At 37.4% G+C, this 67,446-nt stretch overlaps 1 protein-coding gene, 1 long non-coding RNA gene and 1 pseudogene across 2 annotated transcripts; all 3 read right to left on the reverse strand.

Annotated features, from left to right (window-relative positions):
- Window positions 1-2,853: 2,853 nt before the first annotated feature.
- LOC113079211 (adhesion G protein-coupled receptor F5-like) lies at window positions 2,854-5,802 on the reverse strand. The gene is made up of 6 exons (XM_026251430.1): window positions 5,676-5,802; window positions 5,419-5,589; window positions 3,718-5,061; window positions 3,495-3,536; window positions 3,236-3,295; window positions 2,854-3,124 (listed from the first exon to the last, which is right to left on the reverse strand). Exons 1-6 carry the CDS (start codon window positions 5,724-5,726, stop codon window positions 3,056-3,058), a joined length of 1,737 nt encoding a protein of 578 aa, XP_026107215.1. The 5' UTR covers window positions 5,727-5,802; the 3' UTR covers window positions 2,854-3,055.
- A 383-nt stretch (window positions 5,803-6,185) lies between these two features.
- LOC113079212 (uncharacterized) lies at window positions 6,186-11,381 on the reverse strand. The gene is made up of 4 exons (XR_003281667.1): window positions 11,347-11,381; window positions 7,348-7,542; window positions 6,438-6,638; window positions 6,186-6,322 (listed from the first exon to the last, which is right to left on the reverse strand). It is a non-coding gene; the product is annotated as an uncharacterized LOC113079212 (long non-coding RNA).
- A 21,645-nt stretch (window positions 11,382-33,026) lies between these two features.
- LOC113079213 (tumor necrosis factor receptor superfamily member 21-like) lies at window positions 33,027-59,916 on the reverse strand (annotated as a pseudogene).
- Window positions 59,917-67,446: the final 7,530 nt, after the last annotated feature.

The raw sequence follows: 67,446 nt of genomic DNA on the forward strand, positions 1-67,446 counted from the left end.
TTGTTTGTTTGTTTGTTTGTGTTTCAGCTGATGCGCTCAAGAATAACCTGTTTTGAAAAAAGCAAGTGGCAAATATGCAAAATGCTTCTTCAGACAAAGGTTCAGTAAGAATGAGGAAAAACATCTGTAACAAATACCAAAGGGCTGCATGATAGTCAACGTCATAATGGCTTATTCTTTCCGTGTGACACCCTACAAAATTCCTGAAAATTTTGTAATAGAATAAAGGAATATATATATCACTCAAAAATGAGTGCAGCTCATGGACCAAGCAAAAATAAATAATACATTACTGATAAGAGCACCAACAAGTTCTACCTTAAAGGTACCGTTCACCCAAAAACAAATGGTGAAAAATGTATTCAACTTTACTTGATCCACAAGTAAACCACACTGGACTAGAATCGTATAAATAAGGCTAAGCCCTCAAACACTTAATCAGAGACTTTGTGTCTCACTGGTTTCGTCCTATTGTGGTTTGCCTTCATTCTGATTGACTGTGTTTTTCTTTGCCATTGTTCATTGCGTCGTCATTGGATTGTGGAAAAAGCGTTGTGCCAGAGAGATTTATATCAGTGAGTGATGTAACATGTAGTCAAGTAAAGTACACTTTTTGTGCTCTGCATTATTTGTACTCTGCATTTAACCCTTCCAAGTTCACACAGCAGCGAGTAGTGAACACACACTCACCGTTAACACACACCTGGATCAGTGGGAAGCCGTGTGCTGTGGGGAGCAGTTGGGGGTTCGGTGCCTTGCTCAAGGGTCCTCCTCAGTTGTGGTATTGAGGGTGGAAGAGAGTGCTGGATATTCACTCCCCCCACGCAAAATTCCCGTCGGTACCTTTGGGTTATAACTCAGACTCTCTAACCATTAGGCCACGGATGCCTATTAAGTTTAGTGAAACTATGCCTGTTTGACTATGACTTAGATTCCAATTTTAATTTGTGTTCACTACAAAGACTTTGTAAATACCTTTGTAAGGGCGTAGGTGGTTGGATTCCAATTTATTTGTGTATCTGTTTCACTTTTTTTGTTTATGGTTGAGTAAGCTAAGGAAGCTAACTTTTATTTTGTTTTCTTAATTTTTCGTTTGAGGTAATGTGTAGCTGCTAAAAGATTTTTTTTGGCCTTGTCTGCCCCTCCAGATATTTCCATTTAAAGAAATGTATTTATTTATTTTATTAAAGATTTAATTTATTCGGCATCTCTCTGGTGGTGAGACACCGTTCTCTCTATGTCTCACACCTAGAGATTTTAACAAAATAAATAAAAATGCAATTTATTGTTGTAAACTGTTATCTCTTCATTTGATTACATTTTAAAAGATTGATTTAATTGATAATCTTTAAATAGTTGATTTCATTAAACTAATGTTTTCCCTTGTTTTACACTGTTGTCTGTCTCGGTGTATTTTTGAATTCCACTTCTGTACCCGAATCTGAATTTCATCAGCTGAACACCCTATGGCTGATCCTTCTACAGTAACACACTAAAAACAACTCTGAACACATTTCAAAAAGGCATATCAGGAAAATGAAGCTGCCCCTGCTGTCAGCCTACAGCTACCTGCCTAGAGCGGTAACACTGACTGTTAGAAGATATTTTCTGGCCTGACCCAGAACAGAAACAAGACACTTATTCACAACACCTGTAATTTACATTCATTATAATGTCTTTACAATATATATATATATATATATATATATATATATATATATATATATATATATATATATATATATATATATATATATATATATATATATATATATATATATATATATATATATATATATAATATGAAGTGCTATACAGATTTAGAAAATTTTAAGATGTAAAATTTCAAGGTAAATGTTGAACAACAGTCTTTGTTTTTAAAAAGCCTCTGATCCTACAGCTTTTTAGATGGAGGGTGAGGGGTTTTTTTGGCCAGTTAGTTTGCTTGCTACCATATTCTGTAAATATCTGCAAATGTATGATTTTTTATAGATTTATAGTCAACAAATTAACATGCAGCTTCTTTTAAGTTTTTACAGTGATTTGTAACTTGCAGTTTCCCATTGAAGTTAAAAAGTCAATAAAAATGATGCTATACGTGTCTATGTCTGGTGTCTGTTTTTGATAAGTTAAGAGATGTTTTTGGAACACATAATCCTTGGATGTTCCGGCCCTTTAATCAGAATACACACTTGATGTGTCCCAATGATTTAATTCCCCTAGTCACTTGTTGCTCTCTCATGGTGCTCAGGAGCTTTGTTATGTTATACTATTATTGGTCCAAATGGTGTCTCTTATTGTTTATCCATAACCAATGCCTGTACCATTGGCCATGAATCTTCTACACCCCAGCTCAACTGTACCTACCTTGAGGTTCCAGCCTCGGATCTCTGCTGAATAACACATTACTACCCTTACTTAAACTGTTCTGTTCAATTAAGGCAAGGAGAAACATTTGAACTAGCCTTTATTATTATAAAATAAATGGCTCAAGACTATTTAAATACAATATGAAGAAACATTTCATTATTAGTGATTATCGGTTATAATAGTAGTAATTGTTTGGTAAGAAACACTGGAATTTATCGTGACTGAGCAAAAAAAAAAAAAAAAAAATACCAGGATGTAATTAAACCAACAGGAAACCAACGCCTTACACATTTAAAATATCTGATATAAAACAAGTCAACTTGACATACAAAGAAAAAGTAATTTTTCAAGTATAGATAAAAGACATTACTGCATTAACAGTCTATTACAAAATCGTGTAAAAAGTTATTTAGATACCTTATTTTTAGACTAATCATCTCAGAACAAAGAAACATTTCCTCCCCTAAAACAGTAAAAGAAAACTACTGTATTTACATGTTATTAACAGTATTTGAGCCATTGGTGCCGTCAGTAACTGCTGTATTGTTGGCTTCAGACATATTGTACACATCTGCAAATAGTTATAGACGTATGTTACTCATGTTTTTACATTCATTAATTTAGCAAATTTACCAATTTTATTGAAAATGTGTTAATAAACACTACAATTTAGATTGTATCCCATCTACTTACTCCTTCTTCCCTTCCTTGGAATGTCAGTGGCAAATGTGGATGATGTTCCTGCATTGGTGGTCTGTAAGGAGATATCAGCCAAAATAAATCAATGAGTCAATATAAAAATATTTAGCAATGGTTAGAAGCTGAACACATATATAAGTGTGCACTTTTTTAGAATGGCATTTACATTGGTACTGTTGGAAGTAAATTTCTGTAGCAACTGTTTTCCTGGTAGTGACTCACGAACCTGTAATCAAAGATATCTTCTTAATATCAAGAAATGCATAAATCTCTCAAATGTCTGCTTATAGCACATATATGAGATACTTGATTCTGATTTGTAACTCACGTAATACAGCGTTAAACAAATTTCCTAATTTTGAAAGACTACAACATTAAGTAACTTTACTTAAGCTTTTTGTAAAGCAACAGAAGGAAACTCATACCTTGCTGTCTAAAAGCGTTCCGAACACCAAGATAAAGAATCCCTATTAAAGGAAGTTTTACAAGGTATGATTCAAAGTGATTCAAGTTTAATTAGAAACATGGACATTTATAATAAATCAATGTGCAGCATGAAAGAAATGCAAAAAAAAAAAACAAAAAAAAAAAAACACATTTAACCTTACTATGAATTTGATATTAGTGAGAAAGAAAGTGAGACTGTACCTGCAGTGAGTTGAGGAGTGCAAACACCACATGAATGCCTAAATCTTGTGACACCATGGTTCCAATGCCAAATCCCCATGTTAGACCAAAAATAGGAGTCAAAATGGCCACACACCTGGCAATGACCACCAGGGCATGTTTCTCAGCAGGTTGAGTTTCGGCACCAACTCCTCTGCTCAACATCTTGTACAGAACCACAATCAAAACCACAAGGTTTATGGCTACAATAGTGAGAGCTGGAATCACAAATGCCAGCAGGGCCTTTGATTCGTTCCAGTTCAGCCAGCATGCATTTTGTTTGGAAATATAATTTTGAGGTCCAGCTGTTGATGCTACAGTAATAACCGCTATGAGCAAAGGTGCACCATAACCGGACATGAAGGCAATGACCATCATTTTGGCCCTTGACATTTGAGACAAGACCATAACTGTACGATAAAAGAGCAACAGCGCTGACATTAACATCCAGAAGAAAAGAGCCAAGTAAAAAAAGTGCATGAAGAAAACCACTGGACTGCAGCGACCCACTGAGGTTGGCTGTTCTTGTTCTGCGATCGCAGCTCCAATGATAAAACAGATGTTTGCGATCAGCAGGGACACGGCAATGTTGACTATGGAGACGTGCCGCATGTAGGACGTGTCATTTCTTCTTACTGACTTCCATACAATAGCCTCAATAATCAGACAAATAATCAAGCTGGCCATCGAAATAGCTACGCCAATGTAAGTTATATAGGCTAAGGCTGTGCGATAATTGGGATCAATGTTAAATGGTGACATTAGGATTGAAAAGGAGGTTGTGTGGTTACATTCACATGTAATGTTACCAGTGCTGTTCCGCTTTACTTTACATCCAGTGGAATCCCATGTGTTGAGATTGAAGTTCCAAAAGACACACTGAGGATTTCCCAAAGACTGATCAGTAATGTCAAATGTCAAAGAAATATTGTTGAGAGTCTCATTAACCTTAACAACAACCACATCTCCATTGATGCGCACATCTGATTTCCTGCTGTCATTAGTACCTTGAGAAGGTAGGACTTTGTCAAGAGTTGTGAAGATTATGATGGTAATGGTAGTCTCATGAGGAACCAGTGGTAATACAATCTCTGTTGTTGAGTTTGGCAGTGCTGAGGTTAAAGTGAATGAGTTGTTAAATGTAGTTCTATTCAGCTGAATGGATGTTTTATTAAACGCAAATTCATCTGTGAGACGGTCACTTATATTCTCAATAGCACTCAGAAGTTTAATGCTGGTGTCTCCTGTGTTGTTGCCTTTGTTCAGTTTGCTCCATGTATTACTGACATTAACTGATACAATAACGTCCACTGTGTTTAGGAAACTCTGGAAATTAAATATAAAATGATGCTTTATATTATAAAATTTAGCCCATCAAATGTAGAAATCATTAATATATAAAGATATTTGGATAATCTAATTGAGACACAAGATATAAGATATTATATCCTAATAATATGATATAAATATGATCTGCCACATATATAAATCCTGATAGTAATATAAGATATTATAATATTGATTAGAATGGCTATTGCACAACACAATTATGTACACTGAATCAACACTGGTTCTTATCTTAATTAGACATTATGTTCATTATCTAAATTCACTTCAATACAAGCAACATAAAATGTCTACACATTAAATATCACATAAAAGCTTAAATGTGACTATACATACCCCCATAACTGTACTATTGAAGGAAGTAGCTTGTGGGAAGTTGGCTATTTTAAAAAGAATGTCGACAATTGCTTTGACGGTAGCAGCAGACTGTATTATATCAATGCCATTCTGTTCTGTGACAGAACTGAGGTTAGCCATAAACCCTGGGATCTCCTCCACACGCAAAGACTAAATTGAAAAGTACAAATATATAAATGATAGAAACCTTTAAAATGGCCAGATAATTGTAGATAAATACATGGTCAATAGATTACCTCAAGTTGGTTTTTCAGGTTGTCGATATAATCATATATACAGTTGTCCATTACTGATTTCCATACCCGTGATTCACATTTGTAAGTTATGGTGCCTTTGAAGCCTTTTCCACAGACTCCTGTCTTCTCATTATTTGCTTTTCCAGCACCAAGCTCTTCATTTTGACAGTCAAATTCTGGAGAAGTATTTGATTGCAAGTCAGGTGGATATTCAACAATTTCACCACATTTTTTCTCAGAACAGAACATCACATTACACTTTATAAATTGTGGGACTTGATAGTACCCCTGCAAGCTACTTGCACAGTATGCAGGAGGATCAGAAATAATTAGGGTCAAATGACAAAACAATATGACAAGTGCAGTCAACACCAGATAATCAGGTGTGATACGGTCCAAAGAAAAGTCTGCTAGACGGTAAGGATCATGAAATCGTACAGTAAAAAGTAAACAGTAAAAAACTTTTTTATTGCTGAAAACAATGAGAAACTGCTCACGTTCTGGGCTTGTCTTTACTGTGACGCTGCTATAGCTATAACTGTAATTCTGTAGTTGTGGCAGATCCTTGAGACGACAAGTAAAGGTAAAGGTTTGATCTGTACAATTTCCACTCCGAGTAGTATAGTTTAATGTGATACTGTCAGATCCTGATTGTGTAAAAAGAGAAATGCATTTAGTCAGAAACGTATAATAATGTGGAAATTTTAACTGAAAGTACTCATTAACTTGTCTAAAACTGCACCAGTGATTTATATGTACAACCTGAAATCTTTACTGTTCCATCCAGAACCCACTCAAGATTGAAGCCAACATCAACAGAACATTTCAGTTGAAAACTGCTGCCATCACATGGAAAAACACGGTAATTATCACCCACGATAATACTGGGGCGTTGGTTAATAATGATATTTTGCCACTGAATGTATGGTATTGTATTCCTTTGTGTGATGCATGAATATTGACCTGCATGTTGGGGGAAAACAATAAACAAATTTATTATTATTAATATAGTGGAAGTTCATGATATTAGCACTTTAATTTTGACTGGTTAATTGATTTCATAATTCAAAATTAATATTGATATGGCAGCAACATCTATGCCACATATTGTCTCCTAGTAAAGAATATTTAGCATAATCCTATCCTAGGGCAGTGCTAATATACCTAAATTAAACTGTCGCACAGTTTTATATCAGTAAGGGGTCATCGGATGGCCATTTTTCACCAGTAGTTATGACTCTTAGGGTTTTCACGAAATGTCTGTGACATAATTTGGTTAAAATTCCTCAATGGTCGTGGAAAACAACATCCCTTTTACCCTGTCAAAAACAGCTCTGTTCACACGACCCATTTCCGTGCATGTCACTTTAAATGATAATAAGCTACCGTTCACTCCACCCCTCGCCCCTTTTTTGTTTATTTGGTGGTGCATTACCATGAAAAACGTCATACCACTCAAAAATCTAAACGGTTTGATGATTATGTTTAGTTTTTGGGGGGTTGAACAGACTTTTATCATTGTGGGGTGGTTGTATCCACACACTGCTGAGACACACTTGCAAGCGAATACCATGTAAAAGTGAATTTGCCATCCAATGTACCCTTTAAAACCAGACTCCAAACAGCAATCTGGCACTTTGTCACAGGCAAAAAATAAATCCATGTCACTCACCACTGTCACCCTCACTAGCGTTTATCACAGTGAGAGTTCTGTTGTTGTTTGAGAGTAGGTATCTTGTGTTGTCTAGAGCAGGATCTTTGTTATCCACTGTCCATTTTATTGGTCCTTTTGCAAAGTCTGGCTGTATGCAGTTCAGGTCTACCTTTTGCAGAGGATATGACTGATCTGTTGTGAAAACTGTTTGATCTGTAATTAGAAACCATACAACTCATATCACCCAACAACAAACAAAACCGAAACAATAAAAAAAAAATATATGATATAATGGGACTAGACAACACGTCTCAGGACCTACTCATTGTTGAAATCAAACTCTATATTGTCACATGGAATTGATGTTGATAGTGTTGAAATTATGCAGCTAAGTGATGATATCTCAGATCATTATTTAGTTTTGTGAAAACTTCATATAGCTAAAACTGTAAGATCTACTTATTGTTACAAGTGTGGTAGAACTATCACTTCTATCACAAAAGACTGCTTTGAAAGTATCTGTCACGGCGCAGTAGAGACAGCGCCGAGGAAAGAACAAGGTCAGGGTCCAGATGCAGGGAAGAATTTACTTTAATCAGAATGAAACAAAAAGGCCAACAAGGCCAGGCAAAACAAAACGGGCTCAAACACGATCACTGGCAAACCACAAACATGCATATCTCGAGGCACACTATAGAAATCACGATCAACATTTACAAGTACAATTAATCCAGGCAGGCAGAGTGGTGGGAGTGAGGAGAATATATGTTCGTGAACAAATGGGGAACAGCTGTGTGTGTCTAAGTGAGTGAGTGGATGCAACAGGTGTACCGAGTGAACCAGGTGTATAGTGTAACGGTGAATGAGTCCGGGAGATGGGGAAGTGGCGCCCTCTGGTGGTGAGAGGGAGGAACACCGGGTCCGGACTAATGACATACAGGTCCTTCTAAAAAATTAGCATATTGTGATAAAGTTCATTATTTTCCATAATGTAATGATAAAAATTAAATTGATTCATTGCACACCAACTGAAATATTTCAGGTCTTTTATTGTTTTAATACTGATGATTTTGGCATACAGCTATATCCAGCAATTCGTATCTCAAAAAATTAGCATATTTCATCCGACCAATAAAAGAAAAGTGTTTTTAATATATATATATATATATATATATATATATATATAAAAAGTCAACCTTCAAATAATTATGTTCAGTTATGCACTCAATACTTGGTCGGGAATCCTTTTGCAGAAATGACTGCTTCAATGCGGCGTGGCATGGAGGCAATCAGCCTGTGGCACTGTTGTGGTGTTATGGAGGCCCAGGATGCTTCGATAGCGGCCTTAAGCTCATCCAGAGTGTTGGGTCTTGCGTCTCTCAACTTTCTCTTCACAATATCCCACAGATTCTCTATGGGGTTCAGGTCAGGAGAGTTAGCAGGCCAATTGAGCACAGTAATACCATGGTCAGTAAACCATTTACCAGTGGTTTTGGCACTGTGAGCAGGTGCCAGGTCGTGCTGAAAAATGAAATCTTCATCTCCATAAAGCTTTTCAGCAGAAGGAAGCATGAAGTGCTCCAAAATCTCCTGATAACTAGCTGCATTGACCCTGCCCTTGATAAAACACAGTGGACCAACACCAGCAGCTGACATGGCACCCCAGACCATCACTGACTGTGGGTACTTGACACTGGACTTAAGGCATTTTGGCATTTCCTTCTCCCCCGTCTTCCTCCAGACTCTGGCACCTTGATTTCCGAATGACATGCAAAATTTGCTTTCATCCGAAAAAAGTACTTTGGACCACTGAGCAACAGTCCAGTGCTGCTTCTCTGTAGCCCATTTCCTGCACACGCCTGTGCACGGTGGCTCTGGATGTTTCTACTCCAGACTCAGTCCACTGCTTCCGCAGGTCCCCCAAGGTCTGGAATCGGTCCTTCTCCACAATCTTCCTCAGCGTCCGGTCACCTCTTCTCGTTATGCAGCATTTTTTGCCACACTTTTTCCTTCCCACAGACTTCCCACTGAGGTACCTTGATACAGCACTCTGGGAACAGCCTATTCGTTAAGAAATTTCTTTCTGTGTCTTACCCTCTCGCTTGAGGGTGTCAATGATGGCCTTCTGGACAGCAGTCAGGTCGGTAGTCTTACCCATGATTGCGGTTTTGAGTAATGAACCAGGCTGGGAGTTTTTAAAAGCCTCATGAATCTTTTGCAGGTGTTTAGAGTTAATTAGTTGATTCAGATGATTAGGTTAATAGCTCGTTTAGAGAACCTTTTCATGATATGCAAATTTTTTGAGATAGGAATTTGGGGTTTCCATGAGCTGTAAGCCAAAATCATCAGTATTAAAACCATAAAAGACCTGAAATATTTCAGTTGGTGTGCAATGAATCTAAAATATATGAAAGTTTAATTTTTATCATTACATTATGGAAAATAATGAACTTTATCACAATATGCTAATTTTTTGAGAAGGACCTATAATCTACCTGATGTATCTGAATTCCTTGGCATATCCAAAACCTCAGGACAACTTGATGATGTAATAGAAACTATGGACTCTCTTTTTTCTAGCATTTTAAATACAGTTGCTCCTTTAGGCTTAAGGAAGGTTAAGGAAAACAGCCTGGCACCATGGTATAATGAGCAGACTCTGCTCTGTCAATTCTTCGTCATCGGTTAGGAACCTAGGTGTGCTATTTGATAGTAATCTTTCCTTAGAAAGCCATGTTTCTAGCATTTGTATTTTTCCATCTCAAAAATGTATCTAAATTACGGCCTATGCTCTCAGTGTCAAATGCAGAAATGTTAATCCATGCATTTATGACCTCAAGGTTAGATTATTGTAATGCTTTATTGGGTGGTTGTTCTGCATGCTTGGTAAACAAATTCCAGTTAGTCCAAAATGCAGCAGCAAGAGTTCTTACTAGAACCAGGAAGTATGACCATATTAGCCCGGTCCTGTCAACACTGCACTGGCTCCCTATCAAACATCGCATCGTTATTAAAATCTTGCTTATTACTTATAAAGCCCTGAATGGTTTAGCACCTCAGTATTTGAATGAGCTCTTGTTACATTATAATCCTCCACGTCCGCTGCATTCTCAAAACTCAGGCAGATCCTTTTCCTATTTGGCGGCTAAAATCTGGAATAACCTACATAACATTATTCGGGAGGCAAACATACTCTTGCAGTTTAAATCTAGATTAAAGACCCATCTCTTTAACCTGGTTTACACATAACACACTAATATGCTTCTAATATCCAAATCCGTTAAAGTATTTTTAAGATGCATTAATTAGGTAAACCGGAACCGGGAACACTTCCCATAACACCCTATGTACTTTCTACATCATTAGAAGAATGGCATCTACGCTAATATCAGTTTGTTTATCTCTTATTCCGAGGTCCCTGCAGCCACCAGATCCAGATCAGAGTGTCACTGCAGTCACCCGGATCCAGTACGTATCCAGATCAGACGGTGGATCGGCACCTAGAAAGGACCTCTACTGCCCTGAAAGACAGCGGAGACCAGGACAACTAGAGCCCCAGATACAGATCCCCTGTAAAGACCTTGTCTCAGAGGACCACCAGGACAAGACCACAGGAAACAGATGATTCTTCTGCACAATCTGACTTTGCTGCAGCCTGGAATTGAACTACTGGTTTCGTCTGGTCAGAGGAGAACTGGTCCCCCGACTGAGCCTGGTTTCTCCCAAGGTTTTTTCTCCATTCTGTCAATGATGGAGTTTTGGTTCCTTGCCGCTGTCGCCTCTCGCTTGCTTAATTGCGATCAATTTAATTACAGCGATATCATTGACTTGATTGCAAATGATTGCACAGATACTATTTAAACTAAACTGAGATGATGTCATTTTCCATTATTGACACACTGTTTTCCTAATTATTGTTGTTCAGTTGCTTTGACGCAATCTTTTTGTTTAAAGCGCTATATAAATTAAGGTGACTTGACTTGTAAAGAAATATGAAGTATTAGATTATGCACTTACCACTTTGAGCAAAAGCATCCTCAGCTAAAATGATTCCTTGTGCCCTTAGAGAGTCAGAAACCTGTGTGTTTGCTGCTCCAAAATCAAGGCTATAGGATGTTGCATTTATTGTGTAGTCTGCTATAACACTACCAGGCCTATGGAGATGAAAAAGCAGTAAATAATGAGAACTCTGTGTAAAAAAAGAAAAAAGTAAAAATTTAAATGGTATATCATACCTGAAGCGAGAGACTTTTGTAGAACCAATATTGTAGCCACTTAAATTATTAGAATAACTTGCCATTAATCTGTAACAAGCAAAAAGTACCCAATGTATGCTTAACATTTTTACAGTAATAAAAATTAAATTAAGTTGTTATAATATGACATCACTATGTTAAGAGTGTATGTCGATCAAGTCTCTTCTAAGGCTTTACAAAGGCTTTGCAAAGAGGTTATTATTAAAGTATACTATATTTGAACAGCTTCTGACTGTTAAATGGATGTTACAGAAAAATAAAAACCTTTATTTATGAAAAAGAAATCGTTAAAAACAAAAACAAGTATGTTTTCCAAGTTATGTTCAAGCAATATTCAAAGTTTTATTTATAGTATTCACAAATCAACTATATTTATCAACTAAATAAAAAATAAACTTTTTTCACTAACTTTGAAAGACAAAATACTCACTGTTGACCCAATTCGTCCATGTAAATCAATGTAACTGTTGCTATTAGGATCAGCAAGACTTAAGTCAAAAGTCTGTGCTATTTTCATTTGCATTCCAATAACTGTAAAACAAGTCTACATTTATGCACATTGTATCAAACAGGTTTGAACAACAATCCTCAGTCCTTAAAATTATACTAATGCAAATTCAAATATATGGATAAGATCCAGTTATGAGGATGCATTAGATGAACACTGGTGCCCCTCAAGTTATCTCATCATAATACAATGAATAAAAAAATAATATTATATTTTGACATGCATTGTGTATCATTTTTGTACCCCTACTAACACAAAATATCTTAATTCAGTCAAATATTTTTGTGAAACATTAAGATTTAGATTCACGGTATCTGTCCGTCCTGTTCCCTTTCAGTCGGTCACTCTCGACGCCACGTCGAGGACGACGAATATGGGATATCGCTTCGATAGACCAATCTACTTCGAGTGTAAACTAAACGAGCCAATGCACATTGGCATGCAATTATTGCATCCAGCTGCCGCTGATCACTGCGTGAGTATAAGAGGGCAGCAGGTGCAATGCATACCAGCTTTTCGCTTCGGAGCCGAGCGTTAGTATCGCTCTGCTCAACTGTGTCTGCTGTGAACTACGAGTTCAGCACGCTCTCGGAAGCTTCGTGTGTTGGCGAGACGGCGCTTCAGCGGCGGTCGTTCCTGTGTCGAGTGGATTTGCACACTTCAGGTTGCACTACCCCTGTCGTGTTGCAAGCGGCCAATTCCCCTGTGCGCCTCAGCACTAAAAGAGCATTTCCTAAAGAGCAAATTTCTCTAAAAGAGCTTCACGGGTGCGTCTTTGTAAAGACGACGGATCGTCCTTATAAGGATGCCGTTTCACCCGTGCGTTTCTGGGTGCGGTCGTTACCTGGCATCGGGTGATGGTCACGATCGCTGCCTCACGTGTCTGTCGAGCACGCTGAGGTGGCTTTCGTGGATGAGTCATGTTCTCACTGCGGGAATATGACCATCTCGGAGCTGCAAACCAGGCTCCGCTACCTTCAGGGGGCGGAGTCCCGTTGCCGCGGCCGCGATCTGGGGCTCGTTCTGGCGGCCGACAGACGAGAACCACTTCCGGCAGAAGCGCGAGTGGTTTGAGGGTCACAGTGGTGGCAAACCCCGCAGGGAACCAACCCTCTGGGGACCACCACTCCTCTAGCACCTCCGATCCAGTGGAGCAACGCACGGAACGCGCTGGGCCCTCTTCAAGGAGCGTAGCCAAGCACCGGACCTCACTCATCCTCCTCCTTCGCCAGATGGCAGCTGCGGGCAGTTCGAGAGCGTCAACAAAGGCCCTACTCACGCACCCTCTGCCAACCCGTGGAACCAGGTGAGCCCTGCACCCCACACTCGCACCACTCTCCGGCCTGCTCACAAGCTGCCCGAGTTGGGTCCCTGTGTTCCACCTCGCTGCCCCACTGTGGGTACGGCTGTGGTTCCGCTGGTCCCGCTTGTACGGTTCTTAGGCGCCTGGTCAGCGCTACCCAGCCTGTCTCGCTGGCTTCTGCGAACCATCAGCCTCGGCTATGCGATTCAGATCGCCCGGCTTCCCCCCAAGCTCTGCGGAGTCCGCTTCACTACAGTGGAAGCGTCCAATGCCCCTGTCTTGCGGAAAGAGATCGCAGTCCTACTGGCGAAGGCCGCGATAGAGCCGGTCCCTCCAGCCGATATGAGGATGGGGCTTTACAGCCCGTACCTCATTGTACCCAAGAAAAGCGGTGGGTTACGACCGATCTTGGATCTGCAAGTTTTGAATCGGGCCCTCCATCGGCTACAGTTCAAAATGTTGACACAGAAACGCATTTTCAGGTGCGTCCGTCCCCAAGATTGGTTTGCAGCGATCGACCTGAAGGACGTGTACTTTCATGTGTCCATACTTCCGCGCCACAGACCTTTTCTGCGGTTTGCGTTCGAAGGACTAGCATATCAGTACAAGGTCCTGCCCTTCCGGCTGTCCCAGTCTCCCTGTGTCTGCACGAAAGTCACGGAGGCAGCTCTCGTTCCTCTCAGAGAGCAGAGTGTTCGCATTCTCAATTGGCTGATACTAGCACAGTCTCGAGATCAGTTGTGCGAGCACAGGGATGTGGTGCTCCGGCACCTGAGCCTGTTGGGCCTTCAGGTCAGCTGGGAAAAGAGCAAACTCTCACCATTGCAGAGGATCTCTTTTCTCGGTATGGAGTTGGATTCGGTCGAACAGACAGCACGCCTCACAGAGGAACGTGCGCGGTCGGTGCTAGCCTGCTTGAATACGTTCAAGAGCAGGACAGCGGTCCCACTGAAACTCTCTCAGAGGCTCCTGGGGCATATGGTGGCCACAGCGGCACTTACACCGCTCGGCCTATTACATATGAGACCGCTCCAGCACTGGCTTTTATGGCCGAGTCCCGAGGTGGGCGTGGAAGCGCGGCACTCACCGGGTCCAAGTTACACCGGCCTGTCGCCAAACCCTCACTCCGTGGTCAGATCTTGCGTTCCTATGGGCAGGGGTGCCCCTAGAGCAGATCTCCAGGCATGCTGTGGTTTACATGCATGCCTCCACCACCGCCTGGGGGGCCACATACAACGGGCATGCAGTCTCAGGGGTTTGGACGGGCCTGCAGCTGCAGTGGCACATCAATTGCCTAGAGTTGTTAGCAACGCACCTTGCCTTGAACCGTCTCAAAGGTCTCTTACGAGGCAAGCCTGTGCTGGTCCGATTGGACAACACTGCGACTGTTGCGTACATCAACCGCCAAGGTGGTCTGCGCTCTCGTCGCATCTCGCAACTCGCCCGCCACCTCCTCCTTTGGAGTCAGAAGGTTCTGAGGTCACTTCGTGCCGTTCACATTCCAGGCCTGCTCAGTCGTACAGCCGACGAGCTGTCTTGAGCAATGCTCCCGGGAGAATGGCGACTCCATCCCCTGACGGTCCAGCTGATTTGGAGGCGGTTCAGAGCCGCTCAGGTAGACCTGTTTGCTGCTCCAGAGACCTCTCACTGCCAGGTTTTCTACTCCCTGACCGAGAGAACTCTCGGCACGGACGCACTGGCACACAGCTGGCTGCGGGGCCTACGCAAGTATGCGTTTCCCCCAGTGAGCCTTCTCGCACAGACATTGTGCAAAGTCCGGGAGGACGAGGAGCAAGTCTTGCTAGTAGTGCCATATTGGCCTACTCGGACCTAGTTCCCCAAACTAGTGCTCCTCTCGACAGCCCCTCCTTGGCCAGTTCCTCTGAGGAGGGATTTACTGACTCAGAGATGGGGCACCATTTGGCACCCACGTCCAGACCTTTGGAAACTCCATGTTTGGTCCCTGGACGGGACGCGGAGGTTCTGGGTGACTTACCCCAAGAGGTAGCTAACACCATCACTTCGGCAAGAGCACCGTCTACGAGACACGCCTATGCCTTGAAGTGGAACCTGTTCGTTGAGTGGTGTTCTTCTCGCCGAGAAGACCCCCGAAGATGCCCGATTGCGGTCGTGCTATCCTTTCTGCAGCAAGGGTTGGAGCGAAGGCTGTCTCCCTCCACCCTCAAAGTCCAGGTTGCTGCTATTGCTGCGTACCATGACCCTGTGAATGGGAAGTCTTTGGGTAAGCATGACCTCATCATCAGGTTCCTTAGAGGGGCCAGGAGGTTAAATCCATCCCGGCCCCCCTGTATACCCTCTTGGGACCTGTCTCTAGTGCTTAAATCACTACAGCAGGGCCCATTCGAGCCTTTGCATTCAGTTGAGCTAAAGTTTCTTTCATTGAAAACTGTGCTCCTGCTTGCACTGGCCTCCATCAAGAGGGTAGGGGACCTGCATGCATTTTTGGTCGACGATTCGTGCCTAGAGTTCGGGCCGGCTGACTCCCAGGTAATCCTGAGGCCCCGGCCTGGCTACGTGCCAAAGGTTCCCACTACACCCTTCAAAGACCAAGTGGTGAACCTGCAAGCGCTGCCCCTGGAGGAGGCAGACCCAGCCCTGCCTTTGCTTTGTCCTGTTCGAGCATTAAGGTGCTACGTGGACCCGACGCAAAGCTTCTGTTACGGAGGCCGGCAGAAGGGGAATGCCGTCTCTAAGCAGAGGATGGCCCACTGGATTGTGGATGCCATAACCCTGGCTTATCAGGCTCAGGATGTGCCCTGCCCGTTCAGGTTGCGAGCTCACTCAACTAGAAGTGTTGCATCCTCCTGGGCGCTGGCTCGTGGCGCCTCGATGACAGATATTTGTAGAGCTGCGGGCTGGGCGACCCCTAACACGTTCGCTAGGTTCTATAGCCTTCGTGTAGAGCGGTATCCTCCTGTGTTCTCACCTCAAATGGGTAGTGGCACTGAGAGGCCCCGGTTAGTGTCGGCTTGCTAAAACTGCTCCAGAGTGTCCGAACTGTAGACCCTGTTGAGATCCTCCATCACCCTAGGCAGCTGGACGCGGCGGAACGTCCGGCGCCAGGCCTTCATGATGAATCCGTGAGAACCATGGAAGGCTGGGCTCCATATTGAGACCTAAGCGGTACTCGTATTTGTATAGTCCACGGTATAGCCTTAGAGCCCGTGTTTCCCCGGCAGACTTCTGCCTTCCCAAGAGGGTTTTAATCACCTCAAATTTCTCCGTATACTCCTAAACGGATGCTATATGTGTATTTGCCTCCGAGACCTCCTTCGGGAAGGATGGGGCTTCCGCAGCGTCCCGGCTCCAAGCGGACCGGGTACGTTTTCCCAGTGTTATCCAATCTCACCCAGTGAGGTAGTGCTTTGACAATGGTGAGTGGAGCTACTTGTTCTGAGCCCCGGCCTACACCTAATAGGGGCGCAGGCGGCTCGCACAGGGCACTGGAAGGGGCAGCACCCATGGCGCTTTGATAGGGATCCCATATTCGTCGGTCCTCGACGTGGCGTCGAGAGTGACCGACTGAAAGGGAACGTCTCGGTTACGTATGGTAACCCTCGTTCCCTGAAGGAGGGAACGGAGACGCCACGTCCCGTCGCCATGGTTGCTGTACCGCCGCTGAGCTGCCGGGTTCCCGGCTCGGCTCCTCAGCGAAAAACTGGTATGCATTGCACCTGCTGCCCTCTTATACTCACGCAGTGATCAGCGGCAGCTGGATGCAATAATTGCATGCCAATGTGCATTGGCTCGTTTAGTTTACACTCGAAGTAGATTGGTCTATCGAAGCGATATCCCATATTTGTCGGTCCTCGACGTGGCGTCTCCGTTCCCTCCTTCAGGGAACGAGGGTTACCATACGTAACCGAGACGTTCTTGACACTGTTGAAATAAAAAATATCAGTACAATAAAAATATGAATATGAAATAAAAATATTAAATCAAACAGTTAATAGCTAAGGGATTATAGAACTATAAATTTGTTTTATCAAACAAGCAAAACAATACATTATTTTAAGTATTTTATGTCTTGAATCTATTAACTAAAAACTGATATGATTTATGACAAAATGGGAAATGTATTGTCACTGACAAAATATTGTTATGGTTTAGTTGCACACAGACTTATATTGACACTGCACATCATTTTTTTGTGTGTACATTTCTGGTATAGTTCCTGTTTTTGTTGCTACGGTTTCTATAACGTACCATTCAGTTCACCTCTGTCTTGTTAAGTTAGATTGTTTGCCTGTGTGTTGAGGGGATAGGAGTGGGGTCTACTCGGTTAGAAGGACTTTATTGTTGGTGATTTTACTTGATCCAGGATTGCTCTTTGAAGCTCATTCCAAAATTGCTGTCATAGCAACAGGTCCTTAAGCTCAGATCTGCTTGGGAGCAGGCTTATATAATGTCAAGCTTATATAATGGTTAGATGGTATCATTTTAAGTAAAGGTGATACTGAAAATCTGTCTACTGACACGTTCTTACAAGTGTATCTTATTAAACCAGGAAAATTTATTTTAAAAGATACAAAGATACATCAAAGTAGTCCATGTGACATCAGAGGGTCTGTTAGAATTTGTTGGAAGAATCGAAAATACATTTTGGCCCAAAAATAAAATAATTACGACTTTATTCAGCATTGTCTTCTCTTCCGGGTCTGTTGTGAGAGTTCACAACTCTGCTGATGTATGACGCTGCTGATGTGTTTTCTGTCGCGCCCAGTAACAAAGAAAACACGTCAGCAGCGTCGTACGTCAACAGTCACAGTCTCGCTCACAACAGACCTAGAAGAGAAGACAATGCTGAATGAAGTCGTAATTTTTGTTGTTTTTGGACCAAAATGTATTTTCAATGTCGAATTCTGATGTCACATGGACTACTTTGAAGATGCTTTTATTACCTTTCTGAACATGGACAGTGTACTGTACACACACTTTCAATGGAGGGAAAGAAAGCTCTCAAACTAAATCTAAAATATCTTAAACTTTGTTCCGAAGAACATGACATTATTCAACAATTCGTCTCCTCCATGTCACCCCATACACACAAACAGTGTATGTTGTTCTGTGTTAGCTGCACCTCATAAATTGTTGAATAAACAAACACTAGAAATTATAATTTGATCATTTTAATAAAAAAAAAAAGATAATTTCTAGCGAAAAAAATTATTGGGAATAAAAAATCATCTCAGATGTATTAAGCAATGTACAATAAACAGACCCATGAGTTGCTTGGGTTTTCTTCTTGTGTTATATACATGAAACAAACACTGAAATATTTAATAAAAGGACAGCTGCATTTAGATCCTAACCTCAGCTATCTCTTTGTGGCAAAAACTAAAGTGTGCAATGAATGGATATGTTTTAGGAAAAGTTCTCAATACTAATCTTCAGCATCTTCACACAAAGTTGTTGTGCTGTATCTCAGATTTTGTTTTACTGGGCATACCTGTAGCTGTTGTATTTTTTCTTGTTGGAGGTGTTGTTGGTGGTGATACTGTTGGTGCTGGAATTGAAGAAAACAGACATGACTTATCTTATTAAACCAGGAAAATTTATTTTAAAAGATACAAAGATACATCAAAGTAGTCCATGTGACATCAGAGGGTCTGTTAGAATTTGTTGGAAGAATCGAAAATACATTTTGGCCCAAAAATAAAATAATTACGACTTTATTCAGCATTGTCTTCTCTTCCGGGTCTGTTGTGAGAGTTCACAACTCTGCTGATGTATGACGCTGCTGATGTGTTTTCTGTCGCGCCCAGTAACAAAGAAAACACGTCAGCAGCGTCGTACGTCAACAGTCACAGTCTCGCTCACAACAGACCTAGAAGAGAAGACAATGCTGAATGAAGTCGTAATTTTTGTTGTTTTTGGACCAAAATGTATTTTCAATGTCGAATTCTGATGTCACATGGACTACTTTGAAGATGCTTTTATTACCTTTCTGAACATGGACAGTGTACTGTACACACACTTTCAATGGAGGGAAAGAAAGCTCTCAAACTAAATCTAAAATATCTTAAACTTTGTTCCGAAGAACATGACATTATTCAACAATTCGTCTCCTCCATGTCACCCCATACACACAAACAGTGTATGTTGTTCTGTGTTAGCTGCACCTCATAAATTGTTGAATAAACAAACACTAGAAATTATAATTTGATCATTTTAATAAAAAAAAAAGATAATTTCTAGCGAAAAAAAATTATTGGGAATAAAAAAATCATCTCAGATGTATTAAGCAATGTACAATAAACAGACCCATGAGTTGCTTGGGTTTTCTTCTTGTGTTATATACATGAAACAAACACTGAAATATTTAATAAAAGGACAGCTGCATTTAGATCCTAACCTCAGCTATCTCTTTGTGGCAAAAACTAAAGTGTGCAATGAATGGATATGTTTTAGGAAAAGTTCTCAATACTAATCTTCAGCATCTTCACACAAAGTTGTTGTGCTGTATCTCAGATTTTGTTTTACTGGGCATACCTGTAGCTGTTGTATTTTCTCTTGTTGGAGGTGTTGTTGGTGCTGATACTGTTGGAGCTGGAATTGAAGAAAACAGACATGACTTATCTTATTAAACCAGGAAAATTTATTTTAAAAGATACAAAGATACATCAAAGTAGTCCATGTGACATCAGAGGGTCCGTTAGAATTTGTTGGAAGAATCGAAAATACATTTTGGCCCAAAAATAAAATAATTACGACTTTATTCAGCATTGTCTTCTCTTCCGGGTCTGTTGTGAGAGTTCACAACTCCGCTGATGTATGACGCTGCTGATGTGTTTTCTGTCGCGCTCAGTAACAAAGAAAACACGTCAGCAGCGTCGTACGTCAACAGTCACAGTCTCGCTCACAACAGACCTAGAAGAGAAGACAATGCTGAATGAAGTCGTAATTTTTGTTGTTTTTGGACCAAAATGTATTTTCAATGTCGAATTCTGATGTCACATGGACTACTTTGAAGATGCTTTTATTACCTTTCTGAACATGGACAGTGTACTGTACACACACTTTCAATGGAGGGAAAGAAAGCTCTCAAACTAAATCTAAAATATCTTAAACTTTGTTCCGAAGAACATGACATTATTCAACAATTCGTCTCCTCCATGTCACCCCATACACACAAACAGTGTATGTTGTTCTGTGTTAGCTGCACCTCATAAATTGTTGAATAAACAAACACTAGAAATTATAATTTGATCATTTTAATAAAAGAAAACGATAATTTCTAGCGAAAAAAAATTATTGGGAATAAAAAAATCATCTCAGATGTATTAAGCAATGTACAATAAACAGACCCATGAGTTGCTTGGGTTTTCTTCTTGTGTTATATACATGAAACAAACACTGAAATATTTAATAAAAGGACAGCTGCATTTAGATCCTAACCTCAGCTCTCTCTTTGTGGCAAAAACTAAAGTGTGCAATGAATGGATATGTTTTTAGGAAAAGTTCTCAATACTAATCTTCAGCATCTTCACACAAAGTTGTTGTGCTGGATCTCAGATTTTGTTTTACTGGGCATACCTGTAGCTGTTGTATTTTTTCTTGTTGGAGGTGTTGTTGGTGCTGATACTGTTGGTGCTGGAATTGAAGAAAACAGACATGACTTTGAAATTAACTTTAAATTTGATATGAAAATTGACTAGCGCTATATCCTTCCTAATAAGAGCATGCATAGTTTCTATTGTAATTAAAACAGTTAGATTTCGGACCACACACCCAAAAGTTTTAAATTTAAAGAGAAGAAAAAAAAAAAATCTTTCTGAAGCTACTTTTTGTAATATCTATTTCATCTATACTTATGCTTTGTGTGTGAATTTACAATAACAGGCATGTGAGCAAAACTTATACAAAACCTTATACAAATATCTGAATATAGAATATACCTGTGCATGGCTCGATGCTTATGGTGAGATTTGAGTTTGTTGAAGTGAATCCATCCAGACATGAGCATCTGTAATTTACCAACTGATTTGTGCAGCTGGCATTTGGACTACATAGATTGATCTGACAATCTGGAAAGTAAATAACCCATTTCAGAATAATATTTCAACATTAAAAAACATATGCTCCCGGTTTCACAGACAAGGCTTAAGCCTAATCCCAGACTAAAATCTAAGTCTGAGCTGTATCAATTGAAAGAAACTTGCTCTGAGTGATCTGTAAGTCGTGGCCTAGTGTTCACGGTTTGTGTGTGTGCATTTTGGATGGGTTAAATTCAGAGCACGAATTCTGAGTATGGGTCACCATACTTGGCTGTATGTAACATCACTTTCACTTAAAATATAGGTGCTTCTCAATAAATTAGAATGTTGAGGAAAAGTTCATTTATTTCAATAATTCAACTCAAATTGTGAAACTCAGTGTGCATTGAATTTATTTAATACATAAGTTTCACAATTTGAGGAGAATAACTGAAATAAATTAACTTTTCCTCGATATTCTAATTATTCAGAAGCACATGTATATCAGTGCCTTTACTTTATCTCAAAATGCACACCAGTGATGTTTTTTCTAAGGCATAAAAATTACTTAAATGTCCTAATTGAACTATGGCCTAATCCTGGTTTAGTCTAAACCCTGTCTGTGAAACCAGGCAATAACGTTCTAGTTACAAAAAAAATCTAATTGAAAAAGAAAAAAAAATTGATATCTGAAAACATGATAATACAAATGAATGAATCACACCTATGCACAGGTTACTGTTATTTATAGTCTCATTTATATTTGTAGCGTTATTTCCTTCCCAACAAGAGCACGAATAGTTTCCAAAGTAACTGTTACAGATCCTCGGCTCACACACAGACAATGAGATGAGACATCCATTAACATCTGAAATAAAACAAATAATAAAAACATGGCTGCTGATAAGATTTAAATGTCCAGTCTTATACCATCTATACAGCATACTTTATATCATGTACGACAAATATAAACTGACAGTTCAGATATTCAAAAAACTTAAAAGGTACAATAGGAGATCTTGGAAAATGCTAACATTAGCCTGATAGCACTGAAAGTGAACATCCCACCCTCCCTGCAATCGCCGTCAAAAACCACGGCCGCTGAATCCATTTATACTCACAGACCAGAAAACCAGAGACAACATTACTATACGATAAGCTACATCTGCAGTTCCCAATTCCAGTCCATGTTCTGAAGTGAAGTGAACCCCTGCTCAGGGAGTAGGGAGCAATGGACAAGGTGAAGGGATCATATCAATGGGAGCACAGTTCATTCTAGGGATGTAAAAATCGTTTAATTCCATGATCAATAGTCATTTAAATTAACGATCAATTAATCATTAACCATAATGCTGCAAAATGCATCTATTGCAGGCAGCAGTCACTGGCATGACAGGATCTGCAAAAGCCACACACACAAAACGCTTTCTCACTTGAATTAATGGGGTTTTAGTCTGAATAAAATGCTAGTAGCAGGATTGGATTATGATCATTTGATAAAATGAAGAGAGCGCCCCATACGTTTGAGGTCATTACTTCCCAGCCGGCACATGACCGACCTTCAACGTTGAAATATGGTTGAAATAAGGTCAGTTGTGGTTTCAACGTTGATACAACATTGATTCAACGTTTTAAAGCTGAATGGTTGAAAAACTTCCAACACATGACCAACTTTCATCGTTGAAATATGGCTGAAATAAGGTCAGTTGTGGTTTCAACGTTGAAACAACGTTGATTCAATGTTTAAAGATGAACGGTTGAAAAACTTCCAGCACATGACCAACTTTCAACATTGAAATATGGTTGAAATAAGGTCAGTTGTTTTAATGAAACAACGTTAAAAATGTTTAATGCTAAATGGTTGAAAAAGGTTAACAAGCTTTTAAATTATTTATATTAAATTATTTAAGATTATTATTATTTTAATAGCATTTTTAAATATTTTAGTCATGATACCTATTCTAAAATCTAAAGGTATATGTTAAATATTATCATCCTTAACAACAATAAAACTATAGAGGGTTTTCACGACGCGTCATCAATCCAGAGTCGGCCATCTTGGAGGCACAGAACGTAAACAATGCCATTGAAAGGACTCACAAATTTGGCTGATTAATGCTGCTGGAAATTTTTGATCTGTACTAATCGGTCGCATAGGTTAAAAATATTTCGAGTTCTGTCAAAAGTTAAAGAGAAGAGAGCAAAAAAGTGATTAAAGAAGGCGTTTGTGGTTGATAGAGGTACAGATACAGCACATGTGTAAATGAAGCGTCGACTATGGCTTAAATGTTGATGTAGTTAACTATGGCTACATTCACACTGTTAGTCCAAATACGATTATCTTTGTATCCGATTGGAATCTGTTCTAAAATAATGATGTCCAGACTGTATATCGCAATGGTTCAGATCTGATTTGTGTGTCCATGCAGCTCTTTGGCAATACGGGAATGACGTTATATTGATGGAGGTGTTTACATTTGCGATAGATATGTTGTTTTATTAAAATTTTACAACTTGGAAATGTGTAGCCGACGGAATGGTCTGAAACTTGGTGACTTTGTGAAAAAATTATTGGTGAAAACCCTATATATACATTTCGCTGCTTTATCACACTGAAACAACTCCCATCGGTAGTTTTATTTTATTACTTCGATCATGACTGGTTAATCTGGCTGTTATTAAAAAATATGACCGTTATTGTCATCTTTCTGTGAGTGAGCTGCTGGTCATTATAACTTACTTATGCAGCCCAACATTAAATCGGTTAACCGACCATTGACAGCCTTAATCAATTGCATCTCTTATCGACAATTAACCGATCATCGATTAATCGTTTACATCCATAGTTCATTCACATAGCTCGAGTTGGTAGTGTTAACTAAGCTATGTAAAATATGTGCGCGAGCACTGGAATTGGGAACCAATGGGCTACATCATGTGTCATTCACCAGCGAGAAAACTTTAAAAGTACTACAATACCAGGAAGGAAGTTGATGTTTGTCACAAATTAATATCTCGTGGCCATGACATATTATCACGTTCCCACGAGTTATTATGTCGTGGCCACGACAAAACTAAGTAAACCGAACAAGTCACCTTACGGCACCGTACCTATTGCATCTTTAATCTTGATAATGATCTAATTTTAAACATAATGTGATTTTAATAATCATGAATGCAAGAGTAGGCCTTTACTCTTTAAATAAACAATTTCAACTCCAAACAAATGGGCTATTATGTAAAAGAACTGAACTTTATTTTTGTACAGATAACATTAAACTATTACTAGGACATTGTATTTAGAGGACAAAATTGTGATTCAGACCTGCAATTTGTGTTACATGATGCACTGACCCATCTGTGGAGCTAAACTGGATTAACATAAAAAGAAAAATGTTTTCATTTCAAACTTATCCATTTTTCTTATATCTTTTTACACTATACACTATAAGTATTTAAATTCCAAAAGTATTTATTTACATAAAAACATTTATGACATGACCCAACAGTGTGTTGTCTATGTATTAAAAGTACAGATATAAACAAATTGTAGATTAGATATCATTTTAAAAACACAAGGTATGTTCATCATCCAATTATTTTATGATTTTCTGTATGATAAAATATATAAATCATTCTTTCCCTACCTGTAAATCCAAGCTTATTCCTGATAAATCGATACTTTTCACAACATACACATGGGTCAGCAGGATAGCCATGATGATTCCTAATCGGTATTTTAATGTTTTCCCTGAAACTGAGAAATTATACATTTTCCTAAATTGTAAAACTGTTAGACAAACTGAACTTCGATTTTCTGACATTACATTCACTGAGCCACTGTGCCTCAACAAGTTATAACAATTACATTTTCGAAAATCATTAGCTAGTGATTCAGTAAACAGGTAAAGCAATCAGAGCAAAACACTGGATTATTTCGATGGTAACAAACTGCCAACAAAAATGCAATAAAATATGATATCAGATGTATTATTATATCGATATGCTGGATTTCTAACAAAAGTAGTTTTTGTACCTTCACTGGCCATCTTTCACATTCAAGGTAAATTACTTCAAATTCACTTCAGTTTCTTTCTCCAGAATGTGGATTTTCTTTTGTCTATCTCTGTAAAACATTTATCATATAATAAGTGTATATATACATATAGGAGGTGGTGGTGATACTGAGCAACAGGCAAAGACAGAAGGTAAGTTGAACCAATACACTTAATTTGAGTTCAGTGATTTTTTTTTTCTTTAGTGCTTTTTTTTCCCTTCTCAATCACATAAACAAAGTACAATATAAAAAGCAAAAAATGAAAACAAATAACTATACCCTGGGTGCACCCCCTAAATAAGCTTTCATATACCAGTAATCACAATCACTGTATTTAATGGAACACAAATTGGAGAAAACAATCAGCAGAAGTTTTACATTTAACCCACTTAATGCAGTATTTAAAGTTCAAATGGAATATCAATTTTAAAAAATTGGAAAATTTTCAATTTTAAAAAATTTAATCTACAATTTTCATAGTCATGAAAATAAAGAAAACTCTTTGAATGAGAAGGTGTGTCCAAAATTTTGGTCTGTACTATATATATATCTTACTGATTTCTAACTTTTATGCGGTAGTGTGTACAGACATACACATATAGTGACATTTTAAAGAGAAACAGATTTAGCATTCTTACCTTGCTTCTGGAAAAATAATAAAATAAAAACTCTATGACGCCCTGAACTATCAAGTAATCTGTCTAAAGAACAGTGTTTGTTTCCTTCTAAATTATCCACCTACAGAATACTTGCCCGACTGAAATAATACACTTGCAAGTATTCTCTCTGTGTTTGGAAGAGGATGACTATCAATGTAACGAGACAGACAAGTGACAAGTAAAGAAAACTGTTGATTTAAGTTATTCAGTTCCTGACGGATTGCATTCCTGTGTGTACGGTTTTGTGTTTTGTTTTTCTTTGTCTTCTTCTTTGTTGGGGGTATTGAGGTTACAAATGAAGGTTCAAGAATTTGATAATACAAGCAGGTATGAATTTAAGCTCAACTCTTTCCTAGTTTGGACATGAATAGGCTAGCTATACAGTATTGTTCAAAATAATAGCAGTACAATGTGACTAACCAGAATAATCAAGGTTTTTAGTATATTTTTTATTGCTACGTGGCAGACAAGTTACCAGTAGGTTCAGTAGATTGTCAGAAAACAAACAAGACCCAGCATTCATGATATGCACGCTCTTAAGGCTGTGCAATTGGGCAATTAGTTGAAAGGGGTGTGTTCAAAAAAATAGCAGTGTCTACCTTTGACTGTACAAACTCAAAACTATTTTGTACAAACATTTTTTTTTTCTGGGATTTAGCAATCCTGTGAATCACTAAACTAATATTTAGTTGTATGACCACAGTTTTTTAAAACTGCTTGACATCTGTGTGGCATGGAGTCAACCAACTTGTGGCACCTCTCAGCTGTTATTCCACTCCATGATTCTTTAACAACATTCCACAATTCATTCACATTTCTTGGTTTTGCTTCAGAAACAGCATTTTTGATATCACCCCACAAGTTCTCAATTGGATTAAGGTCTGGAGATTGGGCTGGCCACTCCATAACATTATTTTTGTTGGTTTGGAACCAAGACTTTGCCCGTTTACTAGTGTGTTTTGGGTCATTGTCTTGTTGAAACAACCATTTCAAGGGCATGTCCTCTTCAGCATAGGGCAACATGACCTCTTCAAGTATTTTAACATATGCAAACTGATCCATGATCCCTGGTATGCGATAAATAGGCCCAACACCATAGTAGGAGAAACATGCCCATATCATGATGCTTGCACCTCCATGCTTCACTGTCTTCACTGTGTACTGTGGCTTGAATTCAGAGTTTGGGGGTCGTCTCACAAACTGCCTGTGGCCCTTGGACCCAAAAAGAACAATTTTACTCTCATCAGTCCACAAAATTTTCCTCCATTTCTCTTTAGGCCAGTTGATGTGTTCTTTGGCAAATTGTAACCTCTTCTGCACATGCCTTTTTTTTAACAGAGGGACTTTGCGGGGGATTCTTGAAAATAGATTAGCTTCACACAGACGTCTTCTAACTGTCACAGTACTTACAGGTAACTCCAGACTGTCTTTGATCATCCTGGAGGTGATCATTGGCTGAGCCTTTGCCATTCTGGTTATTCTTCTATCCATTTTGATGGTTGTCTTCCGTTTTCTTCCACGTCTCTCTGGTTTTGCTCTCCATTTAAGGCATTGGAGATCATTTTAGCTGAACAGCCTATCATTTTTTGCACCTCTTTATAGGTTTTCCCCTCTCTAATCAACTTTTTAATCAAAGTACGCTGTTCTTCTGAACAATGTCTTGAACGACCCATTTTCCTCAGCTTTCAAATGCATGTTCAACAAGTGTTGGCTTCATCCTTAAATAGGGGCCACCTGATTCACACCTTTTTCTTCACAAAATTGATGACCTCAGTGATTGAATGCCACACTGCTATTTTTTTGAACACACCCCTTTCAACTAATTCAACTAATTGCCCAATTGCACAGCCTTAAGAGCGTGCATATCATGAATGCTGGGTCTCATTTGTTTTCTGAGAATCTACTGAACCTACTGGTAACTTGTTTGCCACGTAACAATAAAAAATATACGAAAAAACTTGATTATTCTGGTTAGTCACATTGTACTGCTATTATTTTGAACAATACTGTATGTAAGGAATAATGTATATCCAGCCAGGGTGCAGTTGTGAGTGTAACATGGCATTCAGATCTGTATGCAGTACTTTATTAACAGAATGGTCAAATAGGTAATGATCAGAGGACAGCGTCAGGTATGTAAGGGGATATCCAAAATCAGAACCAGTAACAAGCAGAGGTTGGGGCAGGCAGCAGAGAATCACAGTCGGTATAAACAATCCAAGATCAAACACGGAAGGAACAAACACAGGGAAAACGCTCCGAAATGCCAGACAGAACTAAACAAGACTTCACAATCATTGAGAGTCCAAACACAGTACAGGTGCTGGCCATGTAATTACAATATCATCAAGTTGATTTATTTCACTAATTCCATTCAAAAAGTGAAACTTGGATATTATATTCATTCATTACACACAGACTGATTTACTTCAAATGTTTATTTCTTTACATTTTGATGTTTATAACTGACAAGTGAGGAAAATCCCAAATTCAGTATCTCAGAAAATTAGAATATCGTTAAAAGGTTCAATATTGGAGACTAACTAAAAACACCTGCAAAGTCCTTTAAATGATCTCTGTCTAGTTCTGTAGGCTACACAATCATGGGGTAGACTGCTGAATTGACAGTTGTCCAAAAGACGGCCATTGACACCTTGCACAAGGAGGGCAAGACACAAAAGGTCATTGCATAAGATGATGGCTGTTCACAGAGCTCTGTGTCCAAGCACATTAATAGAGAGGCGAAGGGAAGGAAAAGATGTGGTAGAAAAAAAGTGTCCAAGCAACAGGGATAATTGCACTCTGGAGAGGAGTGGACTGCAGCTGGAGTCAGTGCTTCAAGAACCACTATATGTTTTCAAGACCTGGGTTTCAGCTGTCGCATTCCCTGTATCAAGCCACTCTTGAACAACAGACAGCTTCAGAAGCGAAGAGAGGAGAGGCACACAATCCACGTTGCTTGAGGTCCAGTGTAAAGTTTTCACAGTCAGTGATGGTTTGGGGTGCCATGTCATCTGCTGGTGTTGGTCCACTGTGTTTTCTGAGGTCCAAGGACAACACAGCCATATACCAGGAAGTTTTAGAGCACTTCATGCTTCCTGCTGCTGACCAACTTTATGAAGATGCAAATTTCATTTTCCAACAGGACTTGGCCGCTGCACACAGTGCAATGACCTACTTTTGATTGATTAAATTAAAATTCAACAAATTCTGTGACATTTCGCGTTAAACTGTAAATTCAGTTTTTATGACTGAATTCCTTGATTCCATCCATGTTTTCTTCATCGCGGAAATCAAAGGGCCCTACAGTGGTGAGTGAGGAAAGCATGGGTGTTATGTTCCGACACTTTTTAGTGCCAGTCAAAAGCCTGGCTGCTACATTTTGAACCATCTGCAGACAATTTACAGTTGAATCAGGCAATCCCAGGTATAAAGAGTTGCAATAATCCAATTTTGAGGAAATAAAAGCATGAATAAGTTTCAAGATCTTTCTTATAGAGCATCATCTTGATTTTGGCAATAGATCTTAGCTGAAAGAAACTACTTTTAACAATAGCATTAATCTGCTCATCGAAACTCAAATTAGAATGAAAAATGACACCAAGATATTTGATCTTGAACATGAACATTTGAGGATAAAGAACCAAAATGATTTACTATGTCAGAGGTCCTATTTGGTGAGGCGAAGGTACCAATTTCAGTTTTGTCATTGTTTAACTGTAGGAAGTTCATGTCCATCTATTATTATTTTTAATAGGAAAGTAGAGCCGAGTGTTATCGGCATAAAAGTGATAAAATAAATTGTGTCTCTGTATTTTTTCCGTTTAATCTTTAATCTTTGTATCCGGATTCCGGAGCAGGTTATCTTCAGAGAGCAAGTTACTTTGGATACTTACTTACCCCGAAAGTAACCTCAGATTTTGGAACCGAAACCGCCCGCTTATCCTTAAACAGACCCAGGTATGTCAAATAACCTGCTTTTTGGAAAACCTCACAGAGAATGACTAAACAGGATAGTGATCGCTGGATAAGTCTCATAATTTTGCAGGTAGCAGGTAAGTGAGATAAAATACTTAGAATGCTGATCAGATAATCAGAACACTTGGGATACTGGAAAATCAGGTAAATCCGCAGGAGAAAACAGACTAAACACCTTAGTATAATACTTTAGTAATAGATATACTACACCAAGAGTCTTTGAATCCTGGCCGGACATGGCCAGACCCTGACTGTGGGAGAGTGCAGTGCTTCTATGAGAGTTCAAAATAAATCTCTTCATTACTACCAGAGCTAGTTTGCACCAAGCACAATCTATGCAAAAGCAGCAGCCATTCCATAGCACTCAGTGTCTTATTCACTCACATGATTTAATTCACTCCTTCAAGTGGACTACAGGTCCTTCTCAAAAAATTAGCAAAAATCAAAAACTTCTCAAATAATGAAAATAGTTCATTATTTTCCATAATGAAATGATAAAAATTACACTTTCATATATTTTAGATTCATTGCACACCAACTGAAATATTTCAGGTCTTTTATTGTTTTAATACTGATGATTTTGGCATAAAGCTCATGAAAACCCAAAATTCATATCTCAAAAAATTAGCATATCATGAAAAGGTTCTCTAAACGAGCTATTAACCTAATCATCTGAATCAACTAATTAACTCTAAACACCTGCAAAAGATTCCTGAGGCTTTTAAAAACTCCCAGCCTGGTTCATTACTCAAAACCGCAATCATGGGTAAGACTGCTGACCAGAAGGCCACCATTGACAGCCTCAAGCGAGAGGGTAAGACACAGAAAGAAATTTCTGAACGAATAGGCTGTTCCCAGAGTGCTGTATCAAGGCACCTCAGTGGGATGTCTGTGGGAAGGAAAAAGTGTGGCAAAAAACGCTGCACAACGAGAAGAGGTGACCAGACCCTGAGGAAGATTGTGGAGAAGGACCGATTCCAGACCTTGGGGGACCTGCGGAAGCAGTGGACTGAGTTTGGAGTAGAAACATCCAGAGCCACCGTGCACAGGCGTGTGCAGGAAATGGGCTACATGTGCTGCATTCCCCAGGTCAAGCCACTTTTGAACCAGAAACAGCGGCAGAAGCGCCTGACCTGGGTTACAGAGAAGTAGCACTGGACTTTTGGACAAATTTTGCATGTCATTCGGAAATCAAGGTGCCAGAGTCTGGAGGAAGACTGGGGAGAAGGAAATGCCAAAATACTTGCAGTCCAGTGTCAAGTACCCACAGTCAGTGATGGTTTGGGATGCCATGTCAGCTGCTGGTGTTGGTCCACTGTGTTTTATCAAGGCCAGGGTCAATGCAGCTAGCTATCAGGAGATTTTGGAGTACTTCATGCTTCCATCTGCTGAAAAGCTTTATGGAGATGAAGATTTCATTTTTCAGCACGACCTGGCACCTTCTCACAGTGCCAAAACCACTGGTAAATGGTTTACTGACCATGGTATTACTGTGCTCAATTGGCCTGCCAACTCTCCTGACCTGAACCCCATAGAGAATCTGTGGGATATTGTGAAGAGAAAATTGAGAGACGGTCGAATGTGACATCTACCTATAAGTGTTCAACCAATGTGCACTCAACAGAATACCCATAATGCACAGAGAATTCCCACATCTCAGAAGACAGAGTGAAGCTAAATCATCCATCCATTTTCCAAACTACTAGTCCAATGTAGGTGTGGTATAATCGTACAGGTAGTTTTTTTTTTTTAATGATTATTAAATTGTTTATTTGGGATTTATACAGTTTCCATGACAGAGTTCAAAATAAATCTTTTCATTACGACTGGAGCTGCCAGTGTGCTAAATTTCAATAGATTTCAAAAGCATCAGCCCTTCCGGTTCACTCAGTTTCTGAATTTGCTTGCTTGTTTTCATTCACTCCTTCAACTGAACTATACTAGTTTACTAGTGTACAGTAGAGAATGAGGATATATGGGGCGATTTCAAATGCAGCTCGAGTTTTGCACCCTGGCTATAGATCAATAACAGCGTCGAGTTAGCTTCTTGACTCTTCACGCCTAAAAATCTCGAACAAGCACACCAGCTAGTTCTTGGTCATCAGGATCTCCTCAGTAACATGGAGATCTTCAGGGTTAAGAATGTGCTACATATTGTCAAAATTGATTTGCAGGTCACAGGAATCCAGACATAAGTTTAAGTAATAACATGTAGCTTAACGATAATAAAAAGCAGGTGCAAAATATGCAAATTCATTTTCATAATCAAAGTAAAATAAGAGGAAGAAGACTGATAGGTACGGAATGTCTTACATATCAGCAACAAGAGTTTGTTATCTTACATCTGATAGGCCTACCTGAGATTGATAGATAAAAATGATTTGTCTCCACAAACGAACTTCAAGTACTTTTGTTACTCAAAATGAGTTCAACTCATAAACAAAGCAAAAAAGAAGACCAACAATGCACGATTCATAAGAACACCACATGAAAACAACCACAATATATGACAACAAACTTTAATTTGATTTGAATAGATTTAATCTGAATTGATTTCCCAGGTTACATGATAATTATCAATAATGATAAAGTTCTTGGTTACATGTGTTATACTTTAAAACAGCCATTAAAATACATATTAGCTTTCGGCTCCATGATTCTGTCCCTGTTTGTTTCCAAACAGCTCATCTGACACTCTTCCTAAAATCCAGGAGAGTCAATTCAAGCTACGGTTTCATCTTGATCCACATTTTTAAGTTCAGCGGCCAAATGACCATAAACACCCTGTTATTGAAATAAAATCGACCACTATCCAATAGTTTTACATCTAGCACCAGAGTGACTAGATTTAACAGAGTTTAAGAGACATTCACTCTGTACCACATATCATCATCTGCAATATCAACACTCAAATGCTACATTTAAATGTTGTGAAATCGTTTTTTTTTTTAGTACTCTAGCCTGTGTGAAATAACTTGTAACATCATACTTGTTTTTGTCCTCTTTTATTGGAAAAGCACATGGGAATGGATTTATTTTGAGAGTTGTGTAGTGAGTGCACATGATTTGTATCAGAACCAGGTAGAATAGTTTTCAGTGCCCTTGAAATCTAAACAAGCTACAGTGGTAATATTTAAGAACATAAAACAGACAAACGAAAGGAACAAAAATATCTTGCTGATCAGGAGATTAATTTGTAAGTTGTAATAAAAAATAAAAATAAAATAAAAAAAATCATAGGACTAACTGCTTGATTTTAACAATTTACAAACCAGTTCATAAGTTACATCATATAGCTTTGAGTTAGACATCATGCTGAGGTGTGTGCAAGAATATGCTGTTATGAGAGGTTATAGCATTGACACCCGCTGTATATCCAGTCAAGGCCTCACAAACATGAGAACGCTGCTTCTACATTCTGTGAATTCTAGCAAAAGGAGCTGCTTTTTTATGTGCAAATAAGCTCCCGTCTGAGAATTCGTGCATGTCACTGAATGACACAATGGAACGGAGTGAGCGCACATTTGTGTGTCTGCCACTTTGTTTCTGTAGCTGACAATAGAGAGGTGTTGTAAAGGTCTAAAGGAGGTCGGGCAAGTGGCTGTAGACTGAGTCAAGCAGCGTCTGGCTAGCTTCCTGACTCTTCACCCCTGCGATCTCGAACAAGCGGTCCAGCTTGTCCTCTGCCATCGGGATCTCCTCAATAATATGGAGCTCCTCAGGGCTGAGAATGTGCAACATATCGTCGAAGATGGGCTGCAGTTCACAGGGGTCCAGACGCACCTGCCGCAGCACCGTGTCTTTTTTCTCTGCGGGAGAGAAGATTGAGCATTGCCATCAATTAAAAAAATTCTTAAGGAATTACTATTCATGATATTCTTTGAAGAAAAGTGCAAATTTAAAAGACAAATGTGATATTTAATATGAGATTGTGTAAAAAAAAAAAAATCATAACTCAAGAAGAAAAAAAAAATAGCATGTCATATGATTTGTTTATACATGGTTGAACATAAAGCATCCACAAGGGAGAAATATACATTAAAAGTATAAACACTCATTTTATTTATTTCATACTAATATATATATTTATTTCATACTAATATATATATTTATTTCATACTAATATATATATTTATTTCATACTAATATATATATATATATATATATATATATATATATATATAATAAACAAAAAAGTAATATAAATAAAACATCAATATATACACAAACACATACTTGCTGTGTTATTTCAGAATTTTAATTGACATTTAAATGATGAGAATTTAAATGATTATCATGTATTATTTAAAGATTTTACTAATATAAATTAAAAATGCTTAAAAAAAATGTATAAAGCATTTAATAGGGCCTAAAAATGAAAAACTGAACTGAATGAACAATGCAGGAACATAAAGCATCCACGAGGGGGTGATATATTGTAAGATATTACTACAATACCTTTCACCACACACATGACAGAGGCAAAAGACAATTACATTTAATTACACATTCATTAACTGAAATTGTTAAATTATGAGAACAGAATTAAATATTACTAAAAAATAATGAAAAATAAGACATGAATGAAATGGGTTACATTTCTTATGATTTAAACTCTTTGCAAATGGTTCTACATACAATCCAGGAACATAAAACATCTGTGATGATGATTTATTATTATTACATTTTATGTTTGTAATAATATATTATATTGTATTTTTATTTATAATTATAGGTTTTTACTACTAACTTGGTTAACGGTGTGTTTTTCTAGCTGTTTTTCCATGTGTGTGTTTACCTTTGGTGATGAAAGAGCCCGTGCGGCTGAGGGCAGAGTCCTTGCTGGAAGTGGAGTCGCAGCGCAGCAGTGGCTCTGATTCTTCAGTGAAGAATCCTTTGGTGTGCTCCATGGGGGACTGCTCCACCACCACACCGGGCGACTCGATAGGCTTATGTCTGGGGCTCAGACAATGGTTTACATTCACAGCCGTCAGTAGATTGTTCAGGTCAACCTGCGGCAAAAGAGGTGTCACAATACTTGATGAAAACATCATTCTGCGGCACATTTCTTTAGAGATTCTTTTTCGTAACGGTCTGAACCAACAAGTGTATCCTGTCAGGACAAAAAGTTTTCTTGGAACAACTATTATGTGAGAAATGGATTTGAAAGAATGAGGGTCTTTGCTGATAGATAGTGTGTGGGCACTACAAGTGTATCTCTATGTGCTCATGGCCGGATGGGCACAAAGGGTTCAGCCTTTGTAGCCCTGGATCACCCACATTAATCATTTCCCTGTGTCCCTTTGCGTCATGCGAGAACAAATGAAACAGACAGAAATTCACTGACCACAAAGCCCATGGCCTGTGTTACAGTCACAAAACCCCCTGTCTGCGTGCAAAGCATACTTGTAATACCAGTGTGTTGGAACATTAATGGTGCATTTCCAAGAACGAGTCACTTTACAGGAAGTCGGTACAGTCCAGATTTTATTACCACAGTCTGGTACTGTTCTTTAGTCTGTATTGGATACTAAAGGCAAATATGGACACCATTTTAGCAAGCTATGCATTTTAAGTGACCTTATCCACAAAACATGCCTAGTATAATCCATATACAGGCCCTATTTTAGCCCCTTATTTTCTTTATTCTATCGATCCAATTTTAGATATAAATGTAAAATATATCCACATCATTACTGTAACATTACACCAAAAAATAATAAATTATTATTTGTTTTTTCATATCATCGTCAAGAATGTATTAAAAAAAAAAAATTAATATAATATATGATGTAACAGCATAACATTACAACAACAATCTTTCAGTTTAATGTTTAACAAAAAATCTACAATTTAAAATGTTAAATAAAAACTTTGCTTAGAAACAAAGGCAGTAAAATATGTGAAATACTCATATTGGTGACTCTTCAACTGTAAAATAGTATGCTTAAGTGTTGAGAAACCAATATGACATCATGTGTCCATAGTTTGATCATGTCTAGTTTCAAAACAACAGAAGAAGACTCTTCCACCTATTTGAGGGTAATCTGAACCCTAAGAAAGCTCTGGTGATTCCCAGATTGGGAAATCCTGACACAAGCTATTAAAGGAAGGAAGCCTATAATAGCCTGGGCAGGTATTTAAACTTCAGAAGTGAAACATCTACATTATAGGAAGGACGTAACCCACTCCATTTCTGGGAAAGTTTCCCTTAGAGTCAGCAGTGAATAATCAATGCCACATAGAAAAGCAGACCATTACTCTAAGATGCATGGTGAGATATCACATTTAGTCATTCATTAGTCACCACACACAGAGAAAAACAGCTCTGAACTCAAAGACACCACCTATACAACACAACAGGCAACACAAGTGGTCGAGTGAGTTCATATAGGAATAATGAAGCATTACAGGCCACAGACGTTTCTCTCTCCTTTCATTTTTTGTGCTATTGCAAAAGTGCAAACAGTTCCAGGAAATCTAGTATTTTCAACAGTTAGTAAATGATCAAAACTCAATAGAGGTAATTTATGCAATGTGATTAATGTGTTTATGAATTTCCCTTTGACTTTAGAAATTTAAAATTGTAATAATATTGAGTTTTGAGTTTCCCAAAAGATTTGAAGCCTAAGAAGTTCATAAAAACGATTGTACGACTGATGTTAATATTACGGTCTGTTTCCCAAAAGCATTGTAACTTAAGTAGCACTTAAAAATCATCGTAGATCTACGAGTGCTCTGGAGTAATCGTTAAGCCCTAAGTGCATCGTAAGAAGATCGATTTATGCAGTCACCTGCAGGACAATCGGCAGATTCAAGTGCAATGCGATTATAATTTAAGATTTGATTGTGCTTTATTTTACACTTCATGACTCGTTTTCTTTATTTTTTTATTAATTTATAAATGAAATAATTAAAAGGGGCAGAAAAAATATCTAAATGACAGAAAAAAACGACTAAAAGAAGTAATGTAGGAAATGCTTCTAAGACTGGGGAAAAAGTGTGTCAATGTCTTGCTGAAGTTGCTAACGTCTCCCTCGCTCTCTCTCTATACAGTATATAATGTACATTATATATTATTATGTAAAGTATAATATTATACACTATAATATAATATAATATTGTATTATAGTTATTATATCCAAGTTGTCTGCCTGGAACGCAGCATTAGGTTAACGTCAATAAACGATTGTGTACTATAATTACGAGCCATTCTATAAGGTGACATTTCAGCACTTGACAGACGGAGAGCGACTCCTAAGTAGCACTTAAAACACAGCTAGGTGTGATTGCTTTACATGCATTGTTTGGAAAGGCACATGAAACAATAATGAACGATCGTAAAATTACTTGTAGAAAACGTTCTTAAGCGCTAAGATCAATCATTATTGGTAAACCCAGCACAGATTCTATGATGAACAGAAAATTTAAATGAACAGCATTTATTTCCAAGATAATATTTTTTGTAACAATATAAGTATTTACTGTCACTTTTGATCAATTAAATGCATCCTTGCTGAATAATATTATTAATTTCTTTAAAACCCAGTCCTTTGAATTATAGAATTTTTGTACACATAGCCAGAGCCCATATAATTTGTTTTTAAAACTGACTAATATAAAAAGGCTAAAGTCTTCCCTGTCTAGTGTCTAGTGTCAATGACATTATTCTAATCACAGAGTCTACTGTTCATGCATGTCACGGATGGAAGGGTGGGTGTATACCCAAATATCTTCTCTATTCATATTCAGCAGACAAGCTGTTGGCAAAAGTTTGAAAGCACAACGTGGGACCCAGCAGGAACACTGTGCCGTCACCCACCCGGATACAAGCCACATGTGGAAAGTGTGTCACTGCCGCACTGATCTTATTACCAGCAGCTGACACTGCTCCAGACTCAACAAGACCACCTAGCACACAGAGCATGGTCCGCATCTGACTACAGACAGCTTGAAAAGAGAACTTTTTACATTATGCATAAAAATGATATATACCTATATATAATTCCAAGAAAAAGAAAAGTTGTTGTTTCCTTGTTTCTACTTTATAATTTTTGAAATAGTAGCACAGGGCAATGCTGATGGCAGCTTTCAGAAGTGTCTAAATGTTCTGGGGTTGCTTGGCTGGTGTCCATAACAAGTGGAGCACTGAGGTTTACTTGCATGTTAAGTCTAAGTGGTATGATTCTGTATCCTTTGTGATTCATAAAAGTGCATGTCTTTCTTTTTATAGGCAGTATTTATAAATATGAAATTTAAAAAGTACAAGAGATCACACATTTGAAGAAATAACTCATTCTCCTTCCTCACTTTCTAGTAATTTGTAAACAAGGACAAGCATACCTAAATCCAAATGTCCTAATGGTTTTGAGAAACATTTAATCTGATATGAATGTCTTTCTCTTTCTTACTATGTGTAATTCATTCACCTGACACTGTGGCGTATGGGATACATGTGATTTTATCCAGAAACATGTGACTCTGATGAATGGCACTCGGTCTATGATAATGGTACAGAAAAGAGGATAAAGCATCATTTTCATTCAGCATTGCTAATTCAATATCAGTTCTTGTAAGCATCATTATGCTTTTGCTCAGAGAAAGAGAAAATGTCCAGGCCCATTCTCACGTTCTGTGGTTCACATCTTTTAAAGGGATGTTCATCCCAAAAATAAAAGTCCTGTCATTATTTACTCATCCTCATGTTGTTAAAAACCTTGTATGACTTACTTTCAGCAGCTGAATACAAAGAACAATTGAAAAGAGCGGATATTTGCCATAGTATGAATAAAACAAAAAATAATAACAATAAAATGTAATTTTATGAATTGTAATTTATTTTAATATATTGCAAGATTCCAAATAATAAAGTAGAAAAAAAGGCTATGTCCAGCTAAATTTTGGGACCAATTGTTGGTTAGTAGTACTTATTTTCGCTATCATTAAAAAAAAACTATAATAACAATATTTTACAAATATTTTCACAAAAGGAATCAGAGAAAATGGTAATTTTTATTTTTCCACACAATGAAAGTTAATGGTGACCAGGTACTGTAAAGCATCAAGATTGTCACTTATTAAATTCCTCCATATCGCTGTTGTTCTCAAGCAATAAACATCAAATGAATAAAATAAAAAAAACTATTCTTGTAAATCATAAAAATAAAAAATAAAAACATTTGAACTACATTTCACTGGCAACGTTGGTTAGTTGTTACTGATAACTTACATTTCCTGTAATTTTATATATATATATATATATATATATATATATATATATATATATATATATATATATGTGTGTGTGTGTGTGTGTGTGTATATATATATATATATAAAATGGTTTAAAAAAATCTTTTTAATGTTAATTTATAGGTGAACTACTAATTTAAACATGCAGATTTCTAAAGAAAGCATGAGGACATATGAAAAGAACAGGTGAACAGGACATGCTCTGCAGAGAGATGACTTTGTTCAACCTTCACAAATGTACGTTAAGTGAAAGTCAACAACCGCACTGGCAATTATGTGATTATGAGATGCCGTTGACAGGCAGACATATAAATAAGTTTTATCTCAATTTATCTTGGTCATATCAGTGGCATCAAAATTAGTCCAAAAGCCTTAACTTCACAATCTACCACGACCTTGATACAAGGACAGAGTAAATAATGTGGTCTTTATACAATCTGAACACAGGAAAGGCTTGAAAATGAAAGTTGATGAATGATCCTTTATCCCCGGAAGCCTGTCAGGCTTTTGTGATTAGTAATGCAGCTCAGTGGGATGCAGCCAGGAGTCATGATGCACTCATGTGGTTTGTTTACACTTCTGCACACGTATTATCCAAATACAGAGTTATTAGACCTAGGGTGTGTGTGTTGTGTAAGACTATATACACACACATGACTACTTGACCCATTATTGTGGCCTGACTAATACATTAGCTTGTGGCTTAACCATGACAGAACAAATCTGATGTTTTTATTAATATACAACAATACAAACACTTAGACTATATATAGTGTAAACCATTTATTGTATTATTTTATTAATAAAAACTATTTTAATAGTTTTTTTTTTTAAACAAACTCCTAAATATGATTATTAAAGACCCAAAACCCAGTTAACACTGTGAAAAATTTGTAAGATAAATGTGTAAAATATTTGCTTAATATTTAGTTGTACATAAAATGTACAGCAGCACTGTACTGTTTGATGCATTATTTATTTAAATCAAAATGTATTTATTTATTTATCAATTTAATTATGTTAAATATGTATTTTATAAATTTTAATCATATTTATTAAAATGTTAGCTTGAATTGTTTATTTAGTTGTTTATTATTTATTTTAACTTTATATAATAATTTACTATTCATTTTAATAAATAAGGTTTCATTTGAATTATTTTTGTTTATTTTACCAAAATGTATTTATTTATTTGATTTTTTGTTTTTTTTGCATTCCCAGGGTCCCTGGCCTAATGGATGGCTCCATGTTCCAGACACATGACCAGCTGAAAATAACAGCTGTAACTGAAAACATCATTCATCAACCTAAAACCTAGTCACTCACCTGAGGATTGTCTTCCATGACACTTCGTATCTTGTCCACCACGTCAATGCGGCGTTGGCTGTGGAGGGCATTGATCAGCTTGACCAGGTTGGCGTCATTGTCGCGTATGGTCCAGTGCTGCAGAGCAGCGTATGCCCTCTCGTGATCAGCCGAGTAGCCATTGGAAAAGGCGGCCACCTCTCGCTCGCTGGCTCTGGCCAGAGACTTATACATGTCAATCCACTGACTGCCAATCTGTGCTGCCACCAGCTTCAGGATGTCAACGCCTAGAATATGAGAGGAAAGGTAAATCATATGTTTTTCTACTGTAAACTACAGTTTGAGCCTCAACAAGTACAGTACAACACTCCCAAGGAATTACCTTTGACAACCAGTACTGATATGTTACAGTGCAGAATGCCATTATTGTTTTGTAATTAATACTTTAAAATGCATTGCACTGAAGGCTGGCATAATGACTACTGAAAGTCTGAGATATTTCATAACATTATTGTTTTTGCTGTATTTTTGATCAAATGTATATATATTTCTTTCAAAATTATTTATAACAATCTTACCAACCCCAAACTTTTGAATGCTAGTCTATGCATTGCCTTTTGTGTCTGCAGTATCAAAAATCCTTCATGTATCTTGTAAATGATGTGCTGTTGGCGTAATGTAGTCATATGGAATCATACAGTGGATGGGCAGAAGGGCAGAGCTCTAGGGTTACAGTACATCAGCGGCTCCTGTGGGACATGCTGCCCCATGGATTAGGTCATATGAAAGACCTAGATTGATTGCAGTGTTTATATACTTTGGTATAGAGTGACAGTTGCTTCCTAGGGAATCTTTCTGAGAGTGGACCCCTGAAGCAAACCCAGGGAAACATGAGTATAATGTAACTCATATTTAACTCTTTAATTATATACGTATATGCTGTGTGTTGCATATTTCCACTTGATACTTATTTGTGTTTGTTATTGATCATACACAGGGTAAGGGATCTGAATGTATTAAACTTAATCATGTGTTACTCATCTCACACTTTTTGTGCTATAGGCTAGTCAAGAATGAGATCATTTGTTATTATGTAAAAAAAAAAAACATTAGTTACATTAGTTGTAAATAGAAACTCTGTAAAAGGCAACCACTTTTTTATGTTTTAAACAGTTTTAACAGTTTTAACAGTTTCTGAAAAACTCTGAAATTCTGAAGCTTGTTTTCTAAGAGACTGTTGTCAAAGTACAAGATAACCCGATTAAAAAAAACACAGATCAATGAAATCCATGTTGAATTAGTCTCTACATGAGATAAACATGACAGAGTTCAGCATAACAGGATGGTTGTAGAGGACAACTACTGCTGGAAGGTATTAAAGCATCTATCTGTAAGCCAGATCTGTCTTGTTTGGGATCCATCTGTAGCAAATTCACTGGAGCTCTCTGGAGGATAGCGTGCCACAGACTGCACTGCGGATCTAAAAATGCCAAGGCCTGCAGGCTGCCCATCCTCTCGCCTGTTTTTTCCAGAGGTTGCTACAGCATGACAGTGTGTTAAAGGAGGACAGGCTCTGTTTGAGTGATCTAGGCCAAAGTCAATGGGTCGCATGATGCTGTCCCTTGTCTATGATTGTACTGCGTGATGGACTTGGTTGCCCTATTCCCGAAGGCTACTTTTATGAAATGCAGGAAAAACACGTGCCGCCACTACCTGAATGTACAGCGTGCTCACAAATGTTTCCAGGCTTGTATGTGCTTCATGCAGCAAGTACAATGTTATTCCTAAACTCTTAAAATAATGTGACTTGAATTTTTGTTGTTATTTAATATTTAACATTATATAATGTTTTCTTTTTTTCTTTTTTTTGTATGCAGTAAATCTATGTATTTATATTGCATATAATACATTAAATATACATAAAGATACATTCAAGACATACATACATACATATATATATATATATATATATATACATATATGTATATATATACACACACACACACACACACACACACACACACACACACACACACATATATATATATATACGAGAGAGAGAGAGAGGGAAAATTTACAAATTTCAACTCCGATAACAATAAGAACAAGAAGAAGAAGAAAAAAACATGGACATAGTGTCCGTGACATCACCCATAGTTTTTTTTTTTTACTACATTGTAACAAATTATTTTTAGTTTTTCTACTTATAAATTTGACATTAAATTTAATGTTGCTTGCCCTTTTTGGTGAAATTTACTAGCAATTTCTAAGTAAAAAAAAATCCATTGTCAGTATTTCATTGTCACATGAGATGTATTTGAGACACATACTAGATGTAAGTGGCTGACCACTTGTGATCAGACCACTATATGCATCTTAATAACAGCCGTTAATAGGGTACATAAAAAAAGGTGTTATGTAAAAGTGGAGAAATACCTCATGGCTCACTTTCATGTATGAAGACATCAGATTATCAACCACAGCCGTTTACAATAAAACAAAGCTTTAACGTCTTCCTATGAGAATTCAATGAGATGGCAAACCAGCTGCAACAGGTCTAAGTTGGCTACAAAACAAAAGAATCCTCAAAGGGAGTCAGAACTTCCCCTTTTAGTGAGTCGGCGTGGTGGCTTTGTGGGAATGTCTCACAGCAACGCAGTCATCCCATAAATCCCTGACACCTCATACACTGTACCAGCCGTAATAATTACAACTTCCCCATTAAAACAAGAAAAATTTGCCTGATGAAGACCAGGGGAGGCTCACTAGCAAGGGGATCCTACAAGCTTCCCCCGAGTTTCTCTGACTCCTAAACAAAATGCTGGCAGAGTAGAGCTCAAACATGAGGTTCCTAATCATCTCTTATAAAAAACCCAGCCCACCCTTGTTCTGGCCAGTGGGCTTTTATAGATAACACCTATTGCAGAGAATGTTATATGAGGCGTACATGCGGGTGGTTCTACGTCTTTGATCTTCGCTATGCGTGCTTTGTTATACCTCCAACGAAAGAATTCATTATTTGTACGATCACTCCTTCATCTTTATATATGTTTCCCATGCGGCCCTTTATGGCCATTGTTTTACTAATGTAGTAAACAGACACACATGCACTTCAACTGCCCACCTTGAATGCATTAGGGAAATGTTTTGAGTTTTGTTCGCGGAGGCAACCGGCTGTGTAAAGGTTACCTGTGCTTTCTAACATGAATCAAAATGAGGCTCTACGATCTCAGTTGAACACAAAAGGTCAGCGTTCAATAAATTCTTTGCTTGCAAAAGTAAAAAAAAAAAAAAAAAAAAAGTGTTTTCGGATCACCAGTAGTGATGGGAAGTTCGGTTCTCTTCCATGAACTGGTTCTTCCGGACAGTTCGATTCAATAAACCGGTTGAAGAAAACGGTTCACCGGCTCTTTTGCGCTCGACGTAAATGGGGTCATTGCCGATGATTGCCCTTCATTCAAGCCTTAACATTATAACATTAGCATAGAATCAGTTCAGAATCAATCATCAAAAGAATCAGTTCCGTTCAGACGCGCTGTGTGTCAGTCTTCTTCACAATGAATCACACATGCGCAGTTATCATCAGCTCCTCGGATCTCAAATCGGACGTGTCCAACAGAAAGGGTTCTGGACTCGAAAATGAGTCAATCATTCGTTAGTTATCAGTTTCAGCTCGGTGTTCATCTTCAATTCTCTCTTCACAGCAGTTCAGTCGATATACTATTTGAGTACATGAATTCCTCCGGGATATTGGTTTGTTTGAACTCAGAGGGAGTGTCAGACACATTAAAAAAAGTTAACAGCTTAAGTCATTTGTGGATTAATGCTTATTGGAGACGCGAACGTTTTCAAACGATTCAGTTCAATTCGGTGAACTGTTTCAAGAAGATCCGGTTACATCGAGTGATTCGTTCGCAAACCGGATATCACTAAACTGCAGTGTTTTGAACTCGCTCACAACAGACACAGAAGAGAAGACAATGCTGAATAAAGTCATACTTTTTTGCTATTTTTGGACCAAAATGTATTTTCGATGCTTCAAAAAATTCTAACTGACCCTCTAATGTCACATGGACTACTTTGATGATGTTTTTCTTACCTTTCTGGACATGGACAGTATAGCGTACATACGTTTTCAATGGAGGGACTCTGAGATCTCGGACCAAATCTAAAATATCTTAAACTGTGTTCTGAAGATGAACAGAGGTCTTACATGTTTGGAACGACATGAGGGTTGTCATTAATGACATAATTTTCATTTTTCGGTGAACTAACCCTTTAAGGTGTGGTCAAATTTATTGTTTTTGGGTAGAATTCATTCATTTCAATAGGAATCCAATGGATTGGGAACTTTTCATGAGAACAAAAGGTTTTCCCACACAGATTTTGCATCAGGATCGGTTAGTCATGCAAATTGTATGCTTTGACTAAAAGAAAGCTGCTTGGTTTGAAAGTGACTTCTGTGTGAACTATGATTCATACTTCACTACACTATTGACAACAGACAATTTTTGCAAATAAAATTTTGTTAATATGTCCACACCTTTATGGGTGGTTGCTAGGTGGTTTCTTAATACCCTAAAGTCAAAACAGCCCAGCTGAAAGTCTCTATAATATTCCGTTTCCATTTGTGAGTGTAAGACATCTTTAGTCATTTTATTATTCATTTTATCATAAAATGTAAATCGGAATGCTTGTACCTCTCATCAGCAAACCACACAATATAAAGTATCAGTCACAACTGTAGCAAAACGGTGTGGAATAAATGACATATGCCAATACTTATGGTTAGGTGTTTGCTCAAGGGTGAGGTTCCAGCACAATATACAGAGGAACCCTGAATTCATGTCTCATGACACATAAGGAAGTCCCTCCTCTCATCTCCCACAAGGCTATGTCTGCTGATAAACTCCTCTAGCTCTCAAACCACAAAGAACTGGAATAATCTGGTTCCAACCGCTCAAGTAGAATCAGACACACACAGGCGGATATCTGAGGCTAACATAAGCCGTTGCCCATCGCCACAGTCCTGATTAACCTAGCAGCCTCTGATGCATAGTAACAACAAGGTTAAAGGGCAAAGAGTGTGTAATAATGAATAAAAGAGAAAGAAAGAAAGAGAAACTCCAGAGATGTAAACCAAAGGCTACAAGGAGCAGAATGAGAAAGAGATCAGGTTCTGTTTGATCAAGTGACTGACAGGAAACGAGAGAGGTGATCTTGATATTGGTCTTGCTTGTTTAACTTTTGAAGTTCTCAATACGATACACACTGGTGTGAAGACAGATCCACAGATGCTCTAGTGCATTGGAATTTCACTGTGCCACTTTTCAGATTGCAAAGTGCTGGGTCAACCATATAGCATTTAGAGATGTTCCGATACCCTTTTTCTCTTCCCGATACCGATTCCGATACCTGGGCTCAGGGTATCGGCCGATACCGAGTACTGATCCGATACCTGGGTGTATATCTGTATATACAGCTGTATATATTACTAGCCCTGTGTAAATTGCTAGAATTTTTTTATGGTGTGCTTCAGACAGATCCCTCAATAAAACATGAACAAATACATGGTGAACTACTGTATTTATTACAGTATTTTTATTATCTAACATGAATTTGACAGTATTATTTATTTTCTTATGCAAAAAAGAACTTCAAATGCAGCCAAAAATCTAACACCGCAAACTAAAAAAGGTATTTAAGTTTTACAATATAACTGTATAAAAAAACTGCAACAAATAAGTCTAGGAATATAAAAAAAGATCTATTAATCAGATAATCTCTAACAAGTAAAAAACAAGTAAAAAACAAGCAACCATCTAGGCATAATTATTATTATTATAGAGATGTATTATTATTACTGTAGGCTACAACAGTAGCTTTATATATTGTCAATTTACTCATGTAAACCAAACATTTATTTTCATGGGCTGCCATGAAGATCTTTGAGTGTCTGTGTTTATGATATGACAGTATTCTCAAATGAAACGGTAAATTCTCATGAAGTGACGGTTTATGCGTTCGTGTCCTCATGACACACAGCAGAGACTACAAAACAGCGAGCTCTCGCGCATCTGTGCCAGTCACCCACAGAGATGTAGATTTTGCGGGAGTAATATTTAAATAGTATTTTGCAGTTTAATATTCACAGACACTAGTATATATTCGGCTACTGTCTGGAGCCCTGCGTTTTGACTTACACGGAAGCAACTGAACGCAGTTGCCGGTACTGAATATACTCGAGAGTCTGTAACTACCGGTACTACAGAGACATACTGCTAACCACTGATCTATAATATAGAAGCGGCTTCACTGTCTTTTGGCAGTTTAGAATGTGATGAGTGATCCAGTCATATTTAGATAAGGGCTGCTAACGCGTTTTCATTTCTTCTTCGCTGCTCTAAACAGGGGTTGCTTGTGGCAACACAGCACAACTTCCTGTGTTTTCAATGCATTTTGAGCAGCGAAGAAGAACCGTGCAGCGGTTAGGCAAAGCTTGCGGTCATAACTAGGTCTTTTTTAAGAAAATGGTATCGGATCGGTATATGGGTTCATGTACTCGCCGATGCCGATGCCAGAATTTGTTGTGGTATCGGAGATATTTCCGATACTAGTATCGGAATCGGAACAACTCTAATAGCATTAACACTTTTTCATAAATCCATAAATGCCATTCGTCAATCTAGTTCTAGGTGAAGTATGTAAAGTCTGCACAAGTTTCCCTATTTGAGGACACTCCGCCTGCCTGCCATTGGTCAGCCAAACAGGCAGCCATGCCTCAAAATCACATTACTGGTTGAATCATTGTTGCAAAGCTGGGCTGGTTGGGATTTTCTCAAACAAACAGAGCCATGAGAATCCAACACAGTGTTTACAATTTTCTGGGAAAATCTATCTACGAATGATTTACTTTCAGATAAGCTGGGATAGGAGAAAGTATTTTAACATAGAAAAAATACACACTTCACCTTAAGTTATTTGGTTGAAAAACTTTATAGTGTAAAGCTGAATTTACATTACCATTTATAAGAATTATATACCCAAAAGGTAAAAAAAAAAAAAGGCTAAATTAACTAATTAATTAAATTTTGCATTGTAATTTATTTTTAATAAGATTTTTCTAATTGTTTGGAATGGTCATTTTAATCATAATGAAAAATGACTAAAATAAATAAATAAAAATAGAAATCAGACTTAATCTAATTTGTGATGGAGCCCTTAAGAGGACATGGTGAATATATTCTCTTTCAGTGCTATGTTCTCAGAGTTTGCTCCTAAAAGCATTGAAATATAGTTTTTGCTCCCATCTCATATTATTTCCATCACAAACGTTTTGTGCGCAAACACAAAACATTGAAATATAAGTATAAAAATGTAAAAAAATTAACTCACCCTGTCCATTTGAGTAGTAGATCCACCTCTCCTTTTTCTGCACTGGAGAGCTGGGTTTCTTGTGGATGGCTTTCTCCATGATGCTGCTGGGATCCTGTCTGGGACCCTTCTTCAGCACCCGCGAACTGCGCTTTACGCTGCACACCACGATCACTACCAGCACCAGCAGAAGCAGCAGGACTATCATCCAAGGCAGGTGCTCATTGATGTCAAAGTGCTTGTGTGTGCTAGGCCTCGGCGCTCCCCTGCGGATGGGCCGGTAGCCAGAAACCTGAGCCTTGCCCTCAGACAGAGTTTCCATGGCCTGTTCCTTGGCAATCTGGGGGTCTTGTGATAAGGAAAGCTTGTTTTGCAATTGAGCGAAGTCCTGAGTTGCAGCTTTTAGTCCACCATCCTCATCACTAGCCTTGGAGGAACATGTGGTTGTGGGAATGTAGTCAGCATCGAGGGCCACGTCTGTGCTACTGAGGACCGCCCCTGCTACATCCTGACTCTCTGCAGCTGGTGAAACTGCAGTGCTTGCTGTGGGCAGAGTGGATCATATAATTGCAGACAAAAACAGAGAGACAGAGAGAGAGAATTAAATACAGTCCTAATGATGAGCTTATCCTAGACAACAAAACAGAAGGGAGAGTATCTAAAACTTTAATCCAGCATCAAGCTGGCATGTGTTGATAGCAAAGTGGAGCTGTGCTGCACAGCCAACACAATCTCACATGGATTTCTCATCTTAACTGCTCAGATTTGACCCCCAAAAAATAAAGTCAATGCAAACTGAGGAATCAGAAATATTGTGCATTATTTCTACATACATACTACTGTTCAAGAGTTTGGGGTCAGTACGTTTCTTTTAAAGAAATCAACACTTTTATTTATGCATTCATGCACTATTGTTGAGCACAAGAGTCTTCTTTTGAAAAACATTAAAATAATCTTACCAAGCATAAAATTCTTAAATGATAGTGTGTGTAAATTAAAAGGTGTTAAATAACTTAATGTATTATTGACATTATTTTTACTATTATTAATAAGAATAATATAATTATAATTATAATTATTTACACAGTAAGCTATAGAAACAAGTAGTGTTCGACCGATATTGTTTTTCTGACACCCAATGCCGATATCTTGGAAAGTTTTTTTTATTAATAGTTACGAAATTTGAAACCATTTGGCAATGGATTAAAAAATAAACATGTAAAATAAACATACTTATACTTTACATGACAAAGTATTTTTCACAAATAAATAAATATTAAATTAAAATATAATTAAAAAGGAAGTAAACACTGCAACCAAAAGGGTACACAGTATTCTGGGAAGTTTGTGTGCATTGGGAATCATATTTTCAAATAAAGCCAGGGTAACCCTCATTTTACATACAGCACACAGAGAGACATGAATATGACAGTGGGCAAATGCATAAAGCGCAGCATGATTTTAAATCACAAGTTTAAAGTTTAAAGCATTCAATTCACATGGATTGATCGTCACACAGAGAATACATGATCATGCTGGAACAAAATGCACACTTCTCACAGCTGGATTCGACTAAGTTTGCAAGGTTTGTGAAATGAAATGTTCATTAGCCATTCAAAGATTTGTTTAAATGATATAAATGTGTATAAACTTAATGCTGACGGCAAACAAGAAAGTATTAAAATGTTTGCCTTTCTATTACTAATAATATAAAAGCAATCGTCGTAATACTTTTTGTGTACAATAACTTCTTCATTTAACCGTTCTGATTATTAGACAATTCTATCCATATTAGACAGAACTGTTAATGACGACAGCGAACAAGAGGGAGAATGTGAGCACTGTGTGCTCAGGCACTGCCGTTCTCAGCGCCGTCAAAATAATAGTCCAGACTCGACCACATCAGCCAAGCAGAGAAACTTATCGGCAGATGCCGTTATTTGAAAAATACCAAATATCGGCCAATATATCGGCATCAGTGATCTATCGGTCAATCATTAGAAACAAGTGGGAAATTAAAAAAAGCTATTGCTGATAAACATCTACACCTGTACAGGCCTACGTACGTGTCTGTCTGTCTACGTGTCTGTTTGTCTATGTGTCTGTCTACGTGTCTGTCTGTCTGCCTGTCTGTCTACGTGTCTGTCTGTCTGCGTGTCTGTCTATCTGTTTGTCTATGTGTCTGTCTGTTTGTCTACGTGTCTGTCTGTCTATGTGTCTTTCTGTCTATCTACTGTACACGTCTGTCTGTCTGTCTACGTGTCTTTCTGTCTATCTACTGTACATGTCTGTCTGTCTGTCTGTCTGTCTGTCTGTCTGTCTGTCTGTCTACGTGTCTGTCTACGTGTCTGTCTGTCGGTCTACGTGTCTTTCTGTCTGTCTGTCTGTCTATCAACGTGTCTGTCTGTCTATCTACGTGTCTGTCTGTCTGTCTGTCTGTCTGTCGGTCTGTCTGTCGGTCTGTCTGTCGGTCTACGTGTCTTTCTGTCTGTCTGTCTGTCTATCAACGTGTCTGTCTGTCTACGTGTCTGTCTGTCTATCTACGTGTCTGTCTGTCTATCTACGTGTCTGTCTGTCTATCTACGTGTCTGTCTGTCTATCTACGTGTCTGTCTGTCTGTATATCTACGTATCTGTCTGTCTGTATATCTACGTATCTGTTTGTCTGTCTGTCTATATATCTACATATCTGTCTGTCTGTCTGTCTATATATCTACATATCTGTCTGTCTGTCTGTCTGTCTGTCTGTCTATCTACGAGTCTGTCTGTCTGTCTATCTATGTGTCTGTCTGTCTGTTTAGAGTCTGCCTGTCTCTCTGTCTGTCTGTCTATCTATCTATCTAACGTCAGTGCATCTAGTTAACTAAGTGCACTCTATTCAATAAGGAAAAGCTCTACACTGAGCTTCTTCACTCTCACCTCTGTATGCTGACTCAGTGCTGGAAACCATGGAAACGGAGGCCTCTCCAAGTAGGACATAGACCGAACTGGCTGGAGTTGGCCCACACACACTATCTGTCTTTTCTGTGCCTTTGATCAGCAGGGTTAAGCCCAGAGATGAGCAATCTGTGTGAGATCGGCACCTCAGAACATCTGATGCCACATCAGAGAAGGTGCCACGCTGACATGACCGGCAGCGCACATCCTCTGTCTCACTCCCTCGCTTTCGGACGCCCCACCCCGGTGGACATAATGAGTATCGCTGACACTTTCCACCCTTGGAGAAGCTGCCTGGTGGACACATGCACAATCGATCGGTGGTGGACGTGCAGGGAGTTTTCTCGACAAATGGGGCTTGGCAGCGTCTTTGACAGTGGTGGCACTGCTGAACACCATTCTCACCCCGGGTGAAGGTGCCGTCCGGACAGGGGCTGCATTCCCGTACACTGGCTTCTGTGCAGTGGGAGGACACGTAGGTGCCTGCCGGACACTTGTCGCACTCCAGCTTGTTACCAGTGGTGGGGTCGATGTGATGGTAGTGTCGAGGAGACAAGGACTTCTCTGTGGTCGGGCTGGGGGTCAGTGTGTGGTTAAGACGTCACTGACCACAGTGATCAGCAGCTAACAGCAATGAAAGAACAACAAGAAGACTGTTATGCAATGACAATACAAACAATCAAAATACAAACTAAATGTCTATTTAGCATAAATGACCACTGTGTCATCGGTTTGTATTGGAAGAAGAGTCAACAAAGACAAAGTTTGACATTTCAAATGACATAAACACCAGTGGAAGTCACTAATTCAAGAAAATGAGCCATCAATCATTTAAAGTTGTGATGAAATGGAAGTAGCAACAGATGTTCCTATTTTGTTTTTATTTACTTTGAAGTACATCCAAGTTAAATGAGTTATTGAAAAATAAAATGCAGGGTGGGGCAGGAATATGTGAAGCAACATAATAGAATTTTGTCATTTCATAGAAAAAAAAAGTCAAAAAAAAAAAAAAAAAAAAAGGTAAAAAATTATGTGAAAGGATCAATGAATGTATTTAGAAAATAGATTAATTTCCATTTCATGCTAACCATTTTATTTGAAATAAGACAAAGAAAAAACTGTTTAATATTGTTCATCATCTCCACTGTATCTTGGTCTTAAACAAAATAAGGCACTATATACATAAAACAATAAATTTGACTCTATAATTGGCTACACTATTTGTAAAGATTTGTAAAAATATACCTTTCTCAAAAGTTGCTTTATCAAAAATGTATTTTACTTGAGGACAATGTTTTTATTTGGAACAATTGGAACAACATTTAATTTCATTATATATGGAATATATATATGGAATATATTATATTATATATAGTCACACTTTATTTTAGGGTCCAGTTCACACTATTAACCAACCATTAACTATAACTTTTGCCTCAATTAACTCCTTATTTGATGCTTACTTATAGTTTATAAGGTAGTGGTTAAGTTTAGGGAATTGGGTAGGATTATGGATGTCATGGATTATATGTACTTTATGAGCACTAATAAACAGCCAATATGTTAATAATAGACATGCTAATAAGCAGCTAGATATCAGTGTGAATTGGAACCTATACTAAAGTGTTACCATATATAGATACATATATATATATAAATCTGTCTCCTTTTTTCAATTTCATCAGATAACACTAAAAAATATAATGAGCATTTTGAAAAAATACCAAAGAGCACATCGATATCATATGGAGCAGATGACCTCAAAAACATTATACAGTGACATCAAAATGCTCTGGGATTGGATCAACAAGCATGTTGTCTTTATCCAGCTATGTGAGCAAAAACATAAGCACATTTCCTCTCCAAAACACTTGTCTGCATAACATTTACACAGTCTGCAACAAATCAACCATGCAAAAACACTTTACAGAGCAACAAAAGGGAACCCTGGAATGTGTTGACAGCACTCTCACAACCCGGTGACCTTCAGAATAACTTTTAATGACAAGAAGCCTGTAAAAACAGCCGCTCTAAAGTTACTACAGCTGGAATGTGCTTCATTGAAAGCCAAATTCTGATCATAACAGTCTCCCATTCCTCCGGCACATCCAGCAAAGCTGACTGTACAGCATGTTAACTGCACCTAATATTCTTTATGATGCTAGCCCACGTTTTTAAGTCCACACCTAAATGGGGCTTTGGTCATGACAGGCATCAGGGTTCGGTATAAAAGTTGTCACCAAAGAATATGATGCTGGAAATTGCGGCGCACAAGAGCCTCGCTGCATCATCAGTTTCTAAACACAAAGTTCTATTAACTGCTGATCATGAATCCCCTGGAGTTTTATTACAGTTCCTCAACAACAGACCGCACAGGAGACTAGTTTTAAAGCAAAGGAGACTAATTTCCTTGCTATTACAGGGAGGGCTGAATCAAAACAAACATTACATTAATATTCTAACGCAAACACATACTGACATTGATGGGAACCGCAGGACGATGCCAGAGCGCTTGGGCTCGGATGAACATGTTGCTCTTCGTGAGGTGATGGGGATTGTTTTAGGACGACAGACTGAACATGAATAGCGATTAGACAAAGCTGCACTTTCCAGCGGCCTTAGCTCTCGAAGAGGGCCAGCATTGAGCTAACAGACGACGGTTTGAAGTAGGGCAGCGAGAGAGAAAACAGCAACTTCACTGATGACAGGATAATGTCTGTATGCTTAGTGTGCTACTAAAGCAAAAAAAAAAAAAAAAAAAAAAAAAAATGAGTACACTGTTGTTTCACAACTTGTTTTTTTCTTTCAACCAGCTCTGGAAAGAGGAACAGGCAACCTAAGATAAAAGGAACAGTTTTTCATGCACCCTTGCTTTCTATAACCACAAGAAGGGATGTAATGTACAAGACAGTAAGATGTTACAGCTCCACCTTCTCATCCCACCCTACATAGTGTCTAGGTTAAAAGGGCACTTGTACGAAACCCAAATTTGGACAATTTTATGAATGCTTATAAATAGTGTTTTTCAAATTCTTGTGTAATGTCTCGACATTCAGAAATATGCAGTTCTGCCACCAATTCAAAATAAACCCTTCAAAGTGTCACTTTCATAGAAACACATACAAAAAGATTGTTCTAAGTAGGGCTGCACGATTATGATAATCATAATTGTCTATTATTTCCTTAAAATTGCGATTATTAAATTAAGATTATCACCTTGTACATTGAAGTTTTATACCATTGTTTGATGCAACTGCATGCCGCTATTTTATAAGAAAATAAACAAGCTGAAAACACTCTAACTGAAAATAGTCTATAGTAATAAGCCTCAAATGTCAACTAAATATCAGACTGGTTTCTGCTTTAAATTATATAAAAGTAAAAATATGAATGGCATTATAATGTTATAATAAAACTAAAATGAAAACTAATAAAACAATAAGAAAACAATGGAAAACCCCTTAAAGGGGTTTGATGCCATTTCAGTTTTTCCTTTCTATTTGTGAAAGCAAAACTACGTCACACACTTGAGGTATTCAGCCAGTCACAATGCACTGGATAGCTGGCCAATGAGCCTACACCTTGCTTCTCAGAATAATGATCTTTGTAAAAACCAACGTGTTTCAGAAAGGCATGTGTAGAGGTGCAACAATAATGTACATTATGTGGAAAATAATGTGTTTTTTTAACCTTAAACTGCATAAATCCATTGCATTAGACCAAATACACAAAAAAATTATTTTAAGCAACGTCATATGACCCCTTTAAAATAACATATCTTAAGCATATAGAATAACATAAGTGGACTTTGCTAAGGCATATATATTATTACCCAGAAGGCAATGTGAATCAACAAAAGCCTTTTAATCTCAATTAAGAAGAAAAGGTCACTCCACGATGAGTCAGAAATTTCCTTATGGTTTTTTTTTTTTTTTTATTTTAAATCATAAAAATTTGTCGCACACTGAGTCCGATGCGTATTAATTAATACATTAAGAAAAGTACAACAGCACTAAATGGAATCTTCAATCTGTACGGATTTTTTTTTTTTTTTGTCCTCTCGCTTCTTAAAAAAAGAAAAAGAAAGGAAATATTGGGTATTTCCAATCTTGAGATATAGAGAGGATGAAGAGTTCCCCCTCGGGAGCAGCAGGATTATCCGAGGCGATTCAGAGTTTACTTCAGGATGTCAGTGACTCAGTTTGACGCTTTTGCTAGTGATACTAGAGCCACATAATAAAAAGAAGACTACCAATTTCTGTGAATTTAGTGTGCAATGATCTATACATTGCTTTGTGCTGTGAGATGTGAAAGTAAATATAATCTTCCAAATTGTTATTAATATTTCAAGATGATAGAGATATAGACAGAGATATAGACTGACATACAGTATGCATTGTACATTTTACAAGTACCATATTTTCGCACACTTTTTTTCATAGTTTGGCTGGTCCTGCGACTTACAGTCAGGTGCGACTTATTTATCAAAATTAATTTGACATGAACCAAGAGAAATGAACCACTGAGCAGCATAGAGCGCCCTCTCGCGGCTGTGGATGGTAATGTTTTCTCTTGGTTCTTGGTTATAAATAAATGCGACTTATAGTCCAGTGCGACTTATATATGTTTTTTTTCCTCATCATGACGTATTTTTGGACTGATGCGACTTATACTCAGGTGCGACTTATAGTCTGAAAAATATGGTAGATACCACTGATTTACATTACAAGCTATTAGAATTTCATTTTACTTTTGGCCATATCAACATCTACAAAAAAATGAGATTTTTGCTCAAATTGGTGCTTCTGAATAAAAGTGATATGCTTTGCTTTCGAGTATGAGCTCCAAATGTGAGCAATAAAAGCCATATGTATTAAATAGGATACAAAACATAACACATGCAAAAAAAATTAAATAATTTTGTATATATATATATATATATATATATATATATATATCTATATATATATATATATATATATCTATATATATATATATATATATATCTATATATATATATATATACAATTTATTATGTCATTCGTGCCATCTGTCAGTTATTGCAGGTTACTTTATTTTTACCAACTTGCAATGCTTGAGTGATGACTGAGTTGCTCTTATGAGCCATCGCTCACATTTTGGAATGACTCAAGGGGTTTCCTGACTAACCTGTGAGTAAATGGACCTGGCATTTCACTACATGAGCTAGCAATCTATGCAAACAAAAGTACATTATTTTACAATTATTTATACTTATCGAGTAATCAATGATGTAACTAAAGATTGAACATGTGGATGAACCAAACGTAAAAGTGTCATAGAACAACCCCCTAATCTGGGGTGTGCCTTGGTGAATACAGTATGCCTATGAACTTCAGGATTGTGAACCTTTGTTGATTCTCAAGCCAAACACAGCATGTAAATCTACAAGAACAGACACAGAGATGTGATATCATCAGGATTCCATGAGCCAGATTCTGCTAGACAAGCAGGGCACCTGTTACCTCTGATACGTCATAACTGAAGACTGCAAAGCAAGAACAAACACTCCCTGTCTGGAGGCATTCATGCCCATTTTATGATCAACAACAGCCAAAGAGTCTGCAGTCGGCATGAATGAGTGAGAAATATTCCTGCAAATGGCCACCTGCCAAACACATTACATCATTTGGGCCAATGCCAATAAATGCATTTTTCAAGGGCAAATGGATGGTTTAAACTGACAGAGAAAACTGCTAAACCTTCTTGTGTTGTGAAACTAACAATGTATATTAACCATGGGTATCAAACAACTAAATCTAGTTGTTTTTGAAAACAGCAAGAGTAAGTTGTGTGCATTTTGGGATTTAAAGGTCCCCTGATAAATGCCTGCTAATGGATGAGCCAGTCTGATGTGATATACCAAAATTAACCTCAGCTGACTTCCTACTGCATGAGGATATTAAGTAATATAAATGTTTACAATACAATAGGCTTATTAAGCCATGACAAAAATATCATTATCATCTATGAAACAATGACACAAGTATTATTCATGGCATGCACAAGTTTTTAAAATGATAACAAGTTCAGGGCTCACAAAAATTGCTAGCATGACGTCCTATGTGTGACCATATAAGACCACACTGTCTTAAGTGTGCATTTTTTGAAATTGAGATTTATAAATCGATCTTAATGATGAATAAATAAGCTTTCCGTTGATGTATGGTTTGTTAGTAGATACAACTACTGAAAATCTGGAATCTGAAAAAAAATAAATTCCTTTAAAGTTGCCCAAATGAATTCTTTGCAATGCATATTACTAATCAAAAATTAAGTTTTAATATATTTATTAAAGGAAATGTACAAAATAACTTCACGGAGCATGATCGTTACTTAATATCCAAATTATTTTTGTTATTAAAGAAAAATCGATAATTTTGACCCATTGCAATGTTTTTTTTTTTTTTTTTTTGGCTATTGCTAAAAATATACCCCAGTGACTTAAGACGAGTTTTGTGGCCCAGGGTCACTTATGGTTACCAGAATGTATAACCTCCAAACCTTATAATTTGCACGTGTTTCTTAGTCTTGCTGATTTAAACATTCAAGCGTTTTAAGCAATTCAAGCATAAGAAGAGGCAAAAGAGAACTCAATTCTGTACTCATGGACTGTTGTTTGAACAAATTCACTCAAAGTGCGCACACAAAAAGCAGCGTTCCAGACAGCCCCTTTCACATATACATGCACCTGAATGGACATATACCAACAAAATTATCTCAAAATAACTTATATTTTGTGCATTTCGTGCATTCTATAAATAATTGCTACAGTTTGTCAGCTTTAAAGATCTATATGTAATTTATACAGTGCACATTATGCAGTGTTATTTTACACTTCCTTACAACATTTCTCTGCCTGAAAACTAATGTTAGACCTTATTTTATTTATCTTGTCAATTTTTTCTTAATTTACCGACTACTGCCACTATGGGTGTAACGATGCATTCTAGCCAGTTGAAAATCAATAAAAATATGTGACGTTTCAAGTTGGTTGAGATGTTAATTGAATCGGGATACATTTGGGTGTGGGGTTTATATGAACATTTTAGTTGGTATTTTCTTTTCATCTTGCCTCGGTTTAATGCATATTAAAGTAGTAGCTGCTTTTTTTTTACGGTGGTAACCAAGAAAATGCAGTATCTCTGCTGTTCCATAAGCGCCACCTGCTATCAGAGAGTGGATTTACGCTCTCATTCGTCGTCTGCTGTTTCTGTTTTTATGCAGAAATGTTTTATGTAGAAAAAAAACTAAAATCAGACCATTCTGTTTTTGCTTCAGATGTCTAAATTATACAGTCTACTTACATTCTAAATAACATATGCAGCATCTTTGTTTTGATTGTGATTAGAGGTTGACTTTAATTTTTAAAGAGCACAGGCAAAGTCTTAGTTTGTTTATATAAAAATATGTATTTATTTTGTGTTAATTTATTTTTATTTTCAAATTTATTTTTTACATTTCAATTCAGTTTTGTAATTAGAGATATTTCAGTTTAGCAAAGAAATGTGCAGAATTTTGACGGAGAAATCATAAAAGGAAACCTTTTAAAATTCCCTTCGCTTAATTTTTTTTTAAATCTAATTAAAATATTTACATCGCATCGGAAGTTGAGTGAATCTTTATACCATCATATCATCATCATATATAGGCTATGCTACTAATGCAGTTTTTGCTGTGGTATCAAAGTAGACTAAAGTGTTCTTTAAATATTCATTTAAAATAGTGTCATTTAAATAATCCCTAACTTTGTTCTTTTTTTTCTCATCTGAATAATGAAATCCGACCTGTGATTCAGAAGTCTGCATCCCTACTCTCTTGAAAATACGATCAGAGAAGTTTTGATCATGCTGATATGTCCGCAGTGAAGTTCACAAGATTTTATAGGGACTAGTTAGATTTATTTTGGGATACCAAAATCTGAAGAATGCCTGCCCAAAAGGCTACCAGGCATTTTAAAATTTTGCAAGCCCTGTAGTGTATATAAAAATGACAGTAAACCCACGACTATACGGTCACGTAGCCAGTCATGTATTAAATAAAGAATATCAATAGTCAGTATCTTTAAAACAAAAACAACAGGGAGAAACAAATATTTTTAAAATGATAAGGCATGGTATTAAGTAAATCAAATCAATGTATGTAGGCTAGTAAATAACTGGTAATATTAAGTCATAACTACAAAAATAGAAACACACTTGAAGATATATTAATTCAAGAATAACAAAGTGTACTTCCTATTTTTAAAGGCTTCCTTGAAAAATAGGTCAGGCTGTGTCCCTAATTTAACCTTTAACCATTCCACATTTGATAAAATTCTTATTTTACGATTTTATTATTAAATATTGACTGATGTAAGACGTACCACAAACAATAGCCTAAAATGAGGGTGTGCCACCGTAACTATTATGTTTAAAAAAGAAAATAATTGCCTTATTATCCTGTCCTTGTTTGGGCTGCATCCTCACTACAGTATGCACTAAAGAGCGACACCAGGTACAGCTACTGTCCCTTTAAATCCAACAAAAACTAGAATATTCGAGAAGAAAAGAGAAGCATAATGCGTACACAAATGTATCCCCCACTTACCATTATCAGCGACCAAGTCATAGACATTTTCCCAGGCATTGTCCCGGTGGAATCACTTGTTTAAATATGCCCAGGTGCACATCTGTTACTTCAAAGGTGGAGCATCAGCATCTCCGCATCAACAGGATACCCACGTTGTTGTGAGGTATTGTCCCTTAGCTGGATTATTCCCTCAGTGTACAAATTTCGTCCACTGACGCCTTTTTATAGTCTGTGCTCCCGAGTGCACGGGTTTCAAGTAGTACGGGATAAGCGCTTCGTTTTGGAAGAAGAACGCTATAATTCCCATAGCGATGATGGATGGATCTGTGGACTAAAGTCTGCCTGCTGTTTGTCCAGGTTTACTGATTGCCTGTGCCGCAACGACGGGCTGCGGATGATGGGCGGGAACTATCGAAACACGTCACGACTGAAACCCGCCACTGGCTGCTTATCTGCGCCACACACCGTATCACAGGCCTGAAACGAGACCGTTTCCGGGAAGATACTTGGGGTGCTGTGCGGTGTGTAGCTACCCTACAGAGTGTTAGACTAACAAATAATATGACTGAAAGCGTTACACAGGTGTACTCACTAAGTTAATTATTATCACTGTGGCACACATTGTGGCAAATCATTACAGTAAACTGTACAGTGTGAACTCAACTTAACCTTTTAACTTATAAAGTCAATTATAAAAGGCCTATATACAATGTATAAACACAAAAGCAAATATAAGATAACATGCTGAAAAAAAACAAACAAAAATCCCATATTTTATATAAAATTGTATATTTTATATTTAAAACAAATAATTATTTATTGCAGGGCTCTAGTAATTTAAACTTGCAACTCCCTATACACAATAACACACATAATTTGTGCATATCTAGTAAAATTCTATTAATTAGAAATTCTAGTAACAAGAATGAGTAATCTTGTCATTTTATTTTAATATGAATATATTAACAAATAATATATATATATATATATATATATATATATATATATATATATATATATATATATATATATATATATGTATTAAACATCTATAAATATTATAAAAATGTATTAATATCATAAATTCATGACAGATTTAGAAATAATGTAAATAAGAACAATATAAATAAGGTTTTAAATTATAGAAATATTACTTATTATTTATATTTATATAATTTATAGTATGAAATTATAAAATTTTACATGGCTATCTTTTACACATGACTTTTATTTTTACCTCAGAGTGGTGGTATGAGTGATGACACCCTTTCAGCTAACTTCTAAATGGTTAAACTGATGGTGTTTCTACTCACAACTATACAGTTATACACACAATTACACACACATATATACATACAACTTAAAAACATATATACAACTATTACTATTATTACTAGTAATTTAAAAAAATAATCATAATCAAGTAGCCTACTAAATCAGAAATCAATCATGTATGTACACACATGTATGCCTATTCATCAGTCTCATTTGCAGTATTGTTCAAAAGAAATTAACTCATCCAAACAGTCATTCTCCTGCCTCAGACGTATGCAGACAGCATATAAGGCTCTTTTGAGATCATTTCCAGAGTGTCTCAGACAGGCTGAGCTCAGAGCCCAATGGCATATGAAGAGCACACCATCTGGCACAGGCCTACACGTGCATCTGAGAGCTAAAAGGAATAAATGGGAAATGCTCTCACGTGCCATACAGTTTTGCCCGGGGAGCTCTCTCTAAGTGGGTTAGTGAGTTAGACGATGGGGCTAAGAGAAAAGCCTTGGTCTGACTAACATTAGTGGATTCACACTGAAATATACAACAATATACCTATTTGTGCCACTGTGCAATCACACACTACCTAGTCCTTTAAATATACAATATTCCACCAGCACTGTGGACTGAAGCTTTTAATTTCTATTTTTATGTATAACGTATGCTGACATTATGTTTGTCACTCAGCATCTGCTATAGGATATAAAGAGATGCATCTGTAGTTCTAGAGTTCAGATCATGAACATGTCTGAATCTACACAATCAAATTATATTTTCACAATTTTTGTCAGTTTTTATAATTAAATATGTCTTATGTCTTAGTTTTGCAGGTTGTTCATATTCTGCCCTCTGCTGGCTAGATAAAAAGCAGTTTTGAGGACATAATGAGAATTTTAGAATATCTTGAACCTATTTAATGATTTGATTTTGAAAAGCATTTATACAACAAATAAGGACATTTAATTGAGAGAGACATAAGATTAGGACTAAATAAGTTTCATCAGTTGGTACTAAGGCATTTCAAAGACAATGTTTCAATGGTATATTTACTGGAGGCCACTCTGCACGACTGTTCAACAGCTTTTTCCCCCAGGCTGTGAGAGCCTTCAATTCCTCAATCACCTCACTCCCCTCTGAAACCTCATCTACAACCCTAGCTCCTGAAACCAGGATCATGAAAACCTCAAGAACATTGTGCAATTCTGAGTGTGCTACACCAGGTGAGTGGGCTGAACAAACCACCTGTAGAAAAACACACTTTTCTCTCTATGCAACAGATAGTTTCTTATAAACACTCCATGTTACAAGGACTTAATAAGATAACACAAATGTTTACTTGTGAATGTATCACAAATCATACTGTACTTTCTTCTTAACCTTAAATACCTATTTTGCACAATATCATTCTATTATGTAAAGTATAGTCTGTTTTATATTATATGTATGTATATTCAACTATTTATAGTGTATGTATAGTTAGATTAACGCTTCAGAAAGTTAGCTATATAGGTCCAAAAAAATTGTTTTTATGTCTACTGTTGCATTATCATATTTATGTATTTTGTTCCACTGTATGTTCACACATGTAGCGGATTGACAATAAATATCTTAACAATTGCTTGGAGTTCCCAGCAGGGAGAGACAGAAACCACCAGAATATATTGAAAGAAATGCCACTTATACTTCACATTATAAGTATACTGCCTATATAAAGAGGGTAAAAATAACAAAATAACAGAAACATCAAACAATATTAAGGACATTTTAAGATGTATGACCACCCTTCACCCTTGAAATGCTGTTTTGGAATGCTGTTAATTCTGAACTGTGTTTATGAGAGAAAGAATTAAGCACATATTAATCTAACATCTGTGCTTCAGATACCCATAAAGTTTCACTGATGTTAAATATTATGATTAGGGAGGACATGGAAAGCATGACTTCATTCTAAACCTCCCAATATCTATCTATCTATCTATCTATCTATCTATCTATCTATCTATCTATCTATCTATCTATCTATCTATCTATCTATCTATCTATAGGCCTGTCGATCAATATTTGGCACCAGATCACAGCAAATTTATATTTTCTGAATTGCCATGTAAAAGAATGTGACATTTTATTTATATTATATATATCAAACAAATGTTAGTTTTTATGGCTTATATCATAATACAAAAATGTGTTAAAATTAGGTTGCATATTATTCCACTATCTTGTAGCATAAAAAGTGTCTCATGTTACCTTCAGATGATGCTAAGCCTTATTCCAGTGTAAGCATTAGTGTAAAGCAACCAGTTTTTGTCAGTAAATGTAATTCTTTGTGATTATGAACATAGGCTGAGAAGATATTATTTCAATCCTGCCATAAAAACTTAGGGAAGTACATGGTTATGGAAATCGGCTTTGATTGGGCAATTTCAGTTTACCGTTAACAGCTTAATAGCCAAATATCATGCAAATAATTCAGCCACAGACAGCTGAGAGAAGATGGGATTTCACAGCTACTTCACCGCCTACATAGTCTGTTGACAAAAAATATCATGAGAAAGTGAGAAGATGACTGCAGAATGACTGGAATTCCAAAACCCCCAATGTAAATGCAACATATTGCTTTATTATATTTAAGAAATGAATCAACAAAAATACGCTTTTTTCATTACTTATACACTTTTGGTATGATAATAATAATAGATAATAGATTTAACATGTTTTGACTTACATGATAATTATTGGATATTCATAAAATAAAATAAAAGTAATTTGAAATGATATATTTTTAGATTTATATAAAATCATATCTTTATATAGGTAAATCACTGCAAGATTTGCGTGGATATAAACATTTATGCTTTAATAACCAATTTACACTCAAATGTCACACCTCAGCCTCTTTTATTCCAACGTGGAAAATCTGACTTCTCGCGGGATCCTCCGATGAAATATCGCGGAGGTAAATCTAAGAAAGGTGGAGACTTCTGGGAATAACTTCCTGCACAGTACTCTCAAGAATCATACCTCATACTTAAACAGGCCGACAACAAAACCAAGTCGAATGGATTTGTAGCGCAAATAAACACTCTAACAAGCACTTCTCCTCACGATTCCACGCATATCTGAGATTTACCGCTAGCATCCAGCCTGCTAGCTACAATCAGCTACCAGGACGGCAGATTGTACACATCAGATCAAGACGTTTTCGTATCGAAGGACAGTATGGGTGAGTTCAACCAAAAACTATAGAATGCCTTAAAAGGGACTTTTGATTCAACTCGCTTCTTATGGATCTGTTACAGTGTCATTTCGCGTTTATTTTTACACTGAAACACCGCGATCGAGTCACTTTAGCGTCATTTTAAAAACAGAAACTGTATCCAAGTTGAATAAAGAAGAAAAAAGTGTGATCATCAGATGAATATTTGTGTCGTAAACTGGCCTTGACTTGTCCAACCAGTAAATTCCAGGCGTTTTGCGTCAAGATCAATGACTCCCTGTTCTGCTACTAGATTATTATTGTTTACCTTTTGGATGTAAGTGGCTTTGACGTTGTTAGATTGGTTTTTTAAGCAGTTTGTACTAATGTTAGTGGCTTAATTCCAAGGAAGCCCCTTAAAGGTGTAACTTACTGATATTTTTATAAGTCAAGAAATAAAACGCACTTTGACAGATCACATTACGATGATATGCACTCCAATACGATGGAGAGTTTCAAACCATGTCAGTTTTCTAGAAAAAAATCAGTTTTGTTTTAACACCAAGCGGGTCGCCCCCTTATGGGCGACGTCATGTTTACGTCACAACACGCTGTGCGAATTACCTGATTTACTTCTGTTATTAATAACGTCAGTAATAATCTTTTCAGTGTCAATTCCAAAACTAATAATAAGATGAATAAAAGCCAACTAAAGGCTAATAAAACCTTACAGAGTGCACATTTAAGTTGACTGTGCCTTTAATAGGAAAAAAAGCACCTCCCTTGCTAGAAGTTAGGCAGTTATTAGGTAAACAAATGTTCTAGTGGAAAACGTTAGGTTTGTACCTGTTTTGCACTGTCATGCTCTTGAGCAGGACTGCGCTGGTTTTTGAATAAAGTGTAAATGGCATGAATTGTCTGCAAATCCTCTTTTGGGAGCTTCATTTCCATATTTACTCCTCTCGATTTCAGGTTGTTGACGATTAATGTACTCACTGTGTTTCTTATTTGCAGTTATTTTTACTGTACTACTGGAATAGAGTGGGGGAACTATGATGTCAGAATCCGAAGTGTAATTTGCCCATGGGGTTCCTTCGAGATTTTCCTATGGAGTTCTTCCATTTATGAGAAAAAAATAAAGCCTGTGGTAAACATAACTTTGACGATACTTTGAGGTTTGTTCTACTATGTGACTTACACATCCATACAAACAAAATTTTTAATCAGTTATGTTAATTTTTTAAAACTTATGTTTTTAAGAAGTAGTTGCGTATCTTAGGGCTGTGAGTCTGTGGAGTTTGCATTTTAAAACAAGTATTGTAAAAGTATTGTCAATTTACCTTTACCACAGGTTTTATTTTACTCATAAAGTGAAAAACCCCATTTATAAACCACAGGCCAATCTTGAAAAACCTGCGGCAAATTACACTTCCGGAATCTGACATCATAGTTCCCCCGTTACGTTCTATGTCGGGTGACCAAGCTTTGGCTCATGCTTTTATTGCTATTAGCCAGAAACGTATTCCATTTTCAGAAGCATTTTTTTTTGTGACTGGTAAATATGGCTTTTCACAAAACTCTCTTAGAACTTTTTTTGTCATCCATGGGATTATCCAAATTATGGGTCTTAATAGTATAACACTTGTAGGGAGAGTTTTTAAATCTCAAACACAACCTCCTCAAGATGCATACTTGAGTGGAAGATGTGTTAAATGTGTTCTTATTTTCTTTTGGTTGTGAACAAAAGCACTAAGGCTGAAAGGAAAAAGTTCAGAGGAAATGTTTGGTTTTTAAGATACAAGTTACATGATGGGGCATAATGGTCATTTGTTTTCCCAGCTGTAGGTTAGAGTAAATGTGTGGCGTGGGCTGCCGGCCGGCTGGCAGACAGGTTGCATTCGTGGCCTTGAGGGCCTCCCCCTCTCGATAGTAATTCATCATGTTGTCATCATGTTCCAGAGTTATGTAAGCGCTGGATTGGAATCTGAACCCATCAGGAAGTATGGAAATGTGTTAGAGTAATAAGTGTAGTTTACTCAGGTGTGATTGGACATTGCTTGATCATGTCGCGTCTTTGACTTCAAACAAAATCAGTTCAGTCAAAACGTGCTTCTCACAGGTTTGAAATATACTGGCGGCCTTATTACCCACGGCACAAAAATGGTCTACTACATGTGCCTATAACAAATAATGTGTGACATTAAACAGTATTTTTATTTATTGAAATTCATATTAATTACATAGCTACTATTACATGTAATTACATATTCATATTATGCATTGTAAATTATGCAAAATTACAACATTTAAATGGTAGAGTTCACCTTGCTTTATCATAGTTTGTCTTTCTCAGTGAATGGGATATTTTTTTACTGGTACTGGTAAAATATATTGAATAATATGTGTCAAATAATTACTTTCTTCCTGTGGTAAGCATCCCAGCTAGAAACTACTATAGTTTACTATGAATTAAATGGAAATTAAATAAATACAATTTATTGTGTAACCAAAATGAATACCAGTAATGCCCAGAAAATTGTATTAATTAATGTCTGACGTTTAATAATAAACAATTTAACAACATTTGAAATGCATGTCTGTACTCTTGCGGGCTGATCCATTAGATGAGAGATAAAATATGCAAACAAGTAATGCGGGACATTATTATAATTCATCAAATCAAGTTCATGAACAATCGATTGGCATAAATGTGTGCTATTCATTGATTGAGAATCACTTTGAAGCAGTCTGAAGTGCAGCTGTGTGAGCCTGTAATGCCTTGTGACTGTAACGTGTAGCGCTCTTGTTTTATTTTATTTAAAAAAAAAATATTTTATGAAATCATAGCCTTTTGAAGTTTAATTGTCAATAGGCTGTATCGCACACATAATGAGCAGATACAAAACATGTTGAGCGAGCGGAGTTTTTGCACAAGTTAATCGACTGCGGATGGCAGATAAAAAAATAAGTATTAGTGGATAAAAATAATAAAAGCAAAAATGTTTCTCCAAATATACTTGGGCTGCCGTTAAAGGGGTCCTATTATGCTTTTTACAAAGTCTTGATTTTGTTTTGGGGGTGTACTGGAACATGCTCTCATGCTTGTTTTTTAAATATGCATTATTTTTCATATAATTTACATTATTAAAATACCGTTCTCTCCAGCTGTGCCTCCATTGAGATGAAGTGAGAATTATCACAGATCACCTGAAGGAGAGAGAAACTCTAAAGCACTCAGTCAGAGAGTGTTCGCGAGTGAACATTTATCTGAGCTAAACTTATAGTTATCCTCCAACTCACACACTGGCGAGTAAAATCTGAGAATTGATTAGCCATTGGCTAATATTAGACATCATTTAGTCGCCCAGAGTAAAGGTTTAGTCTTATATGTGAGTGATTTACTCGCAATGTAGA

The sequence above is a fragment of the Carassius auratus genome, unplaced genomic scaffold (assembly GCF_003368295.1).
Source record: "Carassius auratus strain Wakin unplaced genomic scaffold, ASM336829v1 scaf_tig00027330, whole genome shotgun sequence".
NCBI lineage: Eukaryota > Metazoa > Chordata > Actinopteri > Cypriniformes > Cyprinidae > Carassius > Carassius auratus.

What these genes read in the sequence shown, in the direction of transcription:
- LOC113079211 (XM_026251430.1), bottom strand. Translation starts at nt 5,726, where the DNA reads ATGGACAACTGTATATATGATTATATCGACAACCTGAAAAACCAACTT. An exon ending in TCAATAGTACAGTTATGGGG is followed by an intron (nt 5,062 to 5,418) that starts GTATGTATAGTC and finishes TTTAATTTCCAG; the next exon opens with AGTTTCCTAAACACAGTGGA. An exon ending in CACTCCTCAACTCACTGCAG is followed by an intron (nt 3,537 to 3,717) that starts GTACAGTCTCAC and finishes TTCCTTTAATAG; the next exon opens with GGATTCTTTATCTTGGTGTT.